This window comes from Grus americana, chromosome 1 (genome assembly GCF_028858705.1).
Source record: "Grus americana isolate bGruAme1 chromosome 1, bGruAme1.mat, whole genome shotgun sequence".
NCBI lineage: Eukaryota > Metazoa > Chordata > Aves > Gruiformes > Gruidae > Grus > Grus americana.
Genome location: NC_072852.1, coordinates 121,906,454 through 121,976,585, shown reverse-complemented (window position 1 = coordinate 121,976,585; position 70,132 = coordinate 121,906,454). Strand labels below are relative to the sequence as shown.

Here is a 70,132-nt window from a genome sequence, read left to right as displayed (position 1 = left end):
CTTCCAACTGCGAAGGGAAGCTCAACTCCAGAGCAAATCCATGTTATGTGACCCTCAGTCTAAAGGGCCTACGTTGTACAAAATCCAGAGCTGAAATGTGTAGCTTGAGCCCTCCTCAGCTCTCTAAGCATGGCTGCTGCATCCATGGCCAGGGAGGCTCCTGTCCTCCCGCATGTGGCATCTCCTGACCTTTGCACCAAGTCCTCCACTAGCCCAGAAACGGTGCACGCACCCCGTGCTACATCCAGCATCATGCCTTCGCGTGAAGGGTGCAGAGGCAGGAAGGGACCTCACTGCAGCCCATCAGCTCTTCGTCGCTGCACAGACTTGTACTGTCTGCAGGCAAGGAGTGTGCTTTAGGGCAATGCCTCAGGGATTGGGTGATGGAAGAGGGACTGGCACCCCCTAATCAGAGCACCATATTTGCAAGCCTGCTCCACCCCCACCCAGCGATACGTGCTGGAGATGGCACTCTGTGCTCAATTGGTCACAGGATGAGGATCGGGAATCACCAGGAAAGATGAACTGAGCAGCAATTTCTTTTCTTTTCCCCAACCTTTAGCTGGACTGTAGGAGTGCTCAGGACCAGATGCACAGTATCTACCCCATCAAAACAGAGCGAAGAATGACAGCTGTATGATTTGACCTTGTTAATCCAGCTATTTAGTAGAATGTGTAAGTCAATAGCAGCTGTTAATGAGTCTGCATCAATATACCTGCTCAATAACCAAGCACTGCTAACAGAACATTTTTTGCAGCTGTGACTTTAAAACCACTTCTGGTCTAGAAACACAGTATACCAAATTCCCATGACATTCCAGCAAAGACAACTGCTTAGGAAAGCAGTTTATATGGGGAAAAAAACAAGCAGGCTCTTTTGTAGGCATTGGCATTCTGATTAAAGTGCCATGTATCTTGCCTTAGGGTGCTCAGTGTAGCTGCTGATTTGTTGGGAGAGACAAAGGGCAGAGAGAGCATGCGTGGAAAAGTGCATGAGAACAGGCTTGGATGGGTATCTGCTGCCGTTCAGCCATTGCAAAGATGAAAGTGGTCCATTTTAATGACTGTTACAAAGGTAGACCAGCAATTCCTCTTCATCTTGTGGAGATGCCTCCCTCAACATCCATTTCAAGGTGAACACCCTGATTACAAACCACAAATGCCACTGGCTCCAAAAGAACTTTTTTCACACATTCTTTTCAAAAACTGTAGCACATGCGTGCACTTATTGGGCCAACAATTCAGCTATTTTCAAACAATTTCAAATGTCCCATGCTAGGTTGGGTTACAGCCAGCCACTTTCAACCTCTGGATAATAACATCTTCCCTTGGGGTGTGTCAGGCGCATGGAGGAGTCCCAGGCAGAGCCAAGGAATCCGATGGAGCCTGGGAAGCCCTTGCTGCAGGCTCCCTCCAATCTAAGTCCATCTTCAAGTAAGAGCAGTAATTTTATCTCCTGTTTTGTTAAGGAGGGTAAAGGAATACAATTTTGGCCTTTTTTTTTGTGGTAGATGAGATGTGGAAAAATCACTGAGACCTGTGAGATGAGTTCATTGAGACTGCAACACCATGGCTGCAAACCCTCCTGACCGCTGCCACGTCCCAGCCCACCTTTGCAGTCTCTCTGAGATCAGGTGGGAGGGTGTCTGCAGACTGGGAGCTGGGGGAGAGCGAGGCATGGGCGGCTGAAGCGAGGTCCCCCCAGGTCCCTCTGCAGCTGCTCGAGCTCCTCCACCAGGTCCACAGGGAGGCTTTCAGCCCTTCAATACGAGAAGAGGCAATATGGGCTAGAGAACTGAAATCAGCAGGGTACATCTGAGCCTAATGAGTGCCAGTGGCTACAGGAAAGCTGTTCCAAGTGACAGGAGGCGCAGTGGTAAAAAACCTTTCAGCAGCATCAGTGAAGGGACAGGGGAGCCTCTGTAATTTAGGATCAGCTAAATGCCTGAGTAGCCTCATGCCAGTTGCCGAGCCACTGAGCTGTGCTGCCAGTCCTAGCAGAGCTCAGGTTCCCTTTTCATGACACTGTCGTCTTCCAGCTCTCTCACTACCTCATATCAACAATATTAGCAGAAACTAATGCTCTTGCTGTAGCTGTTTTAAATAGATTTTAATCTTGTGGGGAAATAGCTGTTTAGTATTACTCCAGCATTTAGTATTGCTCAGCTGTGAAAACTAACTCTAAAACTGAGCTCCTCGGAAACCCCCTTTGTCTTTTACTAATCCAGGCCAGGAAGGTAGGTCCTTTCCAGGACCCTGGTTGTGCTACACCTAAAGGACATTTCAACAGCTATCCAGTGTTGCGTACGCTTCCTGCAGCAGATTTACACCCCTAGTGTTACTTATTGAGCTGGTGTTATTTCAACTACAGCTACTTTACAGTGTGCTGAAACTAGCAATGTAAATACTATCGATCATGGCCCCTGCTCTGAGTAATACAGCTCTGCTGGATGCTGTGAACATTTATTTCTTGCTAAGCTCCAGGGAAATGCATTAAGATAGCAAATAACTTAGCATTAACAATACTGACCGTTTTTCCTAAGCCTCATCAGTTCCTTAGTCAGGTGGTAGCAAGGAAGTCTGTTGTTGCAGTTACTGCCCTGAAATTAAAGGCTAAAATAACAATGAGAAGAATTCACACAAGGCAACACAGCTCTTCAACTGCGTCAAAGCCAGGAGCTTTGATGCTTGTGCTTTCATAGGACTGACTAAACAGATCGATCAGATCTGCATCAGCCATTCTGCAAGTCATAACTGGAAAAAATTATTTTCACAGGATCAGAGTTTCTTGCTTTGAAAATAAGTGGCTTGGCTTTGGGCAAAATTTTCCAAGGCACCTATGTGATGCAGAGAGAAGAGCCTGATTTCAGCATGGTTCAGAGATGCGTGGCAGCTTACCTGGCCTCAGAAGGGCAATGGTGGCAGTGGAGAAATGACAACTTGGGCTTCACCTCACACCACCCCTCATAGCCCGCTTGATGGTAGGTTTCTACTGCAATTGCTTTTGCAGGGTGAATGTCCTCCTCCACCTCTTTACCTGTGGTAATCAAGGCCCTCTGACAAAGGCCAGAAATGCAGTCCCATGTGCAGGCTTGTCTGTCATCCATTTTATGTACCTGTGCATTCACATGGGACAGGGACAGCCTGGACAGTGCAGCTGTGTAGGGCAGAGCGAACCCCTGGGAGCTGAGCAAAACCACATGGCAAAACTGCAGCCTCCTGTGCCTAGCTCTGGCACCCTGGGGAAGCGAGAGGGGTTGCAAGCAGGCTCCATTGCAGCCCACTGGGCTGCAGAGGGGCTGTCTGCTGCTGCAGGACGCTGCAGGGAGCCGGGAAAGCAGAGCTCACAGGCCACAGCCTCTTTAGGTCAGGCACACCGCACAAGGCAAGGGGCTCCTGTTTTCCTCCCAACAGCTCCTGAGGTGTGACATACCCATCCCCTCTCAGGGCCTCCCTGCAACCGTCCTGCGCCCCTCTCTGCACCAGGAGTTTCCCCAGAGATGTCACCTCACAACTCCAGCTGTAACACTTTGCTAAGTGCTCCTATGCTGGTATAAGGTCAGGAAGCCTTCCCAGGTTATCCCTCCCTCCCCCAAAGTGGATCCCACATTTGAGTCCCCTCACAGGCATCTTCTGTCCCCTCCAAGATCTCCATGCCTCCTAAACAATACATCAGGCTCCCCCAGCATCACCCAGCATCTATGTACTCAGGTGAACGCAAGCAGCACAACCCATGGCGCCTTGTTTCACATGCCAACAGAGAGCTCCTCCGTGCACGGCGCATTGCCGGGGTCTCCCCGCTGCTCAGAGAGGGTCCCAGGGGAGGACAGGGCAGTAGCACCCATGTTGCAGCTGCATCGGGGAGAGGCCACGCTGCAGAAGAGGGAGAGGCAGACTCCAAAGGAGTGAATTGCATGCTTAACATGCAAATATTGGGGTGGCCCGGGTCTCCTGCTTAGGCTGCTGAGGCTCACAGGAGGGGAGCCTGGGCCCACCACCTTGTTGAAGCGACTCTCTTGCTTCTGGAGCGCAGGGGTCACTCACCACCCTGCGCTGGGCCATGCGACGTGCTCTGCCAGCCCCTCAACGCCCATCCCAAGCGCCTCATGCTATCAGCAGGGTCGCCATGGGAAACACTGCCCTGGATTATGTCCAGCTCAATTTCTGCCAAGGATTTGTAGCGCTGCGTTGGGTGAGCCCTTCTAGCTGAAGGCCACCGGAGGGAGCCCCAGCAAAGCAAATGAAGGTTCACCAGCGCTGCTGCATTCATCGAAAGCGGTGGCTTTCACCAGGTCATCCCCAGGCCCTTCGGAGTCAGGGGATTATTTTGGGGGGGATCACCGAAAACAAACAAAGAACCGTACACCTGCTGTCAGGAGGTGTCCATCACTGCACATCAGTCTGCTTCTTTACCAGACCACAGGGCACAGTGATGCAGAAAAGCTCTAGAGCACCCATTGAGTACGTGCCACAGGACAACGGGAACAGCCTGTTCACCACCTCTGGTCGAGGAGAACTCCCGCTGGATTTGGTGGGAGGTTTGTTTGACACATGGAAGCAACAATACGCTTTTTGTAGGTGTACTGTGCCTTGCATTTCTGTAGGCTGTTACAACTGGGCTCTTTTCCTAAACAAAACATCTTCTGTAAATGTATTGCAGGATAAATCTGGTACGCTCCTTTCTTTTTTTGTGAACATGGAATTGTGAGCAGAGTTCAACTGCAGACAGCACAAGGAATGTGCAGGAGGTTCTCCCCCCACCCACAACAGTTTACTCTGATATTCCTGCTCTAGTTCACTGGCAGAAATACCTGCTATTTTTAGGTCTGATATTTGCTGATAAAAAAGCTCCACTGTGAGAGTACAGTCATGACGGGCTTGAGCTGAACAACTTTGCTGCTACAGAAAGGGAGAAACCTTACACTCTGTCTTCCTCCTTCTACCTTATCCTTCCTGCTTTCCCTCCCTCCTCCCGCCTTGTGTTCCCATCTGTGCAGTGCAGCCTCATTTCCCCTTGCAAATTCTGATTGCAAGATAAAATGATTCAGCTTATTAACCCAGCCATTTGAGCAAGTTCAATCCGCTTACCATGCAGTCAGGCAAGTATGAGAGATGGAACAAAATAAGCACTGGGAGGGGTGGAGAGAAACCTGCCCCTTACACCATGGCTGAGCTTATGTTAGCTAAGCTCCTGCTTTATCGGGAAACCATAACCAAATGAGGCCAGCTGGAGCCAGGCTGAAAACAAACAAAATGATGCAACGGGGTTAGCAGATCTGCAAGATGCTCTCTGGAGGATGGTGTATGCAAAGAACTTGCTCAAGGGGCACTAGACAAGTCCTTGGAGAAGAGATATAAGGTGTACGAAACTGGTGAACCACTAAGGGCTCAGGAGATCCCCTGAGCTGCAAAAAGATGGAGGCTAGTAGCGTACCTGGGGAGACAGGGCAGCTCATGTATGTATACCCTGCTCTTCTTCTCTCTCAGGGATATACCTGTTCTTTCACCAGGCACACACACCCACTAGCGATCTGCTGCCTCCTGCCAGAAGGCAGTGTGTCCTCCTCCCGACAGGGAGGGGTTTCTCAGCATTTTCAATGCAGACTGACCTCCTGATAACCATGCAGCCACGGAACAGGCAGCACCAGCCTGTGCTCCACCATCACGCTGCAACAGCTGCTGGCCTGAGGACCTGCAGACGTTTAAACTGGTGCTGCTGGCACCTCCGTGCGCACAGTCACCTGCACTGAGCTGGAAGCAGCCTCTAAACATGTATGAATCAGCCCCCGTAGCCTTATCGGCAAGCTCCTGCTGCACACCCAGCGCCTCACCCGGAGGAACTGCTTCCAACAGCCAGGCAGCTGGGAAGGTCACTGGTGTTCTGGCCAAGGCCAGATCAGACAACTGTTGTGATGGGCTCCCCACCACAGAACACAGCGGTGTGACTGGCTGGGCTCCCTCCAAATTTGCCAAGGTTTCCACCAAACTCTCCTTTTGCTGCCTTGTTGTCCTCTCAGTCCTCTGACTGCCACGGGGTACCTGGGGGCAGCAAGCAAGCAATACCTGGAGAACTTTTCCAAGAGTACTCAGAAGGGTCCAAAGAGATCAGCTTCTCCCACAAAATGCTCCATCCAAACTGCCCAGGACAGCACAGAAAGGAATTTCCCTCAAAGCAGCAGCTGGATTTGCTTGTCAGATGGACTTTGATTACTTTCCAGTCAATTCTTTTGGCCCTTGGGGCGTGCGACAGGGGCGAGGTGGATCATGCACAGCCCTGGGACAGCACTTCACAAGGCTGGGAAAGGAGGACTGAGACAGGACAGCCAGGATTGGACTCACAGAGGCAGGCACTGCAAGCGGAAGAAAAAAAGCTTTTCTCCTTTTTCTGGGGAACAACAGGGATGCCATCCCCCCATTGCCACAGCACAGTGATGCCACTGAGTTGCCCACGTTTGGGGAAAGAGCAGGGGTCGGCACAGCCAGAGCGCAAGTGATGAGGCTCACCCTTGGGAAAACCACCTTCATGGTCTCAGTGCTCGCCTGCCAGGTCAGTACCACTACTGTCTCTACTGACTTCTCTTCAGGGTCAGGCTAGCACATGTCCTGAACAAAATTTGAATCCCTGTCTAGCAAGGGGGACTAGAGGGCTATGGTGAAAGAAAACAGGGAGAAATCAAGTGATTTGCACCTGGATACAGAGAGTGTAAATGATGGGGTGCAAAAAATCAAGCCTCAAAGAGCGTTTCTAGAGGAGTCAGAAGTGAGGCTGCAGCCTTGGGCGCTGGATGTACTTGTGCGCTGAGGTCTCCCTCTTGACATGAATGAGGGGAGGCCACAAACAAGCCAGTTCTCACTGCTGTGTGCAGAACGTTCCCGGTTCTGTCCCCCAGGCCGTGCGACCAGGTGTGCGCCCCTCGCTGGGGTGTTTCACCCTCACTGCCAGCTAAGAGGTCCTGCCACTTCATGTGTGAGTGAGGAGATGGAGCAAGCGCAGCACAAGTGCAGAGAGGTGTCTCCACAGCAGTTTGGAGGTGGACAAGCTGGAGGTAAAACCTCCCTCCTTGTGGGCTTGGGCTTCGTGAACCCTCCATCTGAACCACCACGGCTGTTCCTAAATTCTTATCCTGACTCCAAATGTCTCCTGTCCATCTTGCTGTTGGGAAACTCACCTGATTTCTATGTCTCCTCTGTAAAGGGAGGAGGATGGCATTTTTGTCTAGTTTGTAAGCTCCTCTGGGCAGGGAAAGAAGGCCCTTTATATAAGGGAACCAGCATAAGGAGGGTCTTGACCCTCACAACAGACCTCACAGCAGCTTGCTGGACCAAAGCGCTAAACACAACATCAAATATGTGTTGAACTTAAAAGTCTTGCAGCTTTATTAATTTTCCTGTTTCTCAATTGTAAGGCACTCTCTAATAGCAACAGTTAACAAATGAGCAATGCTCCTAATCACAGGTTGGATCTCAAAAACTCTCCAAAGTTTCCATAAGACACCCACATCTCTCAACCATGCTCTGCAGTCTCTGCACCATTGCTTCTCTAATACTGTTCTTCAATTCAGCATTTCATCTCCTCTTCCTTGCCATTCATCCTACCCCACTGACTGCCCCTCATAACAGACTAGTTAAATTTACCTTCACCCACACCCACAGTGTCACCCACACCCACAGTATCACCCTCACCCACGAAGGCATGGTCGTTCATGCCTGTGTATGTTGCCCCGGCACACAGAACAAAGCCACAGCCAGTTTGCACCAGACACACTCCTCCCCCAGACCCACGTGGAGAATATGGCTATGAAAACCTCACCCTTCTCTCCACTGTGCTGTGCAGCATTTACTGAGGTTGCTATAATTAAGGATCTTTGATAAGATCTGCTTATATAACCGTGGCGATTAGTGAAGTATAGGCATGGAAGTAGATTAAATGAGATTACTAGCTACAGCTCTGTTCTAATGTACACGAGTTGCCTTCTCTGATTAATTTTTTGACGTTACATCTTAAATTGGTTCTCCATCCTAATGGTTGTGCCTTGTTCCAAAAAGTGTCAAGCAGAGAGCTGGTAAAATTGTTCAAAGGGCTTGCTGGCTGTGGGTTACTAATTATCCCTACACATGCACTGTCAGTGAAATCCCTTTAACCTGAGAAACCAAGTCCTGTGCACTGGCCTGGAACTCAGGTACCTCTCTAATTAACACAGAGTTCTGAGCACCAGCAACAAGAAGGTGCTATTTTCCAGTGAATGCATTAAGTACTTTATGTACTGACCCCCAGGATGTGTTTCTGTGTTTGTTTCAATCTCTTTTTTTCTATATCCAAGCATTGCAATCTTTTGTATCACAATCATTGTTTCTTCCCCTTTCCCCCTTGCTCTGCCTCTCTTAAAACTGGCTGCTTCCCTAACGCCTTTTTTTTTCTCACCTCTTTATCTCCAAACCAAATCTGGGTGGCACCATTTTCTCCTCACAATGTGTTAGTTGGTGTGCAGTGATGACACCAGGCTTAAGAAGGCAGACCAAAACAGAGGAGGGTTTGTGGCAGCATTTAACCCAATAGAGCTAAGCAAGTTGGGGTGGTGGAGTAACCTACAGTAAGCCACTAACCTGAACAACCTTGTAGCAGTGGACGGTACGTGTAAAGCCCGGGAACACAACCGAGCTGTGGTTCCCTCTCCTGAGTTCTGTAAATGTCCTTGTTTAGATTTGGGCAAAATAAAATATGCAGTAATGAGTAGTTACATAGAATTCTGCATTTGATTCCTGCTTTTCTCTGGAGACCCTTTCCTTTACTTTGCTGGCTCTTGTCTTCCCTCCCACCTTTCTAGATGTGCTGTCAACATTAACTTCAAAGGGTCTTCTTCCCTCTTCCTCTCTTCTTACACTCCCTAGTTTCTGTCCCAGGTCCTCTTCTTTCTTCTTAGCTTGGCCTTATATGCAAGATGAAGTCACTCAAGGAAGCTGAGGAGTCTTTTATCCTCACTGCAACATGTCCACGCTATGTTGCCCTCAGCGTCCGCAGGCTCTGCCCACACCGCTGCCCTTCCATTAGGCAGATGCACTGCAGCATCTCTTCCAACAATGGTTTGGCTACATTGACACAAGGGGAAGACATCCCACTTTTCAGATAATCAGTTGCAATGCTGCTAACACCTTTAATATAGATGGCTCTTTGACACTGGATTAATTACAAGCTCCTTGCTATCTCATGAACTCACACACAAAAAGACATTTTGTTTCACTTCTCAATTCATTCTTAAATACCCGTAGAAGGAAGAACGTGTGAAGACTGGCTGCTATTACTAGGCAAAGCACAGACATCCCTCCCCGACACACCACGGGTCCTGTGCAGGTGCAGCACCCTCCTGTTCTGGTGTGTTGTGGTGCTGGTCTTATTGTCAGCCAAATTGAGCACAGGAGGGAAAGGGGACACAGAAAGAGGCAGAGGGTTATGAAGTTCTGGTGTGGGGATGGACTCCGCTGTCCCCAGTGTAAGGGGCACCCCTGGTACAGAGGAATGTTGAGAAAATGAAGAGCAAGGTACAAGTGGGTTTATTTTTCAACAGTTCCATGACATGTAAGGTGTAGTCCTGGTTCCAGGACTACTGTCTCACAAACCCAAGAGAAGATACTACTAGTCAAGCACTCTTTACCCAGCCAACTACTACCAGTGCTGTAGCAATTCCACATGCCACAAAGCAGAGCTCCATGCAATTTTCTCTTCAGCTTGTACTCCTAATGAGTTATTTTAGGCATCTATTTTTGCTGGAGGCATCATAGGATTTCTGCTTGTTGTGTACAAAGCTGTATTCCCAACATGGGAGCAGCTGTTTTTCTAATAGTATCTCCAGGTCAAGTTACTTGTCTGTGAAATGTGGGTCCCAGGGTCAGCAGACTTCAGCACGACTGACAGAGTGTCTAAGTTAAAGCCACACTCTGGAAAATGTTTCTCACTCTCAGCAGTACACCATGCAAGCTAGAGCAAAGCGAAATCTAAAGCAAATGGGGTCTTTAGAAGATAAGGAGAACACAGTGCATTTCAGATAGTGAAAACAGATTTTAATTCCTCAGGAAAGACATATTTCAACATATTTTAGCTGAAGACTTTAACAAAAACATTAAAGCAAAAATCAATGCAATTTTGTTCTGCTTATTATGTACAGCACATACCCTGTGAACACACATTACAGGCTGCTTTCGGTGATGAATGAAAATCACCAGGAACTTCTACTTTGTCACAGCTCATTGCAGGCCACTCCAGTTGTACTTCCCTTGACGACCTGGGCTAGGTCAAGACTTGCAGCAGGTTCCCACCAGGTGACTGAGCTGATGGCTGCTAGCGAAAGGGGCTGTCCCACTCCTTCAACACCCTCGCTCCAAGCTACAGCAGTCCTGATCTTCCCTTGTGCTAGCTCTGGCACTCGTTGACCTGCTCAGTGAGCCAGTACATGAGCACGAACTCACCCTTTTATTTGCAAGGTTTGGCTTCTGCTGGTTTAGTGAGTTTAAAGTGCAGTGGTAAGCCTAGGTGGGAAGCAGACCAACAGTGAGCAACTGAGACAAAGAAAGTACTTCTTCTAACACACCAACCTTATTGGGCACATACATACACTGCAAGGCAAAGCTAAGCAGCAGTACCTATTCTCTGGTAACAAGATCTTCGACTTTGCCAGGGATTTCTGCTTCTAATGCATGGATCACAATTGTGAATTTGAAGGGAAGTCGGGGATCACAGGAGGAAGGTGAAGGGAAGCTAATCTGTCTGTACGTGGCAGAAGTTCTAGCAGAAAGCTTTCATCATCTCAGTATGGAGTAGTGGAGAGCAGGTGAGCTTTACATCCCAAAAGAGTACATACAAAAAGAACATGGCAGGACATACAGTGGTTCCAAGAGGACTGTCCTTGTCCTGCGATGAGTCATGGCATCTTTGAATCAGCTCAAACCAACTGAGGAATTCCAGGGGGTGTCATTTTAAAATGCATTTTAAAAACCCTTTTGAAGTCACAACAGAAAAACATTCAGCTTACTTCCTCAGAACTGCACTTGCTGTTAAGTTTCAATTGTATCATGTTAGAGCGCAACACAGAATGCACTTGTGCTTGCAAATAGTCCTATTGACTACAGCTGGGACTGTGAACCCTGTGTGAAAGCATATTTGTAAATATTTCAGAGAATTCCAAAATATCTAAGGGATTAATTTTACTTGTAATACACTGAGTGCTCAGGCTTTGTTTTCTGCATCAACAAAATGAGTAAGGTTGCTTTCCTGCAATGATTTTCAGACTGGAACACCACTTTTGTTGCAAATGCTGATCAGGCTGTGAAGTACCAGTCTTCTGCATGCGTTACTATTCCAATTCAAAAATTGCAATTCACTTGGTTCGAATTTGCAGTTTTTGAAACTTCCCAGAATGACCAGAATTTGGTCCTACCCTCCACTCTGCTTTTAATTAAAATGCGTATTTTTCTTTGCAGCTCATCCAACTTTTATTTAAACTCCTTCAGAACCTGCACCTTCCTGCCTTTGAGTGTGTACTTTATTCCAACACTTGAAGTCGTGATAACAAAGGTCTACTTCAGATTTCTCGCCAGTGCCATTTGTACTGATGACTAATTGCAGGAAGATCCTTTAGCTTCTAAGCAGCATCCTTATCTTCCTTACACTCATATAAACTTCTGTTAATGCAGTTTTTTTAAAAAAAAAAATCAAGCCCTTCTTTCATGTCTGCCTTTAGCTGTTTGGGTTTGGTTTTTTCCAGACTGCCATCTTTTGAGTTATCATGGCCTTTAGCCATGTGCCTCAATATCCATCAGAGGCTTCTCAATTTCCTTGAACCCGTGGCTAAAGTGTCTGTCTTCTGCTCTGAGCTTACTCTGGCAACATTCACATTGCTCCAGAAGTTTGGGTACAACACCCCAATGGCCACGCCACACTGCAGAATGGGAGGAGGATGTAATTAGGAAATTTGGGTACACATCTGGACATGAAGGTCCACTACACTTCAGTAATTCCCCCAGCTGAACCACTGCGAGAGCATAACGTGCTTTACAAGCGATGCAACGCTCCCGACAACATACGCGCCACCTTTTTCCCCACAGGGCGGTCTCCATTCCGCCACAGGCCGCTCAGTCCCTGGGGGGGGGGCCTCAGCGTCCGTCCCCAAAACACCACCTCCCGGATTCCTGCGGTGAAGAGCACCGCCGTTCCCTCTGCTCTGGCGGCAGCCGCCAGACACAGGCCCGGGGGTGAGGGTGGGGCGGGCGTGGGGGTCTCCCCGCCGCGGCCGGGTCCACTCCGCTACAGCGCGCCGGCCCCACCGCACCCTCTGCGCATGCGCGGCAACGGCACCGCATGGCGCGAGCGGCAACCGCGCGCCCTGCCCGTGCCGCCGAAGGGGGAGGGGAGAAGTAGCCCACGCCGCTCCCCCAATGAGGGGCCGGCGGTGCCAAGCGCATGCGCAAAGAGCCCTGGCCCCCTCCCATTCCCCCGCCCGCAGGGCTCGGCAGAAGTGTTTCCGGCGCGGCGGCTGTGACGTACGCGGTCGGCGCCGGGCTGTCCGGCGGGCGGGCGGTGGGAGATGGCGGAGTATCTGGCCTCCATCTTCGGAACAGAGAAGGACAAGTGAGTGGCCCATCCCCCCTTTCCCGTGCCGCTCCCGCGGCTTCGGCACCCCGGGGAGGGAGCTCGAGGGAGGCCGGAGGCTGGTGGCGGGTTCCGCGGGGACGCGCAGCGCCCGTCTGGGCGGCCTGTACCCATCGTGGCGGTCAGCCCTTCCCTCCCCTCTCCCCCCGGGGGGACACGGCCCGTTTCTTCCACTCCCGCCTCAGGGGCCCTGCGGCACCCCCCGGACCGTGGCGCGCGCCCGGGAGTTCCCCCGTGGACGTGGCTGCGCGTGGCCGCGGAGGGAAGAGGAAGCGAGGCGGGCGCGCTCCTTTCCCTTCCCCTCCCCCCCCAAGGCCCGCTGCGCGGCGGCGGCCCTCATCCCCTCCCCCCTCGCTGGAGCGCGCGTGCGCGCGCCGCCAGGGACAGGGAGGGAGGGGGCGCGCGCGCGCGCCTCCCGCCGCGTGGGGCCTGCGCGTACCCGCGCCGCCGGCCCCGCCCATGCGCTTCCCTCTCCCTTCCCGGGCCGGGCTGGGTCTGTTCTCCTCGGGGACTTCCTCCTCCCCCCCCCCCCCCCCCCCCCCCGCCGCCATGCGGGTGTGCCCGCGCCTCGTGGCGCGTTGCCGTCGTCCCCGTCGTCCCCCCGCCCCCGTCCGCCCTCCTCCCTGCCCTCCCCCCGGCGGCTGCGCTTTTCTGGCGGCGGGCGGGAGCGGTCGGGGCCGCTGGGTGCCGAGCTTCCCGCCGCCACCGCCTCCTGCCAGAAAGGGCCTTTTCGACCCCTTTTGTTCGTGTCTCTGCGCCTCGCAGCAGCCCGAGAGCTTCCGCTCTGCTGCAAGGACAGCGACTGGTTATTTCTCCCCCCTCCCCAGGGTGCGGAGGATTTCCCCGACTGCTGCATCCTGATCCTCAGGCTTCTGCCTGCAGCCTTCCACGCGTCGGGAACGTCTCTAGTTTCTCTGGTTGTTGGAAGCATACTTACAAAACCCTCCTAACGAAAATTTGGTCACCGTCGGCCTGACCAAACCAACGTGTTTTTCCACTCGTAAAAATGAAAGGGGGCATCGATGTGCTACTGGACTAAATTACTCTTGTCAGCCTCTGGCCGTGAGGCTTCTGTTTTCCTTCTACTTTGTAGTGCTGCATGCCAGTTCCAATTCCCTCATCTGTCAGAAAAGCGGTATCGGCAGCCTCTCTTGAGCTCTGTTACTGTAGCGTCCTTTCTGATATAATGCATTACAGTTTAACGCTATTAGTATATGCCAATACAGCAGGCATGAAATTCCTGTACTGCTCTTATTTTCTATTCAAAAAGCAAGCAGAACTGTACAGAAACCATTGAAGTTGGAGGCACTATTGGAAATTTTGTAGTTAGATATCTTTTTTGTTTCAGGATAGAGTTCAGAAAAGACAGTAAGTATATTGTAATGCTAAGTATATATTTTCAAAAATGTAATGAAGAGTAAGCGTGTTACAATTTTACAGTGGAATGTTTTGCTACCGGTCAGATATGCTTTAGTACTTAAATATTTCTCCCTTCCGTGAGTTGATGTTGGTTACACAGGATTCTGGAAAGAATTTGTGTTAACTATGAGCATGGGAATAATAATCTTTCTTCCAGGACAATTCTTATATTTCACTTACATATATATAGCCCATGATAGTTTTCTTGCCCTTCAGAATTTTGCATTCAGTTTTCCCAGTCAAGGTAACTAAACTCCGTATGGTTTTCTTTCATCATTCCATGTGAATCACGCTTATATGTGAGAGTTGTACTGGCATTCCTCAACGAGCATAGTTTTGAAGGTGTCATTAGATGATAGTTAATTCAAGAAAAGCTTGTGGTTTAAAAAAATATTAAATGCTTCCGTTTAAAATTATTAACTACATTCATGGAAATGACTTAAATGAATTTATTTTGCTTATGTGTGTTCTCTCTGTAACATGATCTTTCTTTTCTCTGAATTATTTCAAATACCATGTTGGCAGCAGTCTGCGTTACCCTTAGAGTCTAACTTTAAACAGGTGGTTTATAAAACATTAGGTAGGTGCAACTGTATCAGCTTTAAAGCAGGTTATATTGCCTAGATTAGGGTGTTGCATGAACTAAGATACAACCATATACCTCATAGCTTAACTTTTCAGACTGTTTTTCACATTTTTTCCCATCCTGTCACCCAGTGAAACCGATCTAAAGACAAGAATGGAGAACCGGAAGGGTAAAACAGTAGTGATCGCTTCTGTCTGTGGTGGTGTCATGAATGCACTTTGGATTTGAGTAGCGGGTGAAATTGATAAGATGACTTGCTGTAAATTAGGGATAAAGAGGAATGGATATAAACAGGTTTGCTGTAAAGCTTTCCTATACTGTTTTGATTATTTTTTTTCTATGTTACTTCTCCACATCAAGATAAGGGCATTTAGGGCATATGTTTTATAGGAATTGCATATTAATGTCTTTCTATTCCAATATGTAACTACCGTGGTGGTTTTTTTTACTTGCAGAGTCAACTGTTCATTTTATTTCAAAATTGGAGCTTGTCGTCATGGAGACAGATGTTCTCGGTTGCACAACAAACCAACATTTAGCCAGGTTTGTTTTCCTTTTGTTTTCTTTTTCTTGTGGAAGTATATTCTTGCTTCTTAAAATATAGATTCTCAGATAACATGAGATAGCAGATAAGTGAGTAATTACAGAGCTCCAGATTAACTAGTTCACTTTTGGCCCCAGTTTATGTGGGGTTTTGCTTTTTTTGGGGTATTCCATTTACTTCTCCCAGCATTTCTAATTATCTCCTGTCACCCTTAATGGCTGCAGGAAGCGATGCTGTTGTAAGCTTGCCTGTAGTAGAGACCAACCAGTGCTAACTTTCAGGTGAGTGTGCCTTCTCAGTGGTGTTTAGGCACTTAAACCATCCCAGATTTTTTTTAATCACAAAGAGTGGCAGCATGTTCCACCTATCTCAAAGGTGAGAACTTAAGTCCTTTATGCGTATAATAAAAGAAAACAAATCAATAAATAAAAGCGACTCTTCTGTTGTTATATTTGCTCTCTGACCCAGGCTCTTAAGTCTTGAGAGTAACTTACATACTTGCTTTGAATGTGAAATAATTGTTTCTTGAAAACAACTTGCCTGGTTGCTGAGGGTGTATATGTCACTTGACATATTATTTAATCTTTGGCTGTATGAATGTTTTTAGAGACATGATGTGTGACTGCACCACAAAAAAAAAGGTACAGTGAGTGATAGGGGTTTTATTGTTACGAGCTCTCTAGTTTTCAGAAATTACATTCCTGGAGAACTGTGTGCTTTGCCTTTTTCTATCACTGCTGATTGTCAAAGTATACAGGTAAATAGATTTCTTTGGGAGTATTTTATATGATAAGAAGTGCCTGTGGAAGTTGTTGCATTGTCAGCAGTTTAACCTACAAAGTTAAAGTTTACTTAGCCGTGGAGTCCTCTGCAAGTTCATCTTAGCTGACTTGGAGCAGGATTGATGAGAATGGTGGACTGGTGTTGGTTTGGTTAGAATTTGGGTAGAACTAGGGAGGCAGGTACTATTCACATGACCACCAGAGCAATGGTGCTCATGAAGTTAAACTTTGTGAGTGCTTGAGTGGGCAGGGGGAGTTCTAGGGGGGACTGTCTAGGTTATTAATCAATAGGGACCACTGCTGGTACTTCATCTATGATAACAGTTTTCCACTTCTGGGGATTTAATAATTTTTAATGTAAATCTTGTATCTCAAAAAGAATATTGTCCATTTTCAAAGCTACTCCGTGTTGCTGACCTACATGGAGACTGTGCTGAAATGTGATTGGTCATTTAGAGACCTGAATTTAGGTTATTGGCTACTAGAAAATATTTATAAATTAGACAACTTCCACAGTAGTTGTCTCTAACTTAAAAAAACAAACCAAAAAACCCCAAAAACCAAACTACATCTTTTTTTACAAAAAAACCCCAACTTCATGCACATCAATGGTTTCCTCTGTCAGCGCGGTCTTTAGCTTCACGTTAGAAACTGTGGATGGCAATGCCAGCTGAAGTGGGTCAGCAGGGCATGTCAGATTCACCCAGCGATGTCTGGGACAGCTATGGCATCCCACCTGGCAGGCATGCTGCATTGTAACATCTCAGAGGTACATGGCAGATGTGTAGGGTTCACTACAGAAATCTTTATTTGTATGCAGGTTGATAATCAGCTGTGATAGAAAATAGAACAGATATCTTGCTAATGGGAAGTTACTGGCACAATATTTTTATCTTGTGTTGCTATTGCTAGTGCAGCTACTCTGTAGAAGAGCTGTGTTACGAAAGGTCGCGCGATCCAGTGTGATCAAATTACCACCAATCAGCAGAAACACTGTAACTATCTGCATGTTTCTGGCTCTCTCCAATTGTAGGCTAAAACATAGTTATTTTAAACCTTGGCCATGGAAGCACAGAGCTTTGGTTGGTATGACCATACCCATTATAAAACAAGTGCGTGATTTTTAAATGTGATGTTACAGGTTATCTTTTTTACATGTTAAGTGGGCAGCATATGTAGGTATGACATTGCTGGTCCTGTGACTTTTTTAAGCTCTGAATTCTTACTGTGACTAATAATAATGTGTAAGCTAGAATTATTTGGGGATTGCAATTCATACTAACTAACACTGAGCTGGTATTTTAAGTAATCAAATTTCAATTTTTGAGCTGCTTACAGTGATATGGACGTTTGGAATTTTTTTGTAATATTAGTTTACTAACTTAAACATGGTTTGTTTTTTCAGACAACTTGATTTTAAGAAGAACGGTACAAATGTAAGGTTTCAAGTCTGCCTGGGCTAATTCTTCAAGTAAAAAGCAGAAGGGCTAAAAGGAAATTGTCCTTATTTGAAGGATCGGATACATGTGAACCTATGATGCTATTATATTATTTAAACAGAAATTCCACCAAGAAATTCCTGACGCACAAAATGAGACATAGCTCTTGCCTAAAATCCTTACTGTCTGGTGTAATGTTTTAGACTCTGTGGCATCATGTATTATATGCTGTGCACGTAACACTATTTCCGCCCCCCCTCCCCCCCCCGACTTACAATAATGAATCTGGTCTTGAAAGCTAGGCATCTCCTTAATACCTTGTAGTTTGACGTCTTAGGTTACTGTGCCTCACAACTCCCATATTGAGGATAGCTGTTGAGACAAATGCAGCTCTTTCTTGGTGGTTAATTAAAACTGTTTTCATAATATGATGGTCTGGATGCAATTTTGGAAGATATTCTGCAAATACAAAAGGAAGTCTTAAGAATAAAATATTACTTTTAGCTGTTTGCAAACAAGTTGTCTCTTTGCAATTGTCTATTATATGCACAGCAGCCAGTAGAATTCCCCTTTTTATTTTTTTTCCCCGCAGACCATCTTGATTCAAAACATCTATCGTAACCCCCAAAACAGTGCACAGACGGCTGACGGCTCACACTGTAAGTCCCACAGTTGGAGAAATTTTTTTAAAGAATGGTGTTAAAGAGCCCACTCCTAATTATGAGAAAATAATGTTGGCTTCTGAGCTGCTGACATAAAGCTGTTGCAAACAGGACAAGTGACGGAACTCTTCTTGCGCATAGATCAAGAACTTGTCAAATGTGTGCAATTCAGAATGCAGAGTTGACTGCATAAATTGGCCTTGATGCAGGTTCTCCTTTGCACTGCAAAGCAAAACTTGATTGCTTAGTAACACTGCATTCTTTTTAGAGGGTTAAACTGCAGGCATTTCTCAAATTCTTGATTTAACAAAAAAAAAAAAAAAAATAGGTATATATATGATGTACGGTAAGTTTCCCAAAACTGTGAGTTTTCTTTCATATTAACTTTTTTAGGAAAATGGAGATTTCATGTTATGCTGTAATTATTGTATTACTTCCTTTCCTGGGGTTTTGCTACTCAGAAACTATGCAGTAAAACCAAATTCAAACAAATTATTATGCTTGTAATTTGAATACTGTGTTTGGATGCCATCTATTGCATATCTGCCTGAAATCATGCACTAACCCTCTGTTGTAACATTGGTGAATAAAATAAAAAAAAAATACAATAATGGAGTATCATGAGATCTCTATTACTTTACAGTGTTAGGTTGATTCAGAAAGGTCACCAGCTAAGTGAAAGTTCTCCTTCTTGGGAGAAAATAACCACCTCTCTTTCAGCACAGACTCGGCTAAAGCGACCCTAAAGGAAACCGGTTTCTTGTTAAAATTATTTTCCATAATATAAAGTTGTTGCGTTTTGTATTTCAGACCATTGCCCTCTTGAACATTTACCGTAACCCTCAAAACTCTTCCCAGTCTGCTGACGGTTTGCGCTGTAAGTTCATACAAGTTCCTTCACTGGTTCCCTGGGCTTGATTGTCAGAGCTCAGTGTCGACTTAAGCTGGTCTACCATTTTAGTTTAACAGATCAAACTGACCACATTTCATTAAATGTGTCCAAAACAAACACACAAAAAACCCACCCAAAAACTTTTTTGTCCCACTCACCTTCCTCCCTACTCCCAAAACTGTGAGGGGAATCTGAATACCATCTATTAAATCAAAAAGGGTTGAAATTTTACTTCCCCTGTAAAGCAGTCTTGGTTGCACTGCTTTCTTCCCTCCGCCTTTCTCCCTGCCAGTTGCCTGCATCCTAGGAATGTTTTTCTGTATGTTTTGTGCTATCCGTTAGGTTCCACTGTCTAAAAGAGCAGGACAATGACACCTTGACTTCATCCAGAACAAATTTCCTGCTCTGTAAACGTTAAGAGAACTTGAATTTGAAACTTTTCAGACTGCATGCAGAAATTTGTCCTAGGTTAACGCAGCTTCCATTTAGAGTCTGCTTTGGAAGAATACACTTTGACTGACAAACGCTTCCCTTCGGGCAGCTGTCCTTTTTGGATAGGTGCATTCTTAAAATGCCTTCCATGCTTTGAAAATTCAAATTCCAAAACCAAGTTGCACATTTATCTAGGAAAATATATCTTTAAATGTACTTTTGAGGAGGGGAAGGCATTTGGGTATGGTCACAAACTAATTTAATGACTCCTCATGAGGTAGGAATGGGCATAAGAAAACACACCTACTATGAGACTGGCAGAAGTTAAATGACCAGGATTGTTGATCGGCGATTACTGATATATCATTGTGATTGAATCATCAATATTAGATTTAAAAACAGGAAAAGAAAAAGTTTTAGGACCAAAAAGGATCAATGTTATTTTCTAACTAATATTTCTTGTTGAAGTGAATATTGACTGTGTGGTAATAAAGCTTTGTTTGGCTGTTCCTTTTTTTGACTGTTGGATTATAGACTAGTTCAGATTAGTTACCAGCATTTGATTAGATGTGCTTTGTGAAATCAGCCACTAACTTAAAAGTCAACACTGTCTCTTCTGCTTCTAAAAGTAATAATAGCCCAATTAAGTAAGCTAGATACGTAACGAGCTATGTAAGTTTGTCTAGATGCTTAAACAGTTCTATTGGTTTGTAGGCTTTCTTGTTGCAGATGCTTAGTAGTTAATGCTGTTTCAGTAAAACAAACGACGTACAGTTGGGTATTTCCACTCTGTCCCTAAATTCTCAATACGCTGGTAACTAATTTGCACAGAGTTACAGCAGTTTGGTCTGTGGAGCTGTTTAGATTGTACAGCTGCAAGAGTCTTGAACAGATTCTTTAGCATTCTCAATGCTCTGGTATCCAACTCTAGTTTGTCTTGACAAGCGGGTAGCTATTTAACAGAGCCTAACTGTACCTTCTGTGGTAGAGCTGGAGCTCTGTTATCAGTAGGTTTGCTGAAACTCCTGGCTCCCTGTTTTTTTGATATTTGTCCCTACTTAAGTACTGCATGTATTTGAAATGGATAACTTGGGTAGCTATTTAATGCTTTTGTTGTTGTTGCTTAACTGTCTTCCTTTCTATTGCCGTCGTAGAGGATTAACCTTAGTTTTGAACAGCAATAGTTTTCCTGGGTATTTTAATTAGTGATTGGGCTTCTCAAGGTTCAGATACCAGTAGCCCTGGAATATGAATGTTTGTAAAGCCTGTGCATATGTATGCTTCCCACTTCAGAAGGACATTCAAGTAGTCATTAACTAACTGTTGCTTATGATCTAATTTGACAATGAAATTTTATAAGTTTTTAGCACTTGTCCATCTGGTAAAACATAGTTATTCCCAGTGTGGCTCACAGACCCTCTGATATCTTTAAAAAAAAAAAAATCCTTAGGTATTAGTAAGCTGTTATCAGTGGTGTTGGCAGAACCTTGGGAATATAGTTAAGTATTAAACTGTCTAGAAATACTGGTTTAATGTTTGATATTCCTTAATTTGCTATATAACAGTGGGAAAGCAGTGGGAAAGAAGAAAATTCTTAAAAGCAAACATGTTTCAAATGCAGAAACACTGTTAGCCTAAACTATATAACAAATGCCCCTTAGCCTTCTTCAGGAGGTGAGCTGGGTAGAAGAAAAGTAATTACGGTTCCATAAAGTGTGGCCGGACAATATTAGAGCCTTTGAAGAAAAATGTTTGTCCAAATACTAGGCAAAAATGACTGAGCCCAAAGCATCTCTTTTTTTTCATAGCAGCCTGAAGTGAATAAACTCAGTTGGCTCAGTTTCTTGTCTTTCACGTTCTGTGAATTAAAACAGTAGTGTTTGTAACTTAAAGGCTAAACTATTTTTCTAGCATAAAATGTAGGGTTCGTTTTAAAACTGCTCCGCTTGATCTTAATAAACCACTTAACTGCTGAAGAGCTAATACGTTAGGCTTTAATGTATATGGCTTAATGTAGTTTAAAATGCTGTAGAGTGGAAAAAATAAATGAAATTCATTTTTATATTCTTAATGCTTTGAAAAATTAGCCAAACTTACGTTGTTTTTTATAGCAGCAGGCAAGCAGCGCTCATTTGTAAAGTCCAGCTTGGAGCATGAAAATTATCTAACCTGAATATATGGCTGGCTTGTCTTGCACTAAAAAGTCGTCTGCAGGACTACAGAAAAAATAAGTGATGTTCAAAATTAAACTAAAAATTGCTCTCCTTTCTTCGAGGGCACTGAGAAAAGTGTGTCATTTCAATAACTATTTTGAGCAAATTTAAAAAAAAAATCTGGGCTATGTTACATTGTGAACTCTCAAATTCTAGTGTATATACTGGAGAGGTGGACATGTTAAAATGAAATTCTGCCTTTAGGAAGAGGAACACTAAATTGTAATCATGCTTTAAAATATGCAAATGTAACAAAGCACTTGCCTTCTGTTTAGGTAAAAGTGTTGGTAGATAGAGAGTGGGACTGTACATTAAATTTAAGTGATATTTCAAAGTAATTCATTTCCCCTTTCTTTAAATTTGTGGCATACAAGTTTGGCTCTGATTAAAACTGGTTTTGATTTGATCATGTCAATGTAATGTTTTGACATATGCTTTGGGGACTCAAAGCTCTTCATACATACTATAGCTTCATGCTATATGGTGTCTTTTATGCTCCAGATGGCCTCTCTAGATTGTTTTGTAGTATGATCAAAATCTCTTCTTCTTTATATATAGGCTCTAATTGCTGTGACTCTTGATTTTTACAGGTGCTGTGAGTGATGTTGAGATGCAGGAACATTATGATGAATTCTTTGAGGTATGTAAAAGATGTAAAAATGCATTAAAGTGTTTGTGGATTTGTTGATGCAAATGAGTTAGATGGATTCAGAGAAAAGCGCTTGTTCCTTCAGGTGTTCATATAAAACTTAGAACTTTCAGTGCTAATATTTCCTGGTATAACCTTTGGTCAGTTTGGTTTTAACTTTACGGTTTGTAATAGACTTTGTTTAAAAATCAGCAACTTAAGTGATGTAGCATTTTGATTTCATGATCCCCTCCTTTCCTGTAAATATAAAATATACTTAGTTAATTTGCTTCTATACAAATAATTAAAACTAGCATCAAGGCTTATGTGTAGTGTTTTTAGTGCATCTTATGCATTCTGTAAATACAGAATACATAATCTTTTCCGTAGCTTTTTGTTGTATCCTGTTAGTGCTGTACTTGGATGGACACAGTCCAGGCGAAGCAAGTGCGAACTTTAAAATCAGAAATGTAAAAAAATGTTTTCTTGTTTTGCCTTTTTTTTTAAAGAAGGCTGCCTTTTGTACTTACTAACAGTGAAATGGAATACTTCAGTACTTTAATGTGCTGCAAATTTTTAATTGGTCGCTTTTTTGCTTAGGAGGTCTTCACAGAAATGGAAGAAAAATATGGTGAAGTTGAGGAGATGAACGTTTGTGATAACCTTGGAGATCATCTAGTTGGAAATGTATACGTAAAGGTAGGATAAAGAGATGTGTTTATCTAGTCAATAGGGGTGGTACTTAGTGATATATAATTTTAAAAGCTACTATATGCTTGTAGATTTTGTGAGAGTAGCTCTTCAGGATGTAAGCTCCTCTCCAACTTCACAATCTAAAGTAGAGTGAAAATGTGAATAGAATCTGAAAGAAATTTTAAGAGATGATGAGAAGCTTTCTTGATAATCAAAATCTGTCATTTTCATAAAGATTAACACTTCTTTTTTTTTTTTTACATTGTTATAAACACAGTCACCACTGCTGGACTGTTTAGCTTGCCAGGATTAATTTGGGGTCTGTCTTCCCATCACACTGGCTTTTAAGCACTTCATTATGAGCAGAGGTTTATTCGCAACAGGTGTGTTTATTTTCAACAGCTGCATTTATTTTCTAACTTCCCAGTTAAACAAAACATTTTGTAACCAAGTTACATTTGGCAGTAGCTGGGTGGCTTAAGGTGCAAACTGGAGCACTTGAGTTTAGCTCTTAGAAGTCATTGGTGTCTCTTGAATAATGAGTACAAAGTTGTCACCTGCAGCAGTGTTATTGTGTGTACACAGTGTTGGGAAGATGTGATAGAGTTTGAATATTTTTACTGTACATTCCCTTAACTGGAAAGTATTTTCATGCCTAATATTCTCAGCTGTGTAGGTCATAACCAGGAAAAAAAACCTTGTTTTTAAAAATTTGCAAGTGGTTAGCTGTGAAAAGGAATTTCAAATTTAAGTTTTACCTTTATCATAAAACAGGATCAGATTTTCGTAAATTCTAATTTAAATGAATGAGAGCTTCAGTTCTCATGGAGATTTCTTTTAAAATGTTTGAAAAAAATCCATTGCATTTGGAGCATTAGTATTCTAGAAAGTACTCTTAAGTATTCTCTTTGTTTAAAGTTGTCCTAAGAAAAGACAGTATCTTGTCACATCTTTTAATACAAGCCACAAAACTTGAAAGACCAAGTAGAACACAACTAAGAGAAAATATCAATGTTTTGATTAGCTCCAAGTCCTGATTAATGAACAGCTAGCATCTTTACCTTTGATTTGATGGATTGTCCCAGGAACTCTGAAGTAGCTTCTAGTTTGATTACTAGTCCTAAGCCTCAGGTATTGCACAACTGATTTGCTAAGAATCTTTGATCTACTTCTGCTTCTTTATAATGTGAGAATGTTAATTTTACCTTTAGTTTCGCCGTGAAGAAGATGCAGAAAAGGCTGTGATTGACCTGAACAATCGCTGGTTTAATGGACAGCCCATTCATGCTGAGCTTTCACCTGTGACTGACTTCAGAGAGGCCTGTTGCCGTCAATATGAAATGGGGTAAAAAGTGACTTCCTGTTTGCCTGTGGCCATATCCTTGAAATGCTTGCACAGGCAGAGTGGGTGCTTGGGTGTGGCTCCTATGTGTAGGAAGAAAACCACTTCAGGTAATGTCAGTAGGGAGGAACTGCAGTCAACTTCTTGACTTGTGCCGTCTTTTTAGGATTTTGATCTAGGAGTGAGTTGATGTCAGTAAATGATGCTTGCAAATTACTGGTTTTAATGTTAGAGGTGATTAACTTTTAGGTGGCTGGAGGTCTGCTAGGGCTTAGGGCAAATGGTTACAGTGTAGAGCTGGGAGTTTCAAAGGTGTCTCTTTAATTCTGTTTCAGAGAGTGTACACGAGGAGGTTTCTGCAACTTTATGCATTTGAAACCCATTTCTCGAGAGTTAAGACGTGAGTTGTATGGGCGTCGTCGTAAAAAGTAAGTTTGCTTTTAAACATGATTGAAACAGGTAAACTGAGGATCAGGTGCTGAAAATTCTGAATGCAAACCTTTAAACTTAAGTCCTCTCTTGTTTTTTTTTCTAATGCAGTTCTGACACATGCCAATGAAAGGGCATCAAGTAAAGCTGGCAAGTGGCCAGTTTAGAACAAAGGAATAGATCTTTGTTTAAAAAAAAAAGTTACGGTGCTTCTTGCTCTGCAGTGCTGTGGATGCTGAAGTTTGATGTGGCTTTAAGAGAAGGCAGGGCTCAAGGAGAGGAATATTCACTAAGTATATAAGGCCTACCTGTGGTTCAGATCTCCAAACTACAAATTGTTACAGGTGGACATTATCTGGGAGAAGTATTGCTTTATGCCTCTTCTCTATTTTATTGTCTCCTAAATGTATTTGCTCGTGGCCTCTGTTAGAAGCAGGCTGCTTGGCTAACGGGCATTTTGGCAGAATCAGATCGGCCACTTCCAGCATTATGCATGAGCATATCTATAGATTATATTCATTACCCAGCCTTACTTGTTTTCAGTGGTTAATGGCTAACTTTCCTAGCCTGTATTCATTCCTTAGTGTTAGTAACAGGCAATCACTGTATTGTGCTCACTTTTTATTAATGCTAGCCTCACAATGTGACCTTTCTTGATAAGAATTCTCAGTAGGGCAAAGGAATAGTAATTTTGCTTAATGGCAAAAAAAGATTGTGATAAATGTTTTATATATTTATCTTGAATTATTTATTAAGGTACCTTGTAGAAAGGCTTATACCACTGCTGTTACTGCGATACCTGTCTTGTGAATGGTTCACTTGGACCTGAATTCAATCTGCTTGCTTTTAGGACCTTGTGATTTAGGATAGGCATATAAAATTGTTGAGCTTCTTTTTATGTAGAGCACAATTTTGTAGGTTTCTTTAAATCACAGCAGGAGCCTAGGATTACGAACATGTTTCTCCTATAAATGTCTCTAATTGGCAGTGTCTTGGAATTTGTGAGGATGAATTTAACTTTGGAAAATGTAGATTGCGTTGCTTAGGCACATGTATTTGTGCCTAAATGCTTTCCTAAAATATCCCAATTGATACTAATTTCAACAAATGTAAGCTTTTAAGATGTTTGAGTGATTTATGAAAAAGACGAAGTATGCTCTTGTATCAGCCTTCTGGTCACTTCTACAAATCTGAATCTGTTGGACTTAGTAAGGCTAACTAAAAGGTAGCACCTTCTGTTGCAAGAAGGATCAGACACTCCCACCCCAAAACATCTCACCATGGAAGAATATTCTTCAAACTTAAGACTTATAGCATTCATTTCCTTGAGCTTTTTTAGTTCTGATGTAATTTCTAGATCTATTTAAACTCTACTGTTTACCTATTTTATAAAATTGAGTTTTCTAAAATGCTAAAAAACATTAAACCACTCTTTTCCTTGACAAGTGCCATGTAAATCCATAGTAGCTGTGTTAGCAGTACATTCTGGGTGGTTTCAGCTTTCTTCCTGAATTTAAGTCATTGACCTCTGAGGCAGAGAAGATTATTTGCAAATGCTGATAGCTTCTAGAAGCAGGGGGAGAGGGGCAGGAAAAAAGTTATCTCTTTTTTTCTTTGAGCTGTAATTGCTAATTAATGCAGTTGATCTAACAGGAGTGGACTTACAAACAGCTGTAGGCTTTTGCTGTGTGTTAGGAGCTATTCATAACTGCAAAAGCAGGTGTCCCCTTCTCTTCCTTCTTCAATTAACAGCTGTGTAACACTGTGTTTGGTTTCTCTATGTGCCTTTCCTTAGATTTTGCACACCCGTTACAATGGCTGACTGGCAGTGAACAGTTGAATCTTTTTACAGTGTGTGTTGGCTCCTCGGTATTAAGTTTGTTCAGTCTGTAAATACAGGGTTTCGCAACCTGAGCGCCAATTTACCAATCCTTCTAATGCCACATTGTCTTTCTTCTCCCTCATTACTCACGTCCTTAAGTGTTCTACTGTCTGGTACTGCAAGTAAATTGCTGAATGTGATGAAACAATAAAATGTTCAAACTTTCTTTGAAGGCATAGATCCAGGTCGAGGTCCCGTGAACGTCGGTCTAGATCCAGAGATCGTGGTCGTGGAGGTGGTGGTGGAGGAGGAGGAGGACGTGAACGTGATAGGAGGCGGTCAAGAGATCGTGAAAGATCCGGTCGATTCTGAGCCATGCCATTTTTACTGTATGTCTGCTAGAAAGTGTTGTAGTTTGACCAAACAAGTTCATAATGAGATTTTTTTTAAAGATGGGCTTCTGAATAAAAAAATTTGTAGTGATACAGTATTCTTTGTGTAACTTGTTTCTTGTGGGGGGAGTCTTTTTAACTGTCATTCCTCTATCTTGACAAATACCTGAATTAACTATGCCTGAGGGAAAGGTGGTAAATGTATTGGAGGAGCGCCAGTTTTGTTTTTGTTTGTTTTTTTTATTCGGGTATAATTTGAACTGTTGATGAAAATGTGTGTGTATATAATATAAAATATTATATACATAGTAAAAATAATATACTGCTTAAGAAACAGTTACTCACATAAGTTTCCCTTTTCTGCTATGCTGTCTGCTTATTTAGGTTAGTTTAGGCACATTTAAAAGGAAGGCTGTGCAAAATGCATTTATTTACCAAGTAGAAACGCTTAGTTACAAAAATGTATGTTTGTTTGTTACCAGAAGTCTGTGCTCTGTCTATCAATGTGACTGTGGCATTTACAATAAATCCAATTTCTTGGTGTAAAATCTAAAGACTATTTTCTAAGCACTCTGGAGTAGTTGAGTTGCTACTCCTGGCTGTGCCATTTCATAGCTCAATTTTTTTTTTATGATTCTTGACTAAATTCCTTGTCTTTGGCTGGAAGGAAAGTTGCCTAGTGCAGTGTGGGAAAAAAAAAGTATTCTTTTTATTGCAATGATTCATAAGAGGCAGGTGAGGTTTTTAAAAAAAAAAAAACAACTCATGCTCCATGCAACATGATACATAGGATCTATTGAAGGAAATGCAACGTCCTAAATGCAAGGACCAAATTTCTTCACAGCGTGATTATTTTTTTTCCACTCTATGTTCTCTTAGCTGTCATTTAATGAAAAGCATTTTGTTAGCATTCAAGGTCTTAGGAAACTAATTGGATGCTAGTGGAAAATAATTTTTTCCCACCTTTACTTGCTTTCTGATAGTCTGAAGTGCGATAAAAGCTAATGGATAGGTGGCAGTTTCTGCACAAGCGACATCTTAAATAGCACAATAGCTATATATCATAGGTTGTATATCACTTCAGGAGTTAAAGCTCCAATTGAAATGTTTCTGGAACATCTTGAGAGACAATTTGTACAATGGCTGGCTTGCAGTTTAACTTCATGTCTAATTTTATTCAAAATGTAGTAAGAAAGTGTGGTCAGTGGCCATCTTTCTGCAAGATACAACTTCATGTACATGAAGCTACGTAATACAATATAGCTTTCCAATGGGGGAGAGAATTTACTAGTGCTTTGTTAGTTCTGAGTTGAATAACTTGCTAATGATAAATCTACTCCTTGATTATTATGAAGTAATGAAATAGAAAGGATATGGAAGCATTACATAGCCAGATCAACAAACCAGCTTCTCTCTGCCTCCAAAATTAATATAAAACCATTTTGTTCACTGGAGCTTAGAGTTAGCAAACAAAAGATTATTGAAAAATGAGCTCATGTAAATGAATCTGCTTTACCTCTTACAACTAAATTCTTGCGCCAATTCAGTTTGAATTTATTTTGTGCTCACTGGATGGTTTGGCCAACCAGATTGTGAAACTTTTTTTACCAGTAACATTTTTAAAGAAATGTATCTGTCTATGTGACGATGGCTTCACTGCTTAATGTTTCATTGCAAAGTACATAAATTATGCTTTCTTTTCACTGGAAGAAATTGAGCAGTGCCTGGCAACAAATGGCTGAACTGAGAGCTGTGGTATTTCTGCTGGCATTAGGAATTTAACCTTGATAATTTGGTTCTTGCAGTTTGCAGGATGTTAATCCAATTCTGTTTCCTCTTCAGTGAGACTTAGGATTATTAGTCAGCTAATTTAAATCTCAAGCTCAAAAAGGTGAGGATAGTCTTTCTGTTTTTTAAAACAGTATCTAGTATAATGTGGATACTATTTAAAAAGGTTTAAGGTCTTTTTTACGCAAATTAATGACACAAGCTGATTTGCTCTCTGAACAAGTTAACTTTAAACTTGCACAAATGTGACCCTTTAACAACTTTCATCTGTTTATCTAAACCCTATTATACTGCTGGTGTATATTTGTGTGATCAGATAGCAGTAGGTTGATTTCTCCCTCTCCCCTAATACAACTTTTCTTGAGAAAGCATTCTTGAATTCCACCAAGTGCATAATTTTATGGTCTGATTGCACAGCTACCCAAAAATTAACCATGTAACTGGAATATGTCATAACGGGCACTGAAAGCAATGGATTTTACTGGATACTCAAAGGAAAAAATGCGTGCACTGATCATACCTGATCGTGTAATGATTACCTAGTGACAGCATTCAGTATATAAACTAAGCTCATGACATATCTTCAGTTAGGTTCACCTTTTAAGACTATTCTATCAGTAAAATTCATCAAACTTGAAATTTAAACTGCACAAATTTGATTAAACACACATGGACACATGGTAGTCCAAACTGTATTGGTTTACCAGTATGAACCAAGTGGAAATCCTACCTGCTATTGTTGCTCACAATGTCTTAATTATTTTTGTTTTTCCCCCCTCCTTCCCAAAGGTACCTACTTCTCACAAATACTTAGTTGTTGACTCTTCTGTTAAAAAGTGGATCTTAGTTTATGGAATTCCTTTACCTCAAATAAGTGACAGCATACAGTATTTTCTGAAGTCTGAGTCAATTAGGTTGAAACTGTTAATCCCAAGTGGCTTCCTCTGCTTTGTATTTGGCTCTTATTCTGTGAAAATGCTGCTTGTCCATGAATATGATGTATGCTGAGACTGTAAAACCAAATGGAGAAAACTTGTTCAAAATAAAGCCTTTTTTTTATAAGAATCTGACAAAAATTATCCCTTTCCTTTAGATGGGATGCTGCTCTTTAAATGACTAACGAGGACATAGACTACAAGTTTCAAATTTTTAGCTCTTGAGCTATTTTTTGAATGATTCTTTGCCTTCTGTTTTTGAGAGCTAGTGGAGCATGTCTTCAACTCAAAAAAACCCCCACACAAACCCCAAATGAACAAAAAAACCAAACCCAACCAAAAAAACCCCAAAACCCAGCCTTTTCATATTTACTTGACAAAGTTGAAGTGTCAAAAGAGTGCAACTTGGGGTTAGGAGTTGGGGTTTTGTTTGGGGTGGTTTGTTTTTTTTAATTGGTAAGGGTTCTGGTTGAGAGATCCTGCAAGTTTCTGTTGCGGTGATCTGTAGAGAACAAGAAGGCTCATTTTTAACAGAGCGTGTTTCACTGAAGAAATGAGTAACAGAGGGGTTGTGGCTTTTTGAAGATGATTCTTCGTGGTGTTGCTTAAGCTGCAGAACTTTGGGTGTTAACAACTGTGTCCACTGATGATATTTTACATCAGCACCTTAAACTTAACATACTGTCTTTAATACATTAGAAATGAAACTACTTTTACAGCAGTTGAGGAGGGGGGACGTTAGTCACTCCCTTCTCCAGACTCTTGTAACCACCGCTGTTGCTGCACTGCTGACTGCCCCAAAAAACCTGTCCTGTTCAAGAGAAGTCAGAGCTGAGAAACGGAACCAAGTTGGTGTGCACTCACTTCAGCTGGTAAGGAAGTAATCTCTGATAGGTAAGGCTGTTGTAGAACAGAGTGTTTGTAGCTGTATTTGCCAGTTTTTCAAGGATGAAGATGAGCTAGATTACTGTAGAGCACAATTTTACCTTGGAGTGTATTTTGAAAAAAAAAAAAAAAATGCAATCTGTAGAATAAATCAATACACCTTCATGTTGAATTGATACGTGATGCATTCAAACTGTGCACAAGTATTTCTGAATTCATCCACTTAGCTAATGTTATGTTATTTACAAACATCTCCAAATTCTTTTTGCAATATTCAGTTTGTTAAATCCACACTTATGGAAAATGGGGCAATTCTCCTGAACTACGTGGACAATCCTTCCTTGTCAGCAAGGTGCTCATCGGTCATAGACATCTAATCCTCTGTTAAGGCATGTCATGTTTTATTTCTTACAGAATTGTAACCTCCAGCAAGAAGAGCCACTAGTGAAAGGACACTGCTATCCTATACCGCGGTCCCGCAGTCTTCAGCAGCAGCAGCAGAACCACTTCAGAAGGTCCTGTTTTCCTGCTGGAGGTTACTGCCAAAAAAGGTGTTAATTCAATTGATCTAAAGTTTCAACTGTAAATTGGATTTATGGAATCCGGTTTGAACGATGGAAGGTAACAAACCAGATCTGCTGCCAACAGTAGCTCTGGTAGCCGGTGGCTTCATTTTGACATATGCAAAGTGTGAGGGGGAAGGGTGTGCTTAGCTCATCTCTAGCTGTTAAGACACAAATGCCTTACTTCTTAGTAGTGCTCCGCTAATCATCAGGTTTGGTACTTTTTCATAATTTCATAATTTTTCATAATTTGCTTTCTAAGTAGGTTGTTTTGACAGGACCAAAGGCAAGTTATGTGTATTGGTAGATCAGCAGAGCAAAAAGGTGGTAACTTCTGATGAAGTGGTGAGATGCAAGTGAGGCTGGGGGCAGCAGCCACTTCTCAGGTGAGCTGGAGCCCTGTAGCAGCTTGTGTGAGTATGGTTGCCTCTTTGATCCAACTACCTTAAAAATATTCAGAGCTTTGCAAGCTATTCCCACTAGGAAGAGAAATTGAATATGATTCAGGTATTCCTGAAAGCTCAACGTGACCCAACAATGTGCGCTTGCAGCCCAGAAAGCCAGCCATATCCTGGGCTGCATCAAAAGAAGCGTGACCAGCAGGTCAAGAGAGGTGACTCTGCCCCTCTACTCCGCTGTACTGCATCCAGCTCTGGGGGCCCCAGTACAGGAGAGACATGGAACTGTTGGAGCAAGTCCAGAGGAGGGCCATGAAGATGACCAGAGGGCTGGAGCACCTCTCCTATGACGACAGGCTGAGAGAGTTGGGGTTGTTCAGCCTGAAGAAGAGAAGGCTCTGGGGAGACCTTGTAGCAGCCTTCCAGTACCTGAAGGGGCCTACAAGAAAGCTGGAGAGGGACTGTTTACAAGGGCATGGAGTGATAGGACAAGGGGTAATGGCCTTAAGCTGAAGGAGGGTAGGTTTAGATTAGATATTTGGAAGAACTTCTTCACTGTGAGGGTGGTGAGGCAGTGGAACAGGTTGCCCAGAGAAGCTGTGGATGCCCCATCCCTGGAAGTGTTGAAGGCCATGCTGGATGGGGCTTTGGGCAACCTGGTCTAGTGGAGGGTGTCCCTGCCTATGGCAGGGGGCTTGGAACTAGATGATCTTTGAGGTCCCTTCCAACCCAAACCATTCTGTGATTCCTTTGGGACAAAGTCATGCATTTTTGACAAAGGTTTGCTGAGCACTCTTTTCCCGAGCACTGTGAGATCAGCGTGCTGTAGACCACCTCCAGCTCTCAGTTTCCAAAGCTGCTCTTTTAGTTAGGTTTGGAAGAAAAAACATAAATAGTTTAAATAAATTGTTTCTGCTCTGGTTTCAGTGAGCTGCAAGACAAAGTGGGGAGAAAGGTAGATAGCAATCAAGCCGGTCTCCCTGCCTCTTTGTTTTTCACAGAAAAGCCTTTAGTCTACCAGGCTGAGGCCTGCTGTGCTTTTGCCAGCACCTGGCTTGATTTCAAGTCTTCCTACCTATGCAACTGAATATTGGCAGTGTTTCAGACTGTTCTCACTTTCATCCTGGAGCTGTCTGGGATTCCAGCCAGGCGGCAGGAGGGAGCTGCAACCTGTGCGCCAGCCTGCCTCCTGCACCTGAGACCTGTGGGAAGAGCTGGGGGAGCGACCACTCCTCCCTTTTCTACCCACCCTTGTTTCCCTTGAGAGCTAATACTGCTCATGTGTATGAGAAAGATGAGAGAGAGCTTTCATGGACCAAAACAGTCCTGCATCTTCCATCATTTCCTCTTCCTTCCTCCTTTCTCTCTAGTGAACACGAAGGATGCTTCCTCTTGTGTCGGTGGAGAAAAAAAGTCCTGGAGCTGCGGGAAGAAGAGACTTGATAAAGGGACTCTAAGACAGGATGCGAAGAACTGATTTCTGGACAAAGCATGAGTGGAAAGTGAGCAGACTGCATTACTGACTTTGGGATTGCGCACAATATTAATTGTTGCTGTGCTGGGCTGGGGATGGGCAAGGGAAATTCCAAAGTCCAGGACAAGCTAAAAGCTGACCGAGTAATAGTCTCATTAATGTCTGGGCCAGTCTTTTCATTCCGGAGGGGTTTGACTCATGATTTTTGACCCTTTCATGTGACTGCATTGACCACAACAAAGAGACATTTAATTGCCTTTCTGGCTCAGTCTCCCAGGAGCCAAGCCTTTGGTCTTTTGGACAACTCTCTGATTCTCACACACACATGTGGTGGCAGCTGTAACACCTTCCAGAAGAATCATCTTTATGCAAAGGGAATAGTGAAGTAGTGAAGTGAGAGTAGTGGATTATGTCCTCCTTGCAATACTAGTAGACAACTTGAGTGAGGTCTCTTGACAGTCTCTCACTCCACCCTGGTATCCAGGCTGGGTTATTGCAGTCTGCATGGGTGGCTTGCCAAGTGAGGGAAAAAACTGGCTGGGTCCTTGGGCTTAGAGGACAGTGATTAATGGTTCATACCCTCCCTGGAGACTAGTTATGAGTACCATACGGGTCTGTGCTGGTATCCGTCCTAGTTTAATATTTTTTTTATCAGTGACTTACAGGAGAAAATGAGTGCGTCCTCATTGTGCTTGTGGATGACACTGAACTGGGGTGGGTACACCTGACACTAGTGGGCAAGGCAGTCACCCACAGGGACCTGGACAGGCCAGAGGGATGGGCCAGCAGGAACCTCATGAAATTCCGCAAGAACAAGTACAAAGTTCTACCCCTTGGATGGACCAGCCCCGGGGAAGGCACAGGCTGGGGACTGCTCTGCAGGTAAGGTCCGGGGTGTCACAGTGGGCTGCAAGCCGGACAGGAGACCACAGCGTGTCCTGAGAGCAAAGCAGGGGGGCAACTGCATACTTGGTGGTATGAACAGGGACAGCCAACAGACCGAGGGCAGTGATTATCCCCCTCTGCTCGGTACCCGTGAGACCATACCTAGGCACTGTCTGCTGTTTTGGGCCCCAGCAGGGGAAAGACATGAGTAAGTTGAAGTGAGTTGGTGGGAGGTGGGCCTCCAAGACAGTCAGTGGCTAGAGTGGTGGCCAGCCCTGTGAGGAGAGGCCGGGGGAGCAAGGCTTGCTTAGCCCAGGGAAGGGATGACTGCAGGGCCGGGGGGGGGAACCTGACAGCCACCTCCTTATGCCTCCAGGGAGGTCAGCAAGAGGAAAAGTCAGGATGTTTACTGCAGTTGAAAGAGAGAAGGTTCCAGCTGGGTGTAGGGAAAACATTTTCCCTATGAGGATAGCCAGGCACTGGACTGGCTGTGCAGCCTCTGTCATGGGAGGCTTTCAAGACCTGGCTGGACAAGGCCTGAGCAACCAGGGTGGACCCTGCTTTGAGCAGGAGGCTGTACTGCAGACCTCCTGAGGTCTCTTCCAGCCTGAGCAAGCCTGTGGTTCCGATGTTCAGCATAAATCCTCATTGCTGCAACTCTGACCTTTTCCACTTTCTCCTGTTCTGAAGGAACATCAAAAATGGTTAATCCCTTTCCTCATTGCCCTTGAGCTAAGTGAAGACAGTTCTGCCTCTATTCAGTTTTCTCCGAACAATGCCACTTACTTCAGTGTTTCATCTTGGGCTGTGTTTCTACACCTTCTCGTGCTCCTCAGACCACATCCCACGTGGGCCTTATCTTTTTTGAAATGCGGCATTCCGGATCGGACATGGTACCTCAACAAAGCACACCAGTGCTGACTGCCATGTGTCCTGCAGACTATATTCCTGTTTGCATAACGCTGTGTGATGTTTGCTTTTTTCACAACAGCGGGGCCTTGTTACCTCACATGGAGTTTGCATGGCACTATAGTCATACCTTCCACTCTACACAGATGCTGTCCAGATAGGGGCTATCCTGCACCACAGTCCCAAGCAGCTGATTGCTCCTGCCTGGCTGAAAATTTTGCATTTGTCCTTGTCGGCCAACTTCCTGTTTTACTTTCTCTTCTCATTTCTCCAGCCTGTCAAAGATCATTTTGAATGGTGATTCTGACCTCCAAATTGTTTGCGGGCTCTCCCATGCAGTTAAAATATGGAGTGGCTCTTCTTGGGCTGCTTTTTCCTCCCTTTGTATAAAATCATTTCCACAAGCTTGTGGAATAGCCTTGTGCTCTCCCTTCCCCGACAGGCTCTGGGTACCACCAAAGCACCATTGATTCTTTGGGTGACTTCATTAGTCGCTCACAAAAAGCCTCCTCCACCTGATCTTCCTCCTTCAGTGATCCTACCACAACAGCATTTACCTTTTTTCCCCCCCTTCCTTTGATCACTGATTGCAGATGTCCAAGCGACCTCTCTCCTCAACCTTTCAGTCTTCAGCATGTCTACTCATCACTGATAGAAGAAACAACATTCTCTGCTTGCCATTCCTAAACAAGCTGTTTATTTCTATCTTAATATTCTAGCTGGTGCTACATCACTGCTCTGCTGATCAAATCATAATTTTGATTATATACCAACCCCCACCACAACTCCTCTTCTTCCTTGGGGAAAAAAAAATACTCCTGAGTACTATAAGATTTCAGGAACCGGTTTAAGTTAAGTCGGTAGTGACCTGCTGATTTATGGGAGTTATTCACAAGGCTAGGTTCAAGAGTAATTTAAGTGTCCCACTGATTGGCCTCAGCCATAACGGGAGTAATTAGTGGGCAGTGGGATGGAGAAAAGCTTTGTGTATTCATTCCCGGCCACCATGATTGATTTTAATGCCACTAATGCCAATGGTACAGTGCGGGTCGGTGTTGCTGTGGATATCTTTTAAGTCAGGGATTTTTTAAAGTCAAAACTCCGATTTTCTTGTGTCACCAGTTTACCTTTACCTGGCCGCTGCCATGGTGAAGGAGATCAAATTTTGAGTGCAGAGCTGTGGTGCAATTACAAATCCCTCTCATTAGCCTCACACATTATGTTCAGATAGTTTCCAACATGCCTAGTGCTGTCGCTTGGTCTTACAAGTCTCCTCTGAGGTATCTGTTTTACATTTTACAGGATCTGGCAAATCCATCTGTGCTGCCAATTTCATATCTTGATGCCCATCTGCCTGAAGTTGCAGTGGTTGCTGCGAGGCTGGCACTTTTTCAGACTCAACAGCTGACTCAGTGCCTCTTCCCTCAGTCCCTCCTGTAAGGCATGAAAGGTATGGTTCTGTCTCCTTTGGTATCCTCTGCGCGTACACCTGCAGTTTTCAAACACTTGCACCCATTCTGTTCCAAATATTCATGGATTTTTTTTTGTTTCGCTGTGCTTTGTGGCTGGGCCTCACGCGTGCCCTGGTGTCTCACAGTTTTTCTGATACCCATTTCAAGGGCCAGGCATTCTTAACATCACTTTTCATGCTTGGCATCCCTCTTGTGCCATTCTGTAATTTAGCTGCACCAAATGCGAGCTAGAATCTGATTCCACATACTCTTCCAATTGATGTTTTTCCCCTGGTGCTAATGGTAACTTGTGCAAACCTCACTTTGCATGCGTATTTCAGACATAATTAGCTAAGTAAACTGCGATTTAAAATAAATAATTGTCCTGTTTAACAGCAGTATTTTCTAGTAAATTTTTCTTTAGGAAAATGAGAACAACAACATGGAATTCAAAGTAGGTTTACATCTACTTTGATCCAAAAAGGGGCAGGGAAAAAGCAACATAATTTATCATCAACATGGATATTTCTCTGTAATTGGTGTGGATTTTTAGCATATGTAATAAAACAGTTGCCGCAGTGTCGCTCTTTATTTAAGACCAATTGGTTCTTCTCTTGACTTTTTTTTTTAATTGCTCAATATTTTTCCTGTGGCTTTTCATAAATTTCACCCCATGTTCTAGTCATGGTCCATTTTCTTATCAAAGAGACCCTCGACTTTGTGACCCTAAGACTGGTCACTCAGCTTCAGACCAGTCACATCCAGTTGTAAAATCTCTTCTGTCAGTTTTACCACTTGATTAAAACATCCTGTTCCTTTTTATACAGCATGCAATACTCTCCAAATAGGTATATTAAGTAGTATCTATATGTACAGATGGAGACACACAGATGTCTCCACTCCTTTGATTATCTAAAACATATGGAATGCTTCAGGGTGAATCATGTTCTAAGATAAGGCTACCTTGAATTGCTTTTTTCTTTATTGGTATTTTTTATAGATACAGAAGAGATTGCTGCCTGGATTTTCCACAGCAACAAGCTACGTTCTTGAGATGTTTCACTCTGGTAAGCCTTTTTGGTATCTTGTCTTTCATGCAAGGATTTCTGTTGTGTTTTTTTAACATTCTGCATAATTTGGAGCTCCTTGTCATTGTCAAGAATTACTCTGAGTCAGTTTGCGTTGTGTGTCTTAAATTCACCTGCATCCCGTGTTATATGTCGTAAAGCGCCATTCACGACAATGCGGATGCAGCTGTTGTGCTACTAAGGCAAATACCTCATTATCACATTCTCAGACACCATTAGAAGTGTAATCATTACATCAGAAGCGTAATAACTATCCATTGCATTCGTGCTATAAGGACTCACAGAGATGAAGCCGATTCAGGTAGGACGCAGCCCCCCACGAGGCTCAAGATGGCTGCTCCATCTCCACAAGCAGCGCACAGCCTGCCTCTGCGCCAGCAGACAAGTGCCAAACTGTAGGCAACGTGGGACCTTAAAACAGAGGAAACGTTTAGGTGTTTTCCAGAGTCATGTTTAGGGCTTGCCACCTTTTGGGATAAACCCTTTTCCCGGTTCATGGCACAACTACCGCTAGCAAAATGACCGGTGTGGGTTTATTTCAGCGAGACGCTCTCACTTAATTTCTTGTAGCACCATTTCCAGCCTGCAGCTCCCAGCCGGTGGATTCACCAGCTCTTCCCTGCCCCGGGCTGCGTAGTTCCAGGCTTTGACACGAGACCAGGGATGCCTGGGCCCTGTCTCTCCCCTCATGTTGACCTGGGCGAGCCGAGGTGGGGCCGCAATGCCTGTGGCACAAGGCCGGGTGCCCGGGTGCAGTGCAACCCTGAGGCCTTTTCAGGGGGTTCAGGTGCCAGAGGGAATGTCTGGCTGCAGACACCCCCTCACAGCAGCCCCCTCCGATGCGGTGGGTATATTTTTTTCCAAATTAGGCAGGTAACCAGTAACACCTGCAGTGCTCAGCAGTTATAAGCTGCCCATGTGCTTGTTCCTCCCCACGGCCCGTGCCTACAGCCGCACGATTAAATGTCGCCTTCGCAGGCCGGGGTCTGGGCACGCCCCCTCCGGTCCGCGTGCAGAGACCTCGCCGCGGGCTTCGCGGGGGCCGTTTGGAGAAACCCGGGCGTTTTGCCCCCGGGTTCCCCTCAGGGCTCCGGTGTGGGGCCGCGGAGAGCCCGGCCGTGGAGCCCCGAGGACGCGGCCGCCACACGGCTGCAGGCGGCAGTGCCCCGTGGCCGCGCGCCGCCTCCCCATTGGCTGTCTCTGACTCGCCATCGCCCCCGTGGCGGCCAATCGGCGCGCGCTCATCCGCTCCCTCCCCTAGGAGGGCGGTGGAGGGGCGGCGAGGGCGTGGCCGACACGAGGCGGGGCGGGGCCACCGGCTTCGCGGGCTCTTCTTAACTCCCCGTGCCCCGGCCGAGCGCTCCTGCGCCTGGCTCTCCCTATCCTCCTCCTCCTCCTCGCCGGTGTGCCGCGCCGCAGCGGGTGGGTGGTAGCGGCGTCTTGGGGATCGCCTGGCTCGCGTGGGTGAGGTGGCGGCCGTAGCGGGGGGGGCGGTGCCACCGTGGCGCTGCGGGTGGCTGCATCCTCCCTGCATCTCCCTCCATCCTCCTCGCCGCCCGTTGCATCATCTACGGCCGTGGGGTGGGGGAGGAGAGCTGGGGGTGGCCGTGCCCTTCCCCCCACTTCCTCAGGGCCGTGTGGGGTGGGCTGCGCCGCGCTTCACCTCAGTGGGGGCGGCTGTTAAACGGTCACTGTGGCTGCCTCGGGAGCGCTTCCCCTCCCCACTGCAGCCTCGGACTGTGGGGAGGGATAGAGGGCTGCGGGCTGGTGGGTGAATGTGGTTGCACCACACGGGTGGGTTTCTGTTTTCTTTTTGCAATTAAGAAAAGAGAGAGGAACGGGCAGCTTCAGAGCCGTTCTGGGCGAGGGGAGCCCTGGAGTCCGCCCTGGTGCTGGTGTGGCAGGAGGGAGGATGGGAGCGCAGGCCTTGGGAAGGTGCTGGCTGCTGGGGATGCTCTGGGCAGCCAGAGGGTGCCTGCGGAGTGCTTCCTCCGGGCAAAGAGCAGGGGGAGGAAAGCTTGGCTTTGTGCTTCTTATACAGGGTTGCAAGATGACATCGAGCCTTTTGGTTTTCTCTCTGGGTTTGGCACCAGCTCTTTAGCCGTTCCTGGCCTGTCATCTGTTGTTCCCATAGATACCATGGCAGTCTCTTGCCAGTGCGTTTTTTTTGTGATGTCTGGCTAATGCAGTAGATCAAGAAGCATCTTCTATTACGCCTTATTGTATGTGTTGCCCTTCCCCCATTAGGAAGGGTCTGAACTTGGTTGAGACCCATGAGACCTACTTCAATAGCAATGTTAGTAGTGCTGCTGGCATATTACTGAAGCAGCCATTACTTAAAAGACAACCAATTCCTCTCCTATTCCTGTTTGAATATCTAGTCTTCTGTTTATCTTTTTCTTTTCTTTTCTTCTTTTTTTTTTTTCTAAAGCCTCAGCCCATGGAGGTTTTGGAGTGCTGGGCCCTGTTCCAGCAAAGTTGCTCAGTGTTTACCCTTTCAACAGGTCTGTTTGTTGAGTTGAGGCATGAGAGCTCTGTGTTCTACAAAACTTGTGCTGCAGGAAGGAGGGAAAGCTCGGAGTGTGGAGATAAGTAAAATCTGGGGATTTTATCTCAGAGCAGGAAAGGTATTTCCTGGGAAATTGAGACCCACTCAGAACATGGTATTTCTCACCAGGAGAATGGCTGTGAGATCACTACTGTTGAAGTATGGTTTAGGTATTAGGTTAGGTCCAGTACATGGGGCATTTGGGCAGGTCATTCATTTTGATATTGGTTGCTGGCTCTTTAGTATCCTATTGTGACCCTCTGCATGTGAGTTAACCAGCCTGCTTTCCCGAAGCCAGAGCAGTACTTTTAAAAATTGTGGTTGGTAGCACAGGTCATGGGGGGCCTGTGTGCTGGAGCGTGTAGGGTGGTGCAGGTACGTCACTAATCTGGCACTGGCAGCATAGCAGGCTGCCAGGACGGCTGGAACGGGATGGGATGGTCTCTGGCTATTGGCAGGTGCCCTCTGTCTGCATGCGAGCTAGGAGCTAGGCAGGCAGCAGGGTGTACTGTGCTTGTGGTTGCACTGTGGATGCCTGCCAAAAGTTCTGCAGATGTAGCCAGAACAGAGTGGGCGGCAGCTGGTCTTTCCCACAAAACATGCATCAGCCAAAAAGCTGGCTTCCAGCCCAGGCAGTGGTGACCAGTGGTTCTCTGCCAGCCTTTATCAGAGGGCCCTGTGCTAACAAAAGATGCAGTGCCTTGGTGGAGGGGAGGGGCTCAGTGCCATTATGTTGGGGAAGGGGAGCTATGCCTTGAGAGCAGAGCTCCAACTCCCTCTTTTGTCATGCTGGGCAACTAGCTTAATCCCTGAGCCTCTCCTGCCTCCCTGTACTTGGTGAGCTTGGCAGATCAAGAGGAGCGTTCAGGCTGTAGTGTTGGTCCATCTTTGTGTGCTGACTTAGGAGAGGGAACTGGAAGCTGGGAAAGAAATAATGAAAGTGTCTGACTGCAGCAGGTAAAAATGCAGATAAGGCATTCTCCAGTCTTTTCTCTAATGCTGTTGTGTTCCTTGAAGATATCAGGCTTCATACAGAAGACTTATCAGGTGAGTCCAGACAAGGTTGGAGTGAACTCAGGAAATGGAGATGTCAGAAGACACCTGTTAGAGCTGCATGCACAGCTTCCATTCTGTAGGGTGAAGGCAGGCTGAACACTTTCATGTTTTCACTGGCTGATCTCTAGCATAACAATTGCCATAGCAGTGGAAGTTGCTTTGCTGTTGAAGTTTTAACTTCTTTGCAGTATTACAGAGGCATTAAAGAACTACTTGTTTCCTATCAGGAGGCTTATGAGTATGCCAGTCCAGCCTTGAAAGGAAGAGTGATCATTGAGAGGACACCCATGTGCTCATCTGCTTTGTAGAGGAAAATGGATAAGATTTGATTCTCAAAGTATTTCTTCCTAGAGCCACAGTGCTGTTAATTCATACCCCAGTTACTTCAGGTCACTTGATGTCTCCTGACACAGAAGCAATGGCTGCCTGCTACTGAAGAAATAGTAGAGTGTGTGTGTGGGGGGGAATCTAAACCCAACAAAAAAAACAGATGGCTGACTGTCCCCTGAATCATTTATAGCTGTGGTGTTTCCAGACAGCTTCCTAAAGCTGGATGAGAACTGCTACATCTGTTAACCTGTAAAGATCTGAAAGCTCTCTAAGACCCTGTGATATTCAGAGTGAGCAGAACAACTGGTTTGTAATGGTTTGCTTGTTCACAGAGTAAAGTACCTGCCTACGTCAAAGTTTCCCATTCTCAGGCCACAGCAGAATGGAATCCTGTATCTCATCTCTTGCTAAGTAGTCGGCCCTTGGGGCATCTCTCTCTGATCCACCTCTTTCACCTGCCTTTTAGACAGCTTCATTTCTGCCTCAGACAAGACTCAAGTTAATTAGCTTCTTGCATGCATGATACTCTTTAAATGTCTGCATTAGTGCTGACATCATGTACTGTAAACAGCCTTAGAAACTGAAGCTCATAACATATCTATGAAGTGAGTTCAGCTCAGTCTGTTGGGGATTAATTTCACTTGCTGGCCTTCAATCCTCTTCTGTAGGAGTTAAGAAATAGTTTAGGTCTTGGGTTCCCTGCAGAGATGGATCCAGAGATGTGAACCTTGTCCATGAGGTTTTCTAGATCTCATATCTCTGCTGATGTCCCAATCCCCTCTGTGACTTAGGTTTAAGTGACTTTGTAAATTGTCTTTCTGATTTTTCTGCCTCATGTGCTCTGCAGATCTAATGGCAGAAGTTAGTCAGGCTTTTCTAGTTAGGCTCTGCCCACACCTCCAGGTAGTTATGGGAGTGTTCCCTTTTACAGCAAACTTAAATGCAGGCTGACAGAATTTCTTTCCTGAAGATGAGCAACTCTTCCTGCAGCTTATCTCCCTCAGACTCTTCTGAGCAGCATTCAATTACAGTTAGAGAAGCAGAGTTGCCATTCTGTCCTGTCTCCGCAGTCTGTGTTCCCAGAAGAAAGACTGGGAAGAGGGTCAGGCTAGTGATGAAGTTGCTGTCATCCTCTGTTTTGGTGATTTCTGCTCACCCCATTTCATTTGTTCCCCAGAGATCTCCCCAGTAGAAAGATGCAGCAGCTTCCTATGGCTTGATTTGGGCCTATAGGCAGAATCATGGGGGGAATTTGGATGTCCTAGGCTGACCACCCCTGCCCCCTATTTTGCTGAAGCTGCATCATGTAGGGCTGGAAGCACCAGCTGGATGTTTTGGGGGTTGTGTCAGGAAGCTCATCAGTAGCACTGAAGGAGCTTGAAGATCTGAGGTCTTCCCATTGGTTCTGAACACGACAAGTCACTCTTGGGCTCTTGACCTGTTTCTTAGGTATAACTGTAAGCCATTGCAGATGCTTTTATGTCTCCACTGGGTGCTGTAGTAAGAATTCCTCTTGGAGAACAACCAAGTCTGTCTTAGGATTTTATCCTTCTTCAAAACACTAAGATATTAGGTTGACCATAGCTGAGACTGATTCTCTACTAGCATGATTAGAATTTGACTTTATAAATGTATGTATGTATAGCTATCTACTTTGGGCTGGGTGGGTGTGGTTTTATTTAAAATAATGCTTAATAAAATGTTTTTAAGTGATTTATTGAACAGGAGCTTGCATTCCTTCCAATGAATGGTGTTGCTTAAGGTTAGTATTTGGTGACAGGACTTCTGTTGGCAATGCTTGTGGTTAGCTTTTTCTCTCTCTCCTTGTTTTTGTTCAAAGTTCTAGCCCAGTTATTGAAGCTTTGGTCAAACATCAGAGTATTGCCATTCCTCTAAACACATGAGAGAATCTCACAGCTTAGTTGAAGGCAGTAAATATAGCTTTTCCTCCCTTTCTGCTGTTTCTAGTTCAAGAAGTGATGGGTGTTGCTGTTAGCGGATTTTTGTGGGTTTTTTGTCTTACAGTAGAGGAAATGAGATGGTATTGTCTTGACCAATTCAGAGGGAATCCTCCAAAAGGCAGCTTTTCAAGAGAACCACCTTCATTTCTTTCCTGCCATCAATACGAAGAAATACTTGCTTCCTGGAACCTCTGAAACTTTTACTCCAACGAATTTCTCCCCCTTTCTCAATTTTTGGACCCTCTTGAAGGACACTGAGGATTGGTTATTTAAAGCTGTTAAAGGTTTTGCATTCCTATTTTATGAGAACGTAGAAGATGAACAAAATCTGCTGTTTCCTGTGTATAACCCCTTGCTGCTTTCTTCCTGTGTGTTGAAATTGTTTGATCCTTTGGCAGCAAGGTACCCCTATTAGATGGACTTTGTAAGTATTGTCAGTGTTACCTGTGAGTAAAAGCAGTTGCTGTCTACGTCTAGTATTACATGCCAGCTGTCTGAAGCTGTGGATGTGGCTCATAAGACGACTTGAAATTTCCAGAGTATTTTTTCTTTACTAAAAAAAAGTGCTGATATTCTGAACTGTGAACCAGGCACCTTCTAGAAATAGAAGTGAAGGCTGGGTTTTGCTCTGGAACTAGAAGTAAGCTAATTTCTGGTAACAAAGACTGGTTGGTGTTACATTATGTATATTTATGGGATATTAGCTTTCTTGGACTTGTGCCAGTCTAAGTGCTGGTCAGTAGTCTAGAGCAGGATGCAGCCCATCTTGACTCCTGGGCATGTATAACCTAAATAAAGTAGAATGGTATCACTTTGGTGTCATGGGAGTCTTTACATCCAGAAGGAGAATTATTTCAAGCCTTAATGTGGAAAGTCAGCACTTTCAGAGCCTTTTTTTCCTAAAGGAAGACAGTTTAAAAGCCTTAGGCATTTTCTTCAAATCAACATGTAAGAAAGGAATTGATGTGCATAAGGCCATAGTAGTTAGTGGTGCATGTTAACTTGCGGGATCAAATGCTGAAGTTCACTGATCCTGTGGTTCAGATTTTTTTCCAGTGTGTCACCAGGTCATCAACTCTGCCTGATCTAAGCTGTATCTGGTTTTTGTGCATTTGTCAGGAGGAGGAGGATGAGGCCAGGGGCCCTTTCCAGGCCTACCACAGTTCAGTAATGGAAAGAGCCATGAATCCTGCTGCATAATGGTGATGAGAAAAACAAATATTAGGAAAAAAAGGCCCATGCTTTCCAAGACTGTGACCAGATTTTTGCCTTCAATGGGAGGAAAGGAAGTTAGCTGTAGGAGCAGGCAGGCTCTGTGAACAACTGGCTGGAGTAGGAGAAATGAACATGCCGCTTCCATTTTATATTTACTAATTTCTGAAACAAAACGCCTGCTGGAAGGCTTCCTTGTAGTTGAAGTGTTTTCTGTGTGTGTTACATCCAGCTTCACTGTAACTGTGCATTCAACACTGATTCAATCTTGGGAGGATCTAGTGAGATTTAGGACTTCTCAAGGGTAGAGAGGTCTCTGCAAGTGTTCCTGCATAGAGCCTTTCCTTAAGTTGTGTACAGGGTTTTTGGTGATGGCCCCATAAAGCCCTCTCACCCTTTGTGTCCCTAGAAGTATATATCATGTGGACTGGAGTATTTTCTATTACTTTGTGTAGCTGTCAAGCTTACGGAATTGCAGACAGTCCACCAAAGACGTGTTCTGCATACTTTACTGGATCTGAGCTGTGGATGCCAGGGCAGAGGGAAGATTAGGTAATGCGGGAAGAACAGGGTCAGGAGACCCTTCAATGGTCTTAGCAATACCTCTGCTGCATATTTTTTAAAAAAATCTTATTTATACACATTATCTTCACTTTGTTTTGCAGCTTCTGAGAAAGATGGAGAGGGACTGTTTACAAGGACAGGTAGTGATAGGACAAGGAGTAATGGCTTTAAACTGAAAGAGGGTAGATTTAGATTAGATATAAGGAAGAAATTCTTCACTGTGAGGGTGGTGAGGTACTGGAAGAGGTTGCCCAGAGAAGCTGTGGATGCCCCATCCCTGGCAGTGTTCAAGGCCAGGTTGTATGGGGCTTTGGGCAATGTGGTCTAGTGGAGGGTTTCCCTGCCCATGGCCGGGGGGGGTTGGAACTAGATGATCTTGAAGGTCCCTTCCAACCCAAACCATTCTATGATTTCCCCCCCCCCCCCATGAAAGCGGGGTGTATGTTGTGTCCCTATGAGAGACTGTTTCCTGATATTATTTTTTTTTAACTTGCATGATCTGCAGCTTTGAAGAGGATTCCAGCCTTGTAACCCACAGTACTCGGCTTTCCGAGAAAAGTCCAGTCTACTGTGCCATCACCTTCACCAAAGAACATGGAGAAATTGATATCGGAAAGGCCTGTTTCTGTGTCTAAGGTACTCATTGGTCTTTGGGGAATACTGTTTACCTGCCTTTCTGTCACCAGAATTTGGGAAAGCCCCCTGTTTTCAGAGGGATTTCTAAGGTTTTCTGCTGGAATGCTGTAGAGGTAGGTGCTATTGAAATCAGTGTCCTTTCTAGGAGAGTTCTCCTTCATGACCACAAGTAGCAATGCAGAGTCTTTTGGCACCATTTTCTAATTAGTAACCAAATAGTCTTAATCTATTCCTCTCTACTTGGAATGGGGAGGTTTTATTTCAGAGCGTCTTTTTTGTTTGTTTTTTGTTTGTATGGGGGAGGTGTCTCCCATGAGATTAGTCCTGTTTTCTTGATATTTATTGAGGCTAGTCACAGTAAGCACGTGCTTCAGTGTGTTTAAGTTATCTTCATGTGGGGAACTGTATTGAACTTTTGCACTCAATGTTGCAGTGCAAGATTCTCATTTTGGTAATAAGGATTTGGCAAATCAAAATTATGCTGAAATGCTTTCCCAACTTCACAGTACTATGGAAACATCAACTGACCATTAAAATACCCATTTGTTGTGACCTTTTTCATATAAGGGAAAACCAAAATTGGGACACTTGATGGGATTTGTCTATCTGAGACATACTATGCTCTCTCCCCTAATACCTGGGTCTTAGGTACAGTGACAGGATCTCTTATTGTCAGTGGCAGAACCTGGTTTTGAGTGTTAAAAGCAATTTTTGCCATTGCCCCTTTTGGCTTATAGTCAATACTACTCTCTTGAACCAAGGTAGTTTCTGTTTAGGCTTCCCTTGGAAAAGCTGCATGCTGAAACACTAGACTGGAAATAGATATGTTGGTGAAGGGACAGAGACATGAATAAGGACTTATTAGTAACATGAATTTTAGCTATTGTGGGGCGGGCAGTGATGTGAATGGGTGGTTACCAACGGCGCAGGACTTGAATAACTTTGATAGTCTCAAAAGATGCTCTGACCTTGTTACAGCAGGGCATACGAATCCCTGTCTCTCATTTGTGGTTTTGTGTTTTGTTTGTTTTTTTTTTCCCCTCCTCTTTTTTCTTTTTTCGTTTCTTCCCCCCACCCAAGGGTGAAATGCCTACAATTTCTTCCCAAGAGAAGCCAGATACCAACTCGTGCCCTCATGCACCTGGCAAATATTTTCTCCCTGGTGGGATGGACAATGAGAACTGCAAGGCTACTGAGAAGGAAATGGACTGGATCCGCCCTGATATACCTAGCAAATGCACGTGGAAGCTTGGGAAACCCATCTCTGCCTCCCCCCATCGTCATAGCACTCTGTAAGTATTACTCTTATTTGCTGATTTTCAGTACAGTGCTAATCCAGATCCCTTCAGAGCTGTGTGGATTTAACAAAAGATAACTGATTTAAATTGATGCAGTTTAGCATCTAGATATGCTGGTGCTTCTTAATTTCCATGTATAAGCAAAGCTAAGAACCCAGATGAAGCATACAACGGGCCTTGCACCAGAGATGTGAAACTACATGGACTGGAACTAACTTATTTTAAGTAACATGGCAAACAGTTCCCTGAATAGATGAAAGATTGCACTATTAATGCATTTTACTTGTAAAATAGCTGACTCTGAGCAGTGCTAAGCTACTTCATGCCAGGAAGAAGTGCAGAGCACTTCATTCTCACCTCAGCATTTGGCTTGATGTCTGATTAATCCTTGTTTTGGACTTGATGTTTTGTGTATCCAATGTACATTCTTTTAAACTAAAATATCTAAAATTACTAGCCTGATAAAGGGGAGGGAGAAAGCTGGTTGAAATAAAAAGCATTGGAAATGCTGTGTTGCTTCTGTGTGACCTGCCTCTGTCCCCTTCTGTGAATGCACTGACTTTGTTTCTATGTGTACCAGGCCAGAGCCTCTGAAAATCCTGCCAAGTATCCTGAATAAAGTTGGCAATACACCCTTGGTGCGAATCAACAAGATTGGGAAGCAGTATGGGCTCAAGTGTGAACTCTGTGAGTACTGCTGCAGGCAGAAAATCAAAATAAGAAACACTGTTTCCGAAACTTGGGTAGTCCTGTTTAACAGAGTCATGTAACCTGGGCACAGGAGGGCTGCAGGTACCCTGCAGAAAATGGTGAGAAAAAATCCATTTTCTTTTAGGATTTGGTCATCTCAAACATCTTTCAATTTGTACTTAATGACGAAATTTCCTGCGGCTTTTCCATTTTTTGTAGAAAAAGTAAAAACTTTTTTTCAGAGAAAATAGTTTTTTAATTTTAAAAAAGTTGTATGAAGTTTTTGACTGCTGCTTGTATGTTGTTGTGACCCATAACAGTGGAGATGCTGTGAACTGAATCCCCATCTCTGGTGTTGTAAAGTAGGGAGGTCAGCTGGGCAGACATATTAACAGAGTTGCTCTTGCAGATCTGTTGGGGATCAGCAGCCTGTTTAGCAAATGTCTGCTGTTTAAGAACTCTGCTTGGTTTCTTTGTTTCCAGTGGCAAAATGTGAGTTTTTCAATGCTGGGGGCAGCGTGAAGGACCGCATCAGCCTGAGGATGGTAGAGGATGCTGAAAAAGCTGGGATCTTGAAGCCTGGGGACACTATTATAGAGCCAACCTCTGGAAACACAGGTAGGGAATGGAGACACCCTAGCGAAGGGGGGGTGGGAAATGCTGTGGTAGTTTTCCTGGAAGAGACAGGCTTGAGATTGGAGCATGGAGGCTGCCTGTGCAAAGAAAGGGGATCCCTTCCAGCCTGCATGGTGTAGGGAGCAGTACCTCTTCCATTTCACACAAGGAACAATTCTGCAGCGTCCTGTGCTGACCAGAACAGCTGGGAAGGAGGTTCGCTAAATTTGCAGGGGCCTTTTGCTTTAAAAGAAAAGAAGCGTTAGGTCAGATTCACTAAGGTCTTCAGGTCCTGGTCAGGAATAAAGTCTGACTGAAATTATTGGGGGGAAAAAAGCACCAAAAGACTGGTGTGATTCTGGATCCTCCTGTTCTGTTTGGGAAGTCCCATGGTCCCTCTATCAGGTGAGGTGGGCCTGGTTTGAGAAACATCCTTCTCCATGTTGGTGCAGTTGAGATGGGAGATGAGCTGCATTGCCACAGCACTGTCTGCTGACCTAGGCCTCGCACACCTAGATTTTCAACGGATTCCACTTGGGCCAGTGTCTCCTCCTTGCAGGGCTGGAGGAAGGAACAGTCCTGCTAGTCAGGGGCCAGGGCAGAGCGTCTGCTGGGATCAGCAGGCTGGAGGTAACTCTGGGCTCCTGTGTCAAAGCTGTTGTACTTCTGCTAAGATGCTCTACTGATGGGGGAGTGAACATACCTGGAATGCTCCCCCTTGAGCTAGTTAAATATAAAATATACTGCCTCCACGGAGGAGGTTCCTGAGCTGAGCTACAAGCTACTCTCCTGCCTGATGTGTTCTGGAGAGGTGTCTTGCCCTGTTCTAAAACTCTTTCCTGGGCATCCACTGTTGCCTTCTGATAGACACAGGCCAGGCAGATCTTTCTTTTGATCCAGTGCAGTTTTTGTTAATGGAGGGACTTGGATGATGACCTGATCTGTGACCAGTTCCCCGCCTTCAGCAGAAAACTGGGAAGTCAGATCTGTTGCTGTTTGCTCAGCAGTTGCTCTGTGGGGGGCTGCAGTGCAACTGAAGCCCTTGTGACTGTGGCAATACTTACTGCCTGAACAATGGCATGTAGTGGAAAATATCCATATATATTGCATTCCTCTGGTATCTGAGGTCATACTATAATATCCTGCTTTCTGGGTCAGTACCTGATAAAGGGTTCTCCTTGCCACAGAATTCAAAAGATAGAAAGAAGGCAGAACTGAAGAAGATACAGGACAATTACTTCAGAAAGCTATCTCTCTTCATGTTATAGCAAAGACCAGGGCAGACAGTAACCTGAGAGAACTGGCTTTTACTCTAGGCTACTGCTCAGAGCTACTGAGTACGTTAAATGTAAGAGCTAATGTGTTTATATTTTTATCCTCTCTACATCCTACTTCCCCCTCAAACAACATCCTGTTTTGATATTTGCTGCATTTCCAGGTCAGTAGCAGAAAATACAAAGTGTTAGAGTTCAGGTCTCAAAATGCTTTCTTTGTCACAGACCGTAAGGGAGAGTGCTGGATGGCTTCTCTTCAGTCTTTGGCCTTAGTGAGGCCTTTGCTGTCTCATTTTTTTTTTTTTTGGGGGGGGGACATCCATATTTATCTGTAATATACTAGGAGAAGTTGGGGTTTGTTGTATTTTTTTCCCCCTCCTAAATATTTAAACACTACTTGAATTACTTGAGGTGTGAGTTATGCTTCTCTTACAGGAACAGTTAAAGATTTTTTTTTTTTTCCCACCCGTATGCAATCCAGTACCATGTAGAAACAGACCCAGCTTTGAACAAGCAAGTCTCTGTGTAGGGTAAACTGCCTGTGAGGCATTGTCTTGGGCGTGTGTTGGTACTGTGTCTGGTACCCAGAACAGCAGGGGAGATGCCGTGCAGTCTGACCTCAGGCACGAATCAACTAACTTGATCTGTTTGGCTTATCCAGCGGAGAGGTGATCTGATAACAGGTGTAAGCTTTTCTTCTATGGGGAAGGCGCTTCTGACCTTAGCCCTTCAGGTAGGCAGACAATGACAAGCTGGAAGGCAGACATCAGGCTGGAGGCACAGATTTGAAAAGTAGAAACAAGGTGTCTGTCTCTAACAGTCGAGGTACTTCACTGTGGTAGCAAGTTGACATAATGTATTAGAACCTCAATCACAAACAGCATCTAAATCATGTCTTTTCTAAACAGGACTGAGTTTTTGCACATTGCAAACTAGGGATTTAATGCAGAAGTGGGTCAACAGAGGCTCTAATGCTCTTCTGACCGTATCAAAATGATTGTTGTAGTCTTCTTTAGCTTAAAGCTCATTCCTTTCCCAAATTACTTTTGTAAAAATGAAGTGGATGAGACAGGAGGAAGGTGATGTGCATATGGTAAAGCTAGCAGTTTGCACATGTCAAGTTTCCCCACCCTTGGCTAAACTTTCTGTTGGCTGTGATCCTCAAAGAACTAGCAGCATCTGTAAATCCAGTTTTCCCCATAGCCAGAAACGTTCCCTTTGCCACCCTTCTAGAGACACTGTACTCAAGCCTCTGGTGAAGATCTGATTATAGCCAGGGCATGCCAAAGCTAGCATTGTGGGTTTTGTTCTTTGTTGCTCCTCACTGTATTGTCTACGTGTCTTTGCTTGCTTCCAGGAATTGGGCTGGCCTTGGCTGCAGCAGTGAAGGGTTACCGCTGTATCATTGTGATGCCAGAGAAAATGAGCATGGAGAAGGTCAGATCTGCTTTTATTTTCAAGAATTTAAAAATAAGCGTGTTTGCGCTTGCAGAGTTCCTGGTGCAGATGAGTGCTGTGGCTTTAGCAATGAAGGTTTAGGCTCTTGTTCTCCAAGTCACTGGCCAGGCAGAACTCTGCTGAGGAGCTGTTGCCAGTGCCCAGAGAAATCCAGGCTGGCTAGCCATGGACAGAAAATGCCTTTAAGATCCATCCCTACAGCATTGTCACTTGGAAAACAGTGATAACTGTTTTAAATACAAATGTTGAGATTCACCTAGCATGTTCCACTTCAGTGACTACATGTCCCTGGGTTAGCTGTCCCTCACTGACCAAAGGAGGATGAAGGAAGGCAATACTGAATCTTTGAATATTCTTCTGTTCTGCACTGGGCTGAACAAGGCTGCGAGGGAGCCTCTTGAGCTCCTCAAGTTACACTGAGGGGTACTGGCAAGCATCTGAGTGTTTCACCACAGCAACAAAGGGGAAGGAAAAACTGCATGGGTAACGTCTGCTTACCTTCACAGTGGAAAGCACAAAACATCCACCTCTAGAGCAAGCCCTGTCCTGTGCTCCACTAGGGTGATGCTGCACCTGCAGCCAAAAGAAGACAAGAGATCCCCTATGTCTCACAGTTGAGGCAGCAAATTGCTGTCAGCAAAACCACTTATCTCAGTTCAAACACTTCCAGGGTTCCAGCTGAAAGGCAGCAGCACAAATGAGAGCAATGTCCCCTGAAGACCTATACCCATGGCTTGCTCTTTGCTCTGGAGAGAGAGGTACCACACGGCCATTGCCATGTGCCACGCAGCACCGAAGGCCTCCCCTCTGAAGACAGGCCTTGCCTTAGCTTAATGTTGTAAACTTTCTTGCCCTCATAGCAGTTGAGCGGTGCATAGGGCCCTGGAGGATCTCCTTCACTGTTTGTGTCCAAAGGAGGAGGTAAATGTGCATAATTTGCACTTAAACATATCAGTGTTGGAGTGCAGAGCATGTGTGACTGGCACAAGAGGAGACGGTGTTTTGCGTGAATGAGGCATCTCAATATGCGGTAATAGTCCCTCCAGGCCCGAAGGCCTAGAATAGAAACAGGAACTTGACATCTAGCTCCCGAGTAAAGCTTGGTTGAGACCAAATTACATTAAGGATTTGGACCCATGGCTCAGTGATGCTGTGAGACTGGAGTGTAGGAGAACTGCTAAAGAGGCTATTGTAGACCAGGTAAAAGGGAAGATGTTTTCTTTACCCTGCACCTCAATGTAATCTCTGTGCTGGGAGAGCAGTTTTGGGGTTTGTTACCACCTTTATTTGCTACAGGTGGATGTCCTGAGAGCTCTGGGTGCTGAGATTGTGAGGACCCCAACTACTGCCAGATTTGATTCTCCTGAATCTCACGTGGGAGTAGCATGGAGACTGAAAAATGAAATCCCCAATGCACATATACTAGACCAGGTAAGAGCCAAAGTATCAGAAGCAGAGGTGTAGTGTGGGAGGAGGTATTGCAGCTTTGTTCCTCAGCGTCCTTGGTTGACTTCAACAGCCTAGGTGTGTCTCTGGAGGAAAAGGTGTCCCAGGTCTGCAGCTGTAGTTGAACCACCACCATGCTGTAGGGTGGTGGCTTTTATAGTCACTAGAGGGCAGCAATGAGCCTATGTTTGCAGAAACTGCAAAACATATGGGTGGCTTTCCACTGAATTGGCAGTGCTACGTAGAAGAATAGGGAGAAGGACACATTCTTAAAAGAAACTGTCCCACAGACAGGACAGATCTTGGCATTGGAGGGTGCTGGCACCTTAGAACTACTCTTAAATTAGGTCACTTAAGAAGATTGTACCTCCCCTTGGGCACTCTGCCTAGGTCGGGATAACAAGGAAACCGTCTAGAAAGAGTATATGTAGCTGTTGTGGGCTTGGGAAGTGTTTGTCATGTTCTTAAAATGCCTCAAAATATGAAATTTGTTGTCTTTCTAGTCTGCTTAATGGCCCTTCTATCTTTCAATACAGTATCGTAATGCTAGCAACCCCCTGACGCACTATGACACCACAGCTGAAGAAATCCTGCAGCAGTGTGAAGGTATGTTTGCTCTACTACTAACCCTCTCTTCAATGAGTCCCTAGCATTCTCTTATTGTTAGTGTTGTGGTTTAACCCCACTGGCAGCTAAAACAACCACACTGCTGTTCGCTCACTCCCCACCCAGCAGTGTGATTGGGGAGAAAAGAAAAAGGTAAAACTCGTGGGTTGAGATAAAGACAGTTTAATAGGACAGAAGAGGAAGAGAATAATAATAATAATGATAAAAGAACATACAAAACAAGTGACGCACAGCACAATTGCTCACTAGCCAAAGCTGATGCTCAGCTAGTTCCTGAGCCAACTGCCTCCCGGCCCATGCCCCCAGTTATATACTGAGCGTGATGTCATATGATATGGAATATCCCTCTGGCCAGTTTAGGTCAGCTGTCCTGGCCATGGTCCCCCCCAGCTTCTTGGATGCCCCCCGCCTTCTTGTTGGCAGGGCAGTATGAGAAGCTGAAAAGTCCTTGACTGCTTGGCAACAACTAAAACATCAGTGTGTTATCAACATTTTTGTCCTCCTAAATCCAAAACACAGCACTATACCTGCTGCTAGGAGGAAAGTTTAACTCTGTCCTAGCTGAAACTAGGACAGTTAGGTACTTCAAGAATGGGACCTGAGGTGGTTGAGAAATGCATGGATTTTGATACAGCACATCCCATGCCTATGCTGTGTGTCACTAGAGAATTACTTTATTTCAGCAGTCATAGTAATGAATTTTCCCCCCCCATTAAAGAGGTGCTTTGGGTTTCAGATTCCTCTGCTTGTGACCAGGTGGAGAAAGCAGTGATGCTTAAGTTATGTTTTTGGGGCGGGGGGGGAGAAGTGCAGGACCTGGCACTTAGGTATTTTTACATCCTCAGACCAAATACTCCATTACACTGGAAGCTTCTTCATTTAAGAGTCTTCAGGAATACAAACTGTTCTGTGTTGCAATTGTCACCACTAAGATTTGTTTACTCTGCAAGGGTTGCTTTCATGTTAGCTCTTGGCAGCCAGGTTGGAGTACCAGCAGTGATTGAGCTGTGGCAGCAGAGAGCTTTAGCTGGGCTAACTCACCCAGCTCTCGAACCAATTCCTCTGCTATTGGAGGCATTCAGTGTGATGCTGCAGCGTACCATGTAGGCATTTGCTGTAGGTGGTAGAAGGAAGTCTTACAGGAGGCTACTGGCCTGCCTTATAAAACAGTACAGTTTCTGGTGGGACTCTCTAATAAGAACATTGGCTGTTAAATTCCTTCTCATTAAGGTGAGGGCCACGTGAAGGGTTGTCCTCCCTTACCCCCCAATAAGTAACTTTAGCTGTTCAGAGGATTTGGCTTATCTTTCTGTGGCAAACTTTCTTTAAGTTTGAGTTAAAATGAGTAGACTTTAACATACTCATATATACTTTAACATATACTTTAGCTTTAGACTTCTTGTTTGTATTTAATTTTCCTTATAACCCAGTCACTGTGCAGTTATTACTGAACTTATACCCCTGCTTGGCAGGGTGTTATTCTTTTGACTGGTAAACATTTGGGTTTGTGCGTGAATTGGTGTGTGTATTTCTTATTAACAAAGCTATCATGTGGATGTGCCATGGAAACTGTAGGGGGTGGCAGAAGAATGAACTATCATACCTGCGCTCACTCTGAGTGCTCATGGCCAAAATAGTATTTTTCATGTGAAAATGAGAGAGTAGTTGTGTTAACAGTTCTCTCAGTGGGCACCTCTCTTGGCACTCAGTCAAGAAATTAATATAACGGGCTGCTCATTCTAAGTTAAAGAATGAATTATCTACATTGGCAAATACAGAAATAGGAAAATTACAGGTGTCAGCTCTATAGGCCAACATTGTTGAAGTAAATGGGAATTGAGCAAGGTGGTCTCAAGGTAGGTCTCATAACACAGCTCTTGGGAAGCAAAGAGCCTTACCTTGCCCATTTTTGTTAAAGAAAGTCCATAATCAGGTTTAAGTGGGGAGACTTCACAACTGTCTTCTATCTCTTGCCTTTAAACAGGAAAAATAGACATGCTGGTGGCTACGGCTGGCACAGGAGGTACTATCACTGGCATCTCCAGAAAGCTAAAGGAGAAGTGTCCAGGTTGCAAAGTAAGTGGCAAGCCTAAAGCATTTCTCTTTAGTGGGGTGAATCTCAAACTGCTCCACTTGGCACGTCCCATTCCTTGCAAGCCTGCCCTGGGTTTCTATGGGAAGCTCTTGGATGTTCTCAGTTAGAAGGTAGTTCTGAGCAGCAAAGAAAGTTTTTCAGACTGTCTGAAATCATCGTGTTCTAGTCTCCCCGGTGACCAGAGTTTAGGTTTGCCTCAGCAGTTGAAAACTGGCCCTCAGATCCCTTGATAGGGTGTCTGAGAAAATTCCTTCTCTGATGTGTACTGCAGCCTTCTGTTTCCTCTCTGACTGTGCCTTCACTAACTTGTCTGGAGCCGCTGAGGTTTTACCAAGTGAAATTTTCTCTGCGCACACCAACCTGTGTGTCTCCTTGTGTGCTGTGTTAGATTTCCTCATGGAAGTTGGTATCGTGTATCGATGTGAATATTTTCATACATAGGCAGGGAGTGGTAAACAAAGTAAAACTTATCTGCTTACGCTTGGCACAAAAAGTATTGGCTGTCATGATGCCTGATGTGAATGAGGATGATCTTGTCTCGGGGAAACCCTGTCTTTTGTTTAAATCAAACAAAACCCATGTAGAACAAGTGGTGCCCCTAACTTAGCGTCCACAGCTTGAGGAGACAGGATGGGTTGCCAAGGGGCCATAAGCAGCAAAGTATTTTACTCACAGGGGAGGTGAATGTTGCCAGGAAGAAATGAATAAGAGACTAGGTTGCTGTTAGCTTGGCTGTGTGTACAGCCAGTGTGACACCAACAGCTGTAACGAGGCCAGTGCTCATGAGTAAATAGCTGTGTTCTCAAAAGTGGTGTGTCATGGTAGCCAAAGTGGAAACTGCTTCTCCAGATTATAGGTGTTGATCCTGAAGGCTCCATCCTTGCTACACCAGAAGAACTCAACAAGACTGACAAGACAATGTATGAAGTGGAAGGAATTGGATATGATTTTGTCCCCACAGTGTTGGATAGATCTGTAAGTCCTGCTTCTTGGTTTACTGCCCTTTGCTGTCTGTTGGGATGCAGAAGTGAGGTGAAAGGTGGAAGAAAAACTTGTGGAAGTATTTCTTTGAGCTGAAAGGGGAGGACTAGCAGACAGAACTATTCTGTTTCTTTCCATCAGCAAAAGCAGTCCTCAGAGGCTTTTGCACTTGCCATGTTTGTTTTATAATGCTGGGAGCAGATAACATTTTTCCTAGAATACTGTACTTATGGTTTTTTGTATTTGGGTTTTTTTGTTTGTTAGTTTTGGGGGTTTTTAATTAAAAACAAACAAAGCACTCCAACCCCTCCTGGCCAAAAGTGGTATGACTATGTCCAGAGCAGAGCCTATGTCTCTGGGAAGCCCTCCAAGAGGGGAGGGAACTGTTTGATGCTCTCTGTGGCTCTCACAACAGCCTGCTCTCACAGCGAGGTTTCAATAAGGAGTCTGTTGTGCTAATGTGATCGTCTTACCTTGGCAAAAAAACCAATACCAACACTTGGCATTTGAAGGATGGAAACCCAGACACATGGCTCAGTAGGGCAGCTGTTACCTCTAAGAGCATGGGTTGGATTCACACTAGTTGTGTAGCTCCCCTAGCTCTCTTCATTTAAATAGATCCTTGTTTCTGTCTTCCTGCCCCTTACCAGACAGTGGACCAGTGGTACAAGAGCAATGATGAAGAATCATTTGCTTTAGCACGCATGCTGATCCGAGAGGAAGGACTGCTGTGTGGTAAGAGCAGATGCGAATCCTTTGAGTTTCTGTGAAATAATATGTGGGAGGCTGAAGTCTTCTGCGGGTCAAGAAGACCTCCTGCTGCTTCAGAAGCTGTCTTCCTCACCCTGGGCTCCTCTACTGTCTCTCCTCCTTCCTCTTTCATTTTTTCTCATTTCATTTATGGTTTGACAGTTTTGCCCCTGATCTGCATTTTGGCAGGTGGCAGCTCAGGCAGTGCCATGTCTGCAGCTGTGAAGGCAGCCAAAGAGCTGAAGGAAGGTCAGCGCTGTGTTGTTATCCTCCCTGACTCTATCAGGAACTACATGTAAGAACCTGCTTGTTTTCTCTCTGGTAAAAGGATGAAGCAGTCCTTCAGACCTCCTGACAGCAGTGTTGAGTTGAATACACATTTCTTATATAGCACCCAGTTACCAAAGCAAAGAATGTGTTTGGGGCACAACTTCTGAGGTATCCAGAAAGGGTCTGACATGGAGTAGAAAGGAGCTTAGCCCTCTGAAAGCTGAGCTCCTCCTTGTGTCTGACAGTATATAACCATCACTGGTTAGCGTCTTTGACAGGAAGAGACTTGCTTTCACTGTTTTATTTATTGGGGACCATTGGTATTATCCCATTCCTGGAAGGGTCCCTGTGAGGCTGTCGGCTCTCTCTGCCTGTGTCCACAGCAGACCACAGCACTACTGTGACAGGAGCCAATGTTGAGGTGAGTTCACAGGTGGAAGTGTGAGGGCCTTCAGCTGTGCTGAGAAGTTGTTTTTCTCCCACTGCATTGAAACATAACTAGAAACACCGTGTTCTGGAATGTGTTTCGTGACTTCTGTTGCATCCAACGTGATACTAGATGACTAGAAACTGCAGACAGACCTTGCCTGAGTACAGGTTGGCACTTCTCCATTCCAGGCTGTCTCTCTATTGTATTGCAAGGGACTGATGTAGTTGAAGCTTTGCTTCCTATGGGATTCCTTTTTCTTCCTATGCATATTTCTTCTCAATGTCCGTGGCTGGTCAGCTTGGATGGCAAATGGCAGTATATTTTCAATTATGCTTTAATTGTTTGTGGTACTGAGCTGTAAACAGTTGCCTCTGCATGCTATTAGATTTGCTGTCAGATGTTCAGCCTGCTAATGAGCTCTTCGCTTCCTGATGCTTTCCAGGTCCAAGTTCTTGAGTGACAAATGGATGATTCAGAAAGGGTTCATGAAAGAAGAAGACCTTGTCAAAAAACCTTGGTAAGCATATCAGATCCATTTGGATGTTCATAAGTCTATTCAATCGTCTTTATGGCAGTTGCTAATTTAAAACTCTCTTCAATTTGCACTACTTGCTTTGATTTAGCTAATCTTTCATGTTATTGTGTTGATGTAAAATTGCAGCTATTAATCAAATCTGCTTAAATTGATTGATTTCCTTTTGAGTTGCATACCAGTAGAAGAAAACTTGGTACTTAATGATTTGGGTTTTGTGAAAAGGGTTGTATCTGAAATGAGAAAGTAGTATCTAAAGAACTCTTCTGAGATCAGAGTTCTCAAGTGCAAAGTGCTGCAAGTCTACATAAGTGGAGGGGGAATCTTCCCTAAATTGTTACCTATAATGACTGTAAATATGGCTAGCTCTTTCAGTATGAGCCCAAAATGTTCTGTGTAAGATATAAATAATGAAACTAGGGAGGTTAGTACTCTCCACTAACTATCTGTAATATCAGAAAGTAGATGAAATGAGGAAGACAGTTGCGGTCTTAAAGCCTTCTCATGCTTCACTGACTTTCTGATATTGGGGAGAAAACTTGAAAGCCTTGGAGCTTTACTGACTCTGGCTGAATCCTAACTCTTCCTTGCAGCTTTTTGTCATTCCTGTAGTGTTGAGGGCCACTGTGCATGAGCAACTGGTTCCATTCTCGCCATAAGACTTGGTTTTTATTTCATCCCCAGGTGGTGGAACATCAGTGTTCAGGAACTAAGCCTCTCTGCTCCCCTGACTGTGCTTCCAACTGTTACCTGTGCAAAGACTGTTGAAATTCTCCGGGAGAAGGGATTCGACCAGGTACCAGTTGTTGATGAATCTGGGTATGTCCACATATATCACTATTCATCCATATGTATCACTTACCTCACCAGGTCCCAAGGGATGTCTTTGAAATGCTTACTAGAATTGTAATATTCTCTCACTCATCTTTCTTCAGTTACAGTAACACAGTTCAGAAATGTTACCTTAAATACACCAGTGCTGTACTTAATATGCTGTCATGCCAGGACTGTCCTGCCCTTCACATAAAAGGCTTCTAACGATTATTATGATATACTCAGTGTGTCTCTGCAAGATATTTTCATTGTTTTTTTTATAATAGCTGTTTAACTTACCAAAGCACAAGTTCGTATTTAAAAAAACAACCCCAAACCTACCCATCTCCACCACAGCTTTCACCCAGTTTTTTCAGAACACTGCATTATGGTGCAATGTTGTAGTGACCCCTGTAAACCAGGGCGTCCCCAGCAAGCTGGCAGGCCTTAGTACCCTGTAAGTCTCCTGTAGGACAGGCTGAATAATGAAGAGGTGCTCAGTTACTGTCCAGTTACAGTGCTACCTCAAGGGATTACTTGTTGCAGGTCCTTGCAACATCCTTGCAAGGAGAAGGGGAATGAGCAAAATTGATGCAAGCATGTCTCTGACCCTATCACACCTTTCAAAAGGACAGATGAGAGTGTAAAACAACAAAGTTACGCTTTTCAAAATTGCAAGAAGATCTCCAGTTGCAAGAACTAGAGATACAGAGAGCCTGATGCTCAGAAGGGCCAGGAACCCACACACCTGCTGACTTCGGTGTGAGTCTCCAGAACTTCTGAGAATTGGACTCTATCTCCCGCAGAAACACAGAATCCAAGTATACCATGAATAATGTTGCTTTACACTATGAAGCAGTTGAACTGTCTTCTCCAGGCTGGCTGAGAGTGGATACTTTTATCTACAGGAATACCTAAGGCTTTTGTGGTGTGTAGCCTTATCTCCTCTCTCCCCTTCCCTCAGGGTGATTTTAGGCATGGTTACCCTGGGTAACATGCTTTCTTCACTGCTTGCTGGAAAAGTTCAGCCTTCTGATGAAGTCAGCAAAGTAATCTACAAGCAATTTAAACAGGTAAGCAGAAACATTCTACAATTTCTAGTTCTCTGGTTTAAAGTACTATTGTCTGGTTGGGTAAGGTTTACCTGGGACCATGCAGAGCAGCTGTTATTGAGGACAGAAGTGCTCTAAACTCTGTCTTAGGTCACTCAATATCTCCCAGGTTTGTATTGTGCCTCTATATTGTGCTGTTCCATTACTTCAACAGGCTTTCTTCTAGCATGCTTGTCCTTTTTCTCCTTCTCCAAAATCCCAGCACAAATCTGGGCAATGTGAATCTCCAGGGGAAGAGACAAGGAGATGTTGAAACACCTCTTCTAAATTTCTGTCTCAGCTACAAACAAGCAACTGTTTGCCTTTTGCATCAGATGCCTTGCTGAAACAAGGGGTTGGCTGCTGAATGCTGATGTTGTCAAGATATGTGAAATTTGATGTTAGCCAGTTTCACCTGTCCATGCAATGTGGTGTGCTAAAATACCAGAACTTCCCAGCTGTATGGGTGCTCTTCTAAAATATACATGTATTGTTGCTGTTGCTTTGCTTCACTTGCAGGAAAATGATTTTGGTTTTAATGTGGAATGCTTGACTTAGCTTTCGTCAAGCCGTTAGTTTCAACACTGTCTCATAGTAGATGAGGTGCTGTATTTCAGAAGTACATGTAATGCTGCCATTCAGTCTACAAACTACCAAGTCCCTGAGGTTGAGAAAGGATGCTAGTTCTTAATAGATAAATGTAAATATATTTTCTCCTTCCCAGACAGATAATCAAGCATCAGGTGGAAATGTGGTGCGTAACAAAACTACTTGGTTCATGTCCTCCCTCACTTGGACACCTTAAGAGTTTCTGGGGCTGGTGGTGTGCAATCATTTCTGTAGCTACACTGGTGTTAGCTGTAGTAGCCAATTCTCTGTGCTTCTGAGGTTGTGGCTTTTTTCCATGGGCAGCTTGAAGTTTCTCATGCTTCTTCAGTGAAGAACAGCTTAACCATTTCTTTTCTCTTTAGTTCTGACTTTTTTTTCTTGGTGGAGGATAGAAGGGGAGCAACACAAGTGGTGGTATTACTAGCAGGCTAACTGAAGGCAACATTCATTGACTATTTTTCATTTGAATTGATGATTTAATGGAGAAACATGGTTAAATGCACATAACCTCAGAAGTATTGTGGATTTTGCTTTTCTTACCACTTTAGTCAAGCTTATTTGGCTTATTTACTGATGAAAACCAGGAAAACGGATTATCTGTGTCACTGAAATGACTTAGGATATCCTACAGTTAGGATCTGTACTACAGTATGCATCAACAAGAGGTCAGCTTAGCCTGTGACTACCAAGGCAAAGCTTTCTTTTGGCAATACAGGAAGCTTTCTTTGATGTGATCGTCACAATTATTTTGTGGCAATCTCTCAGAATGGAAGAGTAATGGTTATAGCTTTTTTTAAAGTCACCAGTAGGATAGCAATCTAGGGCTTTGAAACACTATTCACAGGATAATTTGCCAAGCCAAGCAAGTGCTGTGTGTTAAGGGAGCGGAGGACCATTCTTGAGTCAGATATTAGTTCCAGTAGTTCGAGATCTCTTCGCCAAAGGATCTTTGCATCAACTACTAATTTCCATTATATGTGGTGCAGGCGTAGCCTTAGCAGATTTCTTGACTGCCTTTCCCAGAAAATAGGGCTGGGGCATGGTCTCTGGCACTTTCCCATTACTATACCTACTGTTTGCTATCCTGTTCCCTGGTGTGATTTTTGGTTAGTGTCCTAAACCATGTAGCACTCTGCTAAACAATACGAGGCCTGCTGTCCCCAGCATCCCAGGTGGACCAGAGCCTGCTTCTGATGAACAAGAGAACTTAGTTGTAGGGCCATGAGCAGAGCCATGTCACTTGCCCTTAGAGCCAAATGAGCAGTCCCAGTTAGGTGTAGTGTAGTAGCATGTACAAAGGCTAATTGCCTTAAAGACTGAATAGACTTAAAAAAAAACGCCTGAATGTGGGCAAACTCATGGGCAGAATTTTTAGGAAGCTTGAATGAGCAGTAGTGAGACAGGTGAAAACTCCGTGGGAGTTCTGTTAAATTTCCATTAAGCATTTCAAAACATGTTTATGTCTTCATAGTTGTCCCAGTGCTGCCTGTGGGCTGCTTGTCCTGGTCATCTTTAGCCTACCCAGTCCCTGAAAACAGATCTATTGATTGTACACAACCAGATGGCAACAGGCTCTACCCCTTCAGTGAGCTTTGAACTTAAGTCCAAAAGTTAGGTTTGCACGTACCTTTGCACAAAACTGCTTGTCAGTGGTGGTGACTGATAGCTGACTCGATGTCGCAGTAGGTCCAGATTTTCCCCCCACCGCTTGTCTGACGCACAAGCTTAAGGATTGATGCTTCAGCATGCACTATAGCCTGCTGGTCCCTTAAACACAGGCTGCTGGGAATCCTTTTGAGCTCTTCTTACTCACAATATGGAGACCAGAGCTCCGTGTTCCAGTGCAACCCAACTGTTCATGCTGTGGCTTTTATTCCTCGGTCACAAGCTGAGCTCACTGCAGGATAAAGGCTTTTTTAATCTGCAGTGCAAGACTTTTCTTTGCTGTAAATTCCTTTAATGAAAGTATGTCAGATGGTGGGTGCTCCTGTTACCTGGGGAGAGTCACCCGGGTAATAGGCCTGTTGCTGCTGCCTAATATGCTAAAGCATGTCGGAAGAACAGTTTTATGCATTCTTTGAAATGGTTCCAGCCGGTGACTAGCTAAGTGTTTCAGAAGGATCTGTATTTTTTCTGCAGAGTCAACCCAGGGTGCTTTGTTGTTTAGTCTTAGCAAAGTTGAACTTCACTAAAAATGAATTCTTAATTCTCAGTTCCTTGATTTGCACCTGAAACAGTGTTAGCTGAGTAAACCTCACCCTTGGTTTTGTTTTTGGCTTGTTTGGGCTTTTCTCTTCCCCTGCTGCCTTTGCAGATCGTATTCATTTTCACAATGATTTGCAGCCTGATTCATTCACTTTTTCCTGGTCTTGCTAGAGTAAAATCACCAAGTATAATGAGTTTTATGCTAACTTCTTTGTTAGACACATGGAACAGTGGACCATCTTCCATCGTTAACGTTTTTCAGGTATTCGGTATCTTCATTACGTTTTCAGAATCAGAATTAATAACTTCATGCAGTGCTTCATTTGTTCTGTTTCCTTGGAAATTAAAAGATTAGAGTTTTCTTTGTTTCTAAGTTGGCCTTGATTTATTAGTGTTTTACAATGCTTCAGATGGGAGCAGTATATAAATGCTGATGTGTTGTTTTTAATACTGCATGAAGTATATGGGGATTATCCACCACTAAACATATAAAGGACTGTTTTAAGTTTTGTAACTCTCTCCTCAGATTAACCTGAAAGACAACTTGGGGAAACTCTCTCATATCCTGGAAATAGACCACTTTGCTCTAGTGGTTCATGAACAAATTCAGTGTGAGTATGATGTACTGTGCCTTTGTAACAGGCAATCTTTGCATTGTAACAAGAAGCAAGTACAAGCGTGAGTGTGTAAACAAGTTCTGAAGAAGCTAAATCCTCTTTTTGTGTTTGTAACTATGTAACTCTTGGTAAGAGTCTAGCACTAATTCTTGTGGGGTAAATGTTAAATGCATTAATAACCTCACATACTGTAAAGTATCTGCCTTTGGAGCAAGTTACTGCTCAGAACTGAATGCTTGAGTCTAGTCCGTTGTACAGCAGCTTTGTTACTAGCAGTAAGCCAATGAATAAGCTCCTGCAGTACAACTGGTCTTTGCTTCTTCCTACCCCTGTCATACAACTTCCAGCAGTTCCATCATGGTGAGTGTGCCAGGTTAACTACACTTCAATTTCTTTGCCTTTCTAAAGCAAAACCTTTATTACAACTTCATAAAGTTTAGTAAGATCTAGATGCTAACACTGACATCACCATCTCAAGACAGCTTAATATTTCTTTTTCCTGTTTATTTTGTTTAAACTAACTTACTCCACTTGATGTTTTTCCTCCAAACTCTACTCTTCATCATTCTCAAAACTCTCTATGCTGCCTTCTTGTGAACTGGAAATCACTAAATAAATCTTCAGAGCTAGGGTATATCACTGTTATATGTGAATAATATCTTTTCCTGGTTTATCTTCCTCATAGCAAGCAACTTGCAAAATTACAAACACTGAGAAACTAGACTAAAGGCAATATTAAGACTTGCCAGATAAACTTATCTGACAGCTATCTCAATTATAACTGTAAGTGAAGAATAGTCATCAAATTTGGGCTTGTTCGTGATAATCTCCATAAGGATGTGCTCTTGACTCTGTGCTGACTATTTATAAACCTAGAATCTCACTGGAAGCTTACAAAGGAACAAAGTTGGAGTAAATGTAAAGTCCAGAACAATCCAGCTGGCTGAACAAACTGAGTATATAAGTAGGCTAAACATCTCCATACAGCCAGACTTTAGGAACAGGGAACTTAGGGCACAGATAAAGGCCCAGAGGTCACTTGGCCACTTGGTTCCCAGGTCAAAGGCTTTATGCTCACAATGAAAAATCACTTGAAGCCGTGCTCTTAGATGGTGAATAAGTTTTTTTTGGATATAAATGGGGAAATGTTGTGTTATGACTTTTTTTTTAATACTAATTCTGTATTTGACAGTGGTGTAGGAAGATGGTGGTGTTGCACATCCTCCTTTAGTGGCCCCTGGTTCAAACAGGATAATATCAATTTGCAGCTGCTTCACGTAGAGCCACAGTAACTAATGTATGACTTTATAACAGAGGATTTAGTTTGAATTTTCATGTTAAGAAAAATAAATCTGATGGACCCTTATCCTTCTTTCCATAATGTTTCTGTTTCTATATCCCTTTTGGTGAGGAGCCTTTCTGAAAAGAAAATCCTTGCCACTTCCTGTGTGACTGTTGGTCAAGATGCCATTCAGGTTCCCCCTCAACATACAAGGGTCATCGGCAATAGCCAGCTCTGCCAACAGGCCCTGACATGTGGAGCTGGGTTAGCTTGGCACCTGCCTTTGCCAACAGTGCCATTAAAATCCGGTGGGATGGTGTGGGCTTGTGCCTCCTAAAGCCAGAATTCCCTCTTTTGTTTCTCTGTAGATAACAGTGATGGTTCCTCCAGTAAGCGGCAAATGGTGTTTGGCATTGTTACAGCCATCGATCTGCTTAACTTTGTGACGGCGCGAGAACGGGAAAGAAAGTCCAACTAAAGTCAAGTAGCAATGTGGAGCCTCTTCAACAATATTTTGCAATCTACAACAAAGAATCAGGTTTATTTCTTAGGTAGAATGGTCTGTCCTTAGGGTGTTGGTTTTGTTTGGGTTTTTTGGTTGGTTTTTTTTTTAATTCTGAAAATAAGCAGTTACCTATTCTGGTGTCAGCTATACAGCCTGTGCATTTTGCTGTATTGCACAGCTTCTGGCGACCTGTTTCTTAATCAGGTTACATGATATTTCTTATCAAGACAGTTTATTTTTTTTACCTATATATATGTAAAAATATTGCCTAAATTAACTGGTATGTTTCTTACTTGTTGTGTCTAAAGTCTGACTTTCCAAAACATTGTTTCAGATTCATAGAATGTGTTGAAATAAAGAGTTACTGAAGCAGAGGCCCAAGAGAGCTCTGGAAAGTTTTGGATTTTTTTTTTTTTTTGTGCAAGGTTAAGTTAGGTAATACCTGTGTGGAGACAAAAATGAGACTGATGTGGAGAGAAGAAAGGGGGCTTCCCTTTTGGTCACATCAGTATAAACGAGGAGGAAATCTTGAGGGCTGGAGTTGAAGCTTGTTTCAACCAGCTGCTCTGAGGAAAAACTGACTTACGTGAAAGCCTGACGGTGAAGTGACAAACATAAACTGGTGACTCTGTTCTACACAGTGCACTGGCTTTCACTGCGAAGACAGACCTTGGTGGTTTTTTTTCCCAATTGTACCCTGAGAAGTAAGCACAAGTGAAAAGATTAAAAGGTAAGATTAAGCTTCTTGCCTGAAGATTTGTTGGTTGGTTTGTTTTGTTTTTTTTTTTAAATCATGCTGTTTCATCTAGTACCTTCCCCTTACCTCCCCACCCTCTTATTTATCTTAAAGTGCTTCTTTTTATGCCTGTTTTAGAAGAGCCAAAGGTAATCTGTCAAGAGCTGTAAACTCTTCCAAGTGCTCCCACACTGTAGTGCCTTACTCCAGGTGAAAAACTTTACTGCTAATTGAATTCACTGTAACTAAGCTTGGAAGGAACTGGCAAAGGCGGTGTGGACTGGTACTGCCAGGAGTACACCAGAGTAATGTGCGCTTGGTGTGTGCAGCTACAATTTTTCACCACTTCTGTAACTGGATTCTTTAGTAACGTTTGACTTGCGTAGCCATGGCACAGTGTGGCACTAGCAGCCCCATCTGTACACTGCTGTGCTCTTAGTGGTAATGATGAATGGAATCACCCTGTGGTTACAGGAGAAAAGTAGCTGTTCTTCATCTTCACAGAGGCTGCTCTACTCAACTTCTGACTGGCCTTTTGCCAAGAATAAAGTTTTTGATTAGCAAGAGTGACAGTTTTCTTAGCTTGTCTCTCTTTCCACTGAGGTATAGAAATACTATTTAGGCTGGGGCTATTACTAGTAGGATAGCAAAATAGTGTGTTTGGGTTTTTTGTTTGTTTTTTTTTTTTTTTTTTAAATAAAGCTGAAGGGAGTTGTGAGTCAGCTAAGAGAAAACAAAGGGGTTATTTAAAAATCAAAGTTAGTACGTCCTGTATATAGATTTCTTCCTACCTTGCTGGCCTCCCTGTAGCAGTGGAATTTGCTGTACATTTTGGAAGTGCGTGCTCAGAGGAGAGAGGTGGTGGTAGCCGCCCTGCCCCATGTGAGCGCTGAGCAAACGCCAAGCAGAGCTTTTGCAGTTGTGCCTTGGGCAATGCTGGCCTGGAGCAGGGACGTGGCCAAAGGGAGACAAGAGCTCAAAGCCAAAGAAGTGACACCAGTGATAGCGTCTGCCTGTCAGCAGTGTGACAACGTGGTTTCTTTTCTAGCTGCTTCCCTCTCACCTTAAATTTGTGAATGTTAAGAACTTTGTTGTAATGATAAAAAACCTCAGAATGATTTCTGATAACTCTTTAATGCCATGCTGGTGAATGCTAGGTTTATTCTGCCCTTGTCCAGTTTATTTCCTTAGACATCGGCTGTCCCTTCAGATTAGGGCTTATGACTGAGGTAACGTTGAACCATGCTTACCTTAAACTACGGTTTAACCATTAAATTCATATACTTCCCTAAGATTTAAGACAACTTTTCCCAAGGCTCTGGAATAAACTGCTATAAAGTCTAAAAATGTGCAACTTCAATAATAATTGGTTCTAAAGGATAGTTGATTTTTTAATTTTTTTTTTACCCTTATGCTGTGCAGTGATTTCTTTCTCACTGTTCCCCCTTGCTGTAGTAGCAACCCCAGCTTGGGTGCTCTGACTAGTGGCAAGATGAACTAGTGTATCAGATGTGTGTACCTGTGTGTTGAAGACACTGTTTTCAAATCTGTATTAGCTTTACTAGGTAGAACAGCTCTGTCTTACCTCTGTTGCTGCTTGGCAGAGCCTAATAACTCATCTTTCAAACTGTATTTTTGAGCTGCCTCCCAAGGGGTCATAAATAACAGCACATTTAAGGGCATGGCTTTTGATCTTAGCACTTTTAACATCCTTGTTGTTTCTTAGCGTAGAGAGAGTCTGTGAATGGTCAGTTGTACCCCTTGAGACATTAGTATTTCAGCCAAGTTTCTCAAGTCCTTTCCCAATTATTTCAAATACTGTTGTCAGATATATTTTCATATCCTTATGTTACAGGGAAGGCTGAGAGAGACTTATTTCTTTGATTACTTATGTTTTCACTGCATCGTTTGATTCCCACACTTGTAAAAACCTGTGTATTTTACGAGGTGCTATGAACTGAAGTGTTTGCTGCTATCATAGCCATCACTGCTGCTAAATGTTGGCATTACTGTTGCTCTTGAAAATTTACTTTACTTGCTTTTATCTAATTTTTTCCCCATTTTCCATCTGATCTTCACTGACAGCAGCAGGGAGGGGGTTGCTTAAGTAGTTGGTTTTTTTTTCTCCCTTTTGTTTTTGTGCTTGTAAAAGCTCCATGTACCAGCCTAACTGAATTCAGCAAGAAATATGAGGAGGATAGAGGGAAGTTCCCAAAGTTGCTTTTCAGAACAGCAATACAAGAGAGAAGTTAGAGTTGGGGCAGCAGAAGATTAATGGGTATCTTTACCTGTGACACAGAGAAAAGTGTAAAGCTTTTAATTTGGGGTTTGTTGCTTTTTTTTTATTTACTGTTCATTAATCTCTGTAACATCATGAAAACAGGTAGTATTGCTGACTAAGAAAGAAGGAGTCGTTAGTGCTCATAGGCAAGAGGGGATGTGAGTCTAAAGCAATCCAAGTAAGCCAAAGTATCCAAAGAAATCCACCTGTGCCGCTCTGCCTGTGCAGTTTAAGAGTAGGAGCCATCTCCTGTTGTACATTGACACAAGGAGGAACAGGTGGCCACCAGCCACTCTTATTCACAGTAGCAACCATGTTTGACCAGAGGAACTGGGTAAATAAATGGAGTTGCTGAATGAGTGAAAAACTTTCCAGAGCTCTTTCCCATAGCAGGGATGAAGGCAGCAAAGAGAAGGGCACGGGGAATCTTGCAGGGTTGAGGTTCCTCTGATGCAAAAGCTTATGAGCCTGATGCTTTTTTACATGTGAGAGAATGTTGTTACGAGCCTGGTCCTGGTTAGTAGTGGTAGGGCTGAATTAATGCTGGCCCGTTCTGTTTGTTTCAAATACTGTGAGGACCAAGAAAGACATTGCAGTTTGTTTGGTCTTTTAACTTGAAGTTCAAGTCCAGAGCTTGAAGAGAACTCTATTTTTCCTGAAGTGGGTGCCTGCATCTTCTGTTTACCTGTGCTGGTTATGCAAGTGCTGACTAAGCCTGAAAACTATTTTGCACGTGGATATTTATATCAACAACTTCTGCTGTATTTGTTTGTCACTGTAAGAGAATATCAGTCCTTTTGGTTTAGTGTTGGGTCTGCAAAAATACTTTTATTTTCTCACCTGAAGACAATTATCCAGTAAAATCTGTATAATATTTTGCCAGCAATTATCAGACAATGACTTGGAGATTATTTTGAAGTCATCGTGCCCAATGTTATTTCCCACTTCTTGCACAAGCTGTGGCTGACTCCAGAACTCTGTCTAGCTGAGGTTCCTCTAAGCAGCCAGACCAGTCTCACCTGCCCACCAACCTCATCGCTAAATGGTTTCTGAAAACTTCTGCTTGCTGTTAAGAATTTCACACAACGTGCTCACTGCCAGGAGCTACCTAGCATTGCCACTGTCATCCAACAGCCGTTCTTACTGTGTAGTGTCAACATGCTACCACAACAAAGGGAAGGCTTCTTATGCTTTAAGGAGCCGGGAAAAATCAATACTATGCGCTGTATTTATTGCACAAATGTTCACAAATATGCAGTATAAAGAGCTCAATAAAAGCTGTTTGATTGCAGAATGACTCTGAGTTTTTTAATGGCAGTTCAAGTTGAAAGTGTATTAGACTTTAGACTATGAGAAATTTCTGTTGGCTGCAGAAGACCTCTCGCTTTCAATGTGTGGACTGCAAGGCTCTGCACTTTTCTTCTGTCTCCAGAGAGCTGCTGGTATGGCAGGACTGTCGGAGAGCCAGCCCACGGTCTGCTTCTTGTGGCTGGCTTTAGTACAGCCCTGGTGTTTCTGTGCCAGGGTAGGAAGGGAAGGCTGTAGAGCTGGGGCTCATATGCCACTGCTGAAGTTCCTACAGCAACAGGTGCCTGTGTGGTCAAGTGGATAGATATTTCTGAATAAATAAATGCAAGGAGTATGGGCCAGCCTCTGTTTCTGTGAGAAGGCATTGCCTTTTGGAAATTATAGTGAAGCCGTAAGGTTAAAAGGTACATGAAGTCAAGTGAGGTGTGTGGGTGGTGTTCTGTGGGTAAGGAGCAGCTGGGAGAAACCGAAGGGGCTGGCTATGTTACTTCAGAGCCGTGTATTTGTGTATCAGTGTCTTGGTTGATTGCTCAAGTTAAACCACGATGAAGGTGGTTTACATCTGCTAGGCAAGTGAGTAAACCCCTCAGGCCTTGTTTTTTTGGTCCCCATTTCCTGATG

At 44.0% G+C, this 70,132-nt stretch overlaps 2 protein-coding genes across 21 annotated transcripts; both read left to right on the top strand.

Annotated features, from left to right (window-relative positions):
* Positions 1-12,358: 12,358 nt before the first annotated feature.
* On the top strand, positions 12,359-27,013 carry U2AF1 (U2 small nuclear RNA auxiliary factor 1). Of its 8 annotated transcripts, XM_054812676.1 has the most exons (11): positions 12,482-12,619; positions 13,468-14,008; positions 15,101-15,188; positions 15,414-15,470; positions 17,377-17,407; positions 18,003-18,069; positions 22,200-22,249; positions 22,838-22,936; positions 24,142-24,275; positions 24,608-24,700; positions 26,757-27,013. In XM_054812676.1, the coding sequence occupies exons 3-11, from the start codon at positions 15,142-15,144 to the stop codon at positions 26,893-26,895; spliced, it is 717 nt and encodes a 238-aa protein (XP_054668651.1). In that variant the 5' UTR covers positions 12,482-12,619; positions 13,468-14,008; positions 15,101-15,141; the 3' UTR covers positions 26,896-27,013. The 8 variants fall into 8 exon arrangements, with proteins under 8 accessions (XP_054668654.1, XP_054668653.1, XP_054668651.1 ...); XM_054812677.1 differs by lacking the exon at positions 12,482-12,619 and having other exon boundaries at positions 13,665-13,775; XM_054812681.1 differs by lacking the exons at positions 15,414-15,470; positions 17,377-17,407; positions 18,003-18,069 and adding an exon at positions 18,883-18,949 and having other exon boundaries at positions 12,483-12,619.
* A 3,366-nt stretch (positions 27,014-30,379) lies between these two features.
* Positions 30,380-69,494, top strand: LOC129201418 (cystathionine beta-synthase-like protein). 13 transcript variants are annotated; one of them, XM_054812668.1, is made up of 23 exons: positions 30,380-30,510; positions 30,938-31,074; positions 32,855-32,986; positions 33,614-33,840; positions 36,055-36,202; positions 37,204-37,270; positions 45,468-45,598; positions 46,679-46,890; positions 47,477-47,583; positions 48,070-48,204; positions 50,833-50,912; positions 52,230-52,364; positions 52,916-52,985; positions 54,991-55,082; positions 55,951-56,076; positions 56,733-56,817; positions 57,022-57,127; positions 57,975-58,049; positions 58,749-58,883; positions 59,842-59,950; positions 60,693-60,722; positions 63,309-63,393; positions 65,050-69,494. In XM_054812668.1, the coding sequence occupies exons 7-23, from the start codon at positions 45,557-45,559 to the stop codon at positions 65,157-65,159; spliced, it is 1,734 nt and encodes a 577-aa protein (XP_054668643.1). In that variant the 5' UTR covers positions 30,380-30,510; positions 30,938-31,074; positions 32,855-32,986; positions 33,614-33,840; positions 36,055-36,202; positions 37,204-37,270; positions 45,468-45,556; the 3' UTR covers positions 65,160-69,494. The 13 variants fall into 13 exon arrangements, 11 of the variants coding, with proteins under 11 accessions (XP_054668643.1, XP_054668642.1, XP_054668650.1 ...); XM_054812667.1 differs by having other exon boundaries at positions 30,938-31,499; XM_054812665.1 differs by lacking the exons at positions 30,380-30,510; positions 30,938-31,074 and having other exon boundaries at positions 31,993-32,986.
* The last annotated feature ends 638 nt before the right edge of the window (positions 69,495-70,132 follow it).

Coding starts and splice junctions, on each gene's coding strand:
- U2AF1 (XM_054812676.1), top strand. CDS start 15,142: ATGGAGACAGATGTTCTCGGTTGCACAACAAACCAACATTTAGCCAG. Junction 18,070..22,199: donor GACGGCTGACGGCTCACACT/GTAAGTCCCACA, acceptor TGATTTTTACAG/GTGCTGTGAGTGATGTTGAG. Junction 22,937..24,141: donor TTGGAAATGTATACGTAAAG/GTAGGATAAAGA, acceptor TTTTACCTTTAG/TTTCGCCGTGAAGAAGATGC.
- LOC129201418 (XM_054812668.1), top strand. CDS start 45,557: ATGGAGAAATTGATATCGGAAAGGCCTGTTTCTGTGTCTAAG. Junction 46,891..47,476: donor CCCCATCGTCATAGCACTCT/GTAAGTATTACT, acceptor TATGTGTACCAG/GCCAGAGCCTCTGAAAATCC. Junction 63,394..65,049: donor GGTTCATGAACAAATTCAGT/GTGAGTATGATG, acceptor GTTTCTCTGTAG/ATAACAGTGATGGTTCCTCC.